The following is a 72,089-nucleotide window of genomic DNA, read 5'->3' as shown; positions in this document are numbered from 1 at the left end:
CCCCAGGGAGCAGACCCCCACCAGCACATGATCCACCTTTGATGGGTGATGTTTCAGATGAGCCCGCACCACTTACCAGTCCAGTCATGTCCAGGGTGCCCTTACATATCCCTAAGAAACGTAGACACACACCATTGACACCTGACCACCCCAATGTCGCTCCAGTACAGCTGTCCCCAGCTCCCAGAGCCACCCTGCCTACTGGCCCATACAGCCCTGTGGCTCAATATTTCAGTGGTCCTAGTGGGTCAGCTGCAGTTCACTCTCATGTGTCAGATAGTGGCACTGTGTCTGTTGTTCGCTGTCATGCCTCATGTAGTAGCACTGTGTTAGTTGTGCTCTCTCCTGTTTCAGGTACTGCCACTGTGTGTGTCCCACACTTTCATGTCTCAGATGCTGGCATATTATTTGTTGGTCACTGTACAGGGACATGTCCTGGCAGTGTGTCTGGGTCTATGGCTCATGTGTCAGTCTATAGAGCTGTGGCTGTGTCTCACACTCCAGTATCTGGGTCTATGGCTCATGTGTCAGTTACTAGAGCTGTGGCTGTGTCTCACACTCCTGTATCTGGGTCTATGGCTCATGTGTCAGTCACTAGAGCTGTGGCTGTGTCTCACACTCCTTTATCTGGTACTGGCAGTGTGTCTGGGTCTAGGCTCGTGTGTCAGTCACTAGAGCTGTGGCTGTGTCTCACACTCCCGTTTCTGGTGCTGGCAGTGTGTCTGGGTCTATGGCTCATTTGTCAGTCACTAGAGCTGTGGCTGTGTCTCACACTCCTGTTTCTGGTGCTGCCAGTGTGTCTGGGTCTATGGCTCATGTGTCAGTCACTAGAGCTGTGTCGGTGTCTCACACTCCTGTTTCTGGTGCTGCCAGTGTGTCTGGGTCTATGGCTCATGTGTCAGTCACTAGAGCTGTGGCTGTGTCTCACACTCCTGTTTCTGGTGCTGGCAGTGTGTCCAGGCGACTAGGTCAAGCAGTCCACCAGATTCTGTGCTGTGAGGTGTAGCTCCCATCACTCACATGTCATTGTACTTGGTGTCTAGATTGTCCATTGTAACCACCACGTACTTGTGGTGCCTCAGATGTAGCTGCTCTGTTATGAACACTGTCCTGTTGCTGTTATGATACTGCATTGTGCCCTCTCATGTGCTGCCTCTGATGTACCTGTGCCTTGCCATGGACTGTTGATGCACTTAGCCCCTCTCATGTGCTGCCTCTGATTTACCTGTGCCGTGCCATGGACTGTTGATGCACTTAGCCCCTCTCATGTGCTGCCTCTGATGTACCTGCTCTGTTATGAACACTGCCCTGTTGCTGTTATGATACTGCATTGTGCCCTCTCATGTGCTGCCTCTGATGTACCTGTGCCTTGCCATGGACTGTTGATGCACTTAGCCCCTCTCATGTGCTGCCTCTGATGTACCTGCTCTGTTATGAACACTCCCCTGTTCCTGTTATGATACTGCATTTTGCCCTCTCATGTGCTGCCTCAGATGTACCTGTGCCTTGCCATGGACTGTTGATGCACTTAGCCCCTCTCATGTGCTGCCTCTGATGTACCTGTGCCTTGCCATGGACTGTGGATGCACTTAGCCCCTCTCATGTGCTGCCTCTGATGTACCTGTGCCTTGCCATGGACTGTTGATGCACTTAGCCCCTCTCATGTGCTGCCTCTGATGTACCTGCTCTGTTATGAACACTGCCCTGTTGCTGTTATGATACTGCATTGTGCCCTCTCATGTGCTGCCTCTGATGTACCTGTGCCTTGCCATGGACTGTTGATGCACTTAGCCCCTCTCATGTGCTGCCTCTGATGTACCTGTGCCTTGCCATGGACTGTTGATGCACTTAGCCCCTCTCATGTGCTGCCTCAGATGTACCTGCTCTGTTGAACACTGCCCTGTTGATGTTATGATACTGCATTGTGCCTTCTCATGTGCTGCCTCTGATGTACCTGCTCTGTTCTATCCAGTTCCCATGCTCCTGGCTACTCTAGGATAGAACCCCTATTATGTGCAATAAAGCAAATTAATCGTGTGTAGTGGTTTGTCTTTGTCATTCCTGGTTATCTCCTTGCATTGTTGATATATTGGTGCTATCGTAAATGCTGTTTTCCCAACATGCACCTCCCCCTCCCCACATCATGGCCCCGGCAGGTACTCCCCTTCCTACAGCAATTGGTGTGTTTGCGTAACTGCGTCGTCGGCGGCGACGGTCCATGACTTGCTGGTGGTGAAGCACGAAGAGTATAGGAAATGCGTGTAGCGGTAGGTCCATGACGGCGATCTGCCTGTGGTGGGTATCTCTGCAATGTTTTGTCTCTCCGATGTGGTGAAACCGCCGTGTTCATGCAGGTTGTTTTTCCGCTGGGATTTGCTGTGTCTTTTCCGCCATCGTGATTTAGAGGACGGTCGGAGGCGTCATTCCGTACGGCGGTGTCCTGGATTGGTTATGTCCGCCGCGGGGTCAGGTGTATTTCCGCGGCGGTGGGTGCTCTTCCGCGGCGTACAGACATTTGACAGTGCTTCCCATCCTAATATGGCGGACGGACTGGCCGCGACTGGCGGACTGTAAAAAGGCCTTTTCCGCCTACTCCCGGACGGCGGTTGGCCTTCCGTCCTCCATCGTAATCGACCCCTTAGTGTCTTCCTGAAACTGAGAAGAGAAGTGGCTGTTTTGGCACTGTAGTCTTCTAATCAAGGGACAGTTGAGCTAAACACTGTGGTCAACGGGAGCAAAAAGGCTTTATCTGTCCTGTGTAAAAAGCCACGTATTTAGTGTCTTCCTGAAACTGAGAAGAGAAGTGGCTGTTTTTAGGGAAAGTGCAAATCATTCAAAAGTATTACTGTTGTCCTGTAAATGCTTCTCCCCCCATGTGACCTTTTTAAATGGGGGGATCATCATGTTCCTGGCTGAGCCTGAGCGGAATGTTCTTGCCGGTATATACCATTTAAATCTTTTCATAAACCGGTCAGGCCCCAGTCCTTGCAAAAACTTAAACACCAAACGGAGGACTTTAAACTTACACCATTGTCTAACTGGCAACCAGTGCAGTCTTCTGATGGCTTCTCTTGCTGATTCATATTTAGGTATTTTTTGTAAATGAAGTGAGCCGCTGCATTCTGCAGATTCTGGAGTCTGTTCAGAAGGCCTGATGTCAAGGTGAGGTAGATACTATTACAGTTGTCTATCCTTGAGAGGACCAAAGCCATGTTCACTGTTTTTAAAAGTTCGGGGGTAGATACTTTGTAATTTTTTATTTTTAACATCCTTATGGAGCAAAAGGAAACATATGTTATTTTGTTAACTTGCTCTTTAAATTTTAACTTACTGTCCAGCACAACTCCCAAGTTCTTTACCTTAGTAGAGGGTATGGGCAGTGTGTCTAGCTCAAGTGGCCACCAGTCTGGTGTCACGAGAGGGTTTGCTGCCGAAGATGATAACTTGTGGCATTCAGCTTCAGGCAATTGCAATCGATCCAATTGCTCACCTTCTTTATGCATGAGCTGAATGCCACGTCAGCGCTATTTCCCCCATTAGTTGGAGACACCACAATTTGGCTGTTGTCTGCATATGAGGCCAGGATAAAATCTGCGTTTTTGATAATCAACACCGGCGGTGTAACATATAGATTAAACAGTGCAGGGCTCAATGCTGATCCCTCTGGTACTCCACATGGCAAAGAGAACTGTCTGGAGACACAACTGCCCAGGGCCACGTTTTGTTGTCGGTACGTTGCAAATGATTTCAGGAGATCTATAGCCATACCATTTTAACCCCAGGTCCTGGAGCCGGTCGAACCAGATCTCGTGGCCGACAATATCAAAGGCCAAATACATCAACCAGCACCAATGCTGCCACCCACCCTCCATCCAGAATTTCCTGTATGTCTTCCATTGCCACAATTAGTGCTTATTCAGTGCTATGGTGTTTCCTAAATCTGTGTTGTGTGTCATCTAACAATGACTTCCTTTCTATATATTTTGAAATTTGTTGATTCATAATTTTTTCTGCCAATTTAGCAGCAAAAGGGAGTCTTGAAATGGGCCAATAGTTGCTCGGGTCCGCAAAATCCAGGTTGTCTTTCATCAGAAATGGGAGAATTGAGGCAAGTTTCCACTGAGAGGGGAAGGTCCCACTAGTGAAAATATAATTAAGGATAAATCCCATGTTTTTTGCCACTTGGTCAGGCAGCATATGCATTATACTGGGCGGGTAGGGATCATATGGTGAGCCAGAATCAATTGACTGAATTAGGACTCTAAGTTGTTCCTCCAGAGGGGTCGTGAAAGTGGAGAAACGTCTTCTGTCCTCTAGATTGGTTATCATCTGTTCAGCCTGATAGTTATCTACTTTGTTTGCCGCAAATTTATTGTAAATGTTAACAACCATCTCCTGAAAAAAACTAGCTAGCGTGTCGCAGAAGTCTTGGTTTATCCCAACGTGATTAGCACTGGTAGGTGTGACCAGTTTCTTTATCACAAAAAAGAGAGCTTTATTAGAATTACAGGCAGCTTTTATGTGCTCTGTGAAATAGATGGTCTTTGCTGTTAGGATGCTCTCTTTATGCTTTGCTAATTTAGCTTTATAAATATTCCTTTTTCTGCCTCCTAACATTTTCTCCATCTTTGCTCTTGTCTGCGGCAATCCTGCCTGGATAACCTGAGCTTCTCATCATACCATGGCTGCGATTTTGTTTCCCATTTGAATTTTTGTAAGTGGTTGGTCCTACGGTGTCTAAAGTATTTTTTAACCAGAATGAAAAATGATCCACATTCTCCTCCAAATTATCTCCTAGTTGACAGGTAATTGAGTTAGTGGCCTCTCCTAATTCTGCTGGGTGCATTTTGTGCCAGGCTCTGCCTCTTACTTGTTGAATGGGGGCCTATGTTGGATGTTTTTTTGGTTTTATTAGCCATTCAACCACCCAGTGGTCCGACCATGTCACTGAAAAGGGTCGAAAATGTTTAATGGCATCCTCAGTGGAAAAGATGCCTTCCAACATATGTCTAGCCTTATGTGTTCGACCCTTATTGATTAAAGTGAGTCCAAAGGAGTCCATAGTAAAATTCAGTTTTAGAGAATCAGGGTCAGTATGCTTTTCGAAATGAAACTTAAAATCCACTTGTACGGTGAAATTATTATTGATAATTAAAGACTCAATCACCATACTAAGATTATTGGTGAAGCTGCTCCTTACGCAAGGCGGGTGATGTATTACAAGCTAGCCTGGTTGATGAAGGGTGACATACCCTGAAAGCGGTCTCAGGATGCTTGTCTCTGATCCAGGGAGGAACTGGTTCGGCAGTTTGTTCTGGACAGTACCCATGAGGCACTGGGTCAAAACTGATTTGCATATGGCTGGGTCCAAACCCGGGTGGCGTAGTGGGCAAAAAAACAATGTATTTAACCCAGATCTCTTGACTGGGGAGAATGTTTGAATCATTCAGCATTCAGTCCATCATTTGTTGCAGTTACATTTTTCGCCCTAAGTGGGATGGGTATGCCCAGACATGGGCTCCTTGCTCACTGTGCCACTGGATTCAAGCTAGCCTGGTTGATAAAGCGTGACATACCCTGAAACTGGTCCCAGGATGCTTGTTCCCTATCCCGAGAGGACCTGGCTTGGCAGTTTGGTCTGGAATGTTCCCATGAGGCACAGGGTCAAGACTGATTTACATATGGCTGGGTCCAAACTGGGGTGGCGTTGTGGGCAAAAGAACAATGGATTTAACCCAGATCTCTTTACTGGGGGAGAATGTTTGAATCATTCAGCATTCTCTCCATAATTTGTTGCAGTTACATAATTCCATTCTTAGACATTGTAAATGTAGTAAATCCATAAAGAGTATATGGTCTTGGAGTTGGCCAAAGCTCTATAATGGCTTTACTAAAATCTGGGTAGTTTGGTAGCAAACTACTCAGCACATTAAACCCATACCAATATCAGTGTGGGATTGAATGTAAAACGCACTCATAGAGCATCTGTATGCCCCCTGAAAATCGACCAGCCCTGGTGTGGATCCTGAAAGGCTGCCCGCCATTTGCCACCCCAGACAGGTTTCTGGACCCCTGAAAAGAGAGGCTCCGCTCTCACGGTCCGGAAACAAAGCCCATCCTGAGCAGAGGTGCCATGCCTCCTCCGCCAGTATTGGCCGAGTTCACAAAGGGAAAACTTCAAAGGCCTGCCAGCTTTGGAAGCTGTCCCTGCCTTTTGCTGCTCCAGCAACTGGCTCGCACCGTTTCTGGCCCCCTTTGGGTAGGAGAATCAGCTGTGTTCACTCTCTGCAGGTTTCTGGGATTTTGACTGAACATTGTGAGCAAGGTTGAACAACAAAGCCCCTTGTTATTTTGTTCTGGCCAGGCCTTAACCTGTAGACAAAACATACAGATACAGCTTTGTTAAGACAACGTAGTTTGGTTTAAGTGGATACACAAATAAGTATCGCACACTTGGAGAGGGTCCTCTACATGGAGAAGAGCAAGACAGCACCTATGATGTAGATCTATCATCTATAGGCTAAGGTATGGGTCTGCTGACAAAGCCCAGAGATCTTCTTATATATAATAATTCTTCTTCTTAGCAATGGGAGGGGTTTCTTTTCATGATGAGATCTCCCTACATGATATATGGACTAGCTGCTATGCTGACTGAATTTCTACCATGTATTTTCCCTGCTTGTTGTGGCACGAATACTGCATGTTAGGAAACGCAGTTAAAATAAATATTTTAAATTGTTTTGTGTCTCTGTCAGATCTTTTTGTGGAAAAGTGAAAGAGTGCTAGCAAAAGGATGTGTCTTGTCACCGCCATTCATGAGAGATCTGGGAGTGTTGTGTTCTGGGGTGTCTAATCACTTGTTTCTCTGTAAGTGAGTAGGAGAGCGAATGAGACACTATAGCTAGTTAGCCTAGGCTCAGCGGTACTAAGATGGTAGAATGACTCAGTCCCTATACACTAAGGTCCCATATTCCGGCACATAGTTCTGCTTTTGGGCAGAATCCCTGAAACATGGCGCCACCAACGTTTGGTCTGGTACATACTCACGAGACCCCTGAGTAGTGCATGTGCTTGTCCACAATACCACCTCACCAATATTCAGAGACATGCGTGGTGGGAGAGCTTAGCCTTCTGTATATGCAGGGTATCCATATTTCTATAGGATTTTCAAGCTTGAATTTAAAAAGGTATTTTGGACCTGTTTTGCGCTGTCATTTTACTTGTTGATTTCTTTATAAACATTGCACAGCCAGTCTCAATTTCGTTTCATAACTGTGCTGCAGTTACAGCTCACTTAATTCAACACTTAGGGGCCGATTATGATAGAGGATTTTCCGCCTCCTCCGGGCCGGCGGAAGCCACCGCCGGCCCGGAGGAGGCGGAAAATCCTCTGCGGAGTCACCAAAGACCCACCGCCGCATTACGATGGCTGGTGGGTCTTGGATTCTGTCCGCTGCTTTTCCGCCGCGGTCGGATTACAACCGCGGCGGAAAAGCTCTCCTTTGGCTTGCAGTGTCTATCAGACACCGCCAGCCAAATTAGGAAGCATTAGTAAACATGCTTTTCCGCAGCGGTTTTTCCGCCGTGGAAAAGCATGTGTACTTTTGCTTTTGGGGGCCCGTTGCGGGCCCCCAGGGCGTAGGCGGGTGGGGGGTGCACATGGGGGGTACCTATGGTACCCCCCAGCATTTACATGCACAAAGCGGCAGGCACCGCACGGTGCCTGCCGCTTTGTGCATGTAAATGTTACACATGCACTTTTAACATTGCGGCGGGTGCTGCTTGAAGCAGCACCCGCCGCAATGTTAAATATCCAGGATGTGACCGCCAGGGTGGCGGTCACATCCTGATTTGCATGGAGGGACCTCCGCAGTCCATGCGGACGGTCCCTCCACCTCTGGGATGGCGGACGGACGCAAGTCCGTCCGCCATCCTAATCGGCCCCTAAGTCCCCAATTGAGGGGCAAACATTATTTTCGTGGATGAGGCTGATCCCAGCATGCTGCTTTGAGGTATTTTATTCTTTGATTACATTTCCCGCAGTAGATGCGTATGATAATTTGTTTCATAAATATACGCCCACTGCTCCTCCAGCAGCGTATCATCCTTATGCATTAATTGAAGTTCCATTGACATCGTGGGAGCATAGCATTTGGTTTAATGGTGCCCTTCCTCCTCCTGTTTCTTTTGTTCGAATGGGCCCCTTGTCTATTGATCGGGCCACTTGGCCTGTTTTGGGTGGTTTTACACCACATCCGAATTATCTCAATATGACTATCGTAGAGCTACGTGTATTGTACCCACAATTGGTTCATCTTCATGGATGTGTCATACAGTTTATGTCACATGCCCTACAGGCAGGTCTGTCTGGAGCTGCTCCTCCACCATCAGGACACGGCTGTGGACTTGTGATTGGTCCCATTATGATTAACTTGGTGATGGGCAAACATCCTCAAAATCGTGATGACTTGCCGTCATTTTGGCTTGCACAAAAATGTGAGCAGCTTGAGGTTGTTTTTCCACATACATCTCCTGTTGAAAAACACAGGATCCTTACAATGAGTATGCCAAGTGATCTGATTCCTTCTTTGGCTGATGACTGCACCACCTGGGGGACACTATTTGCACCTATGTGTACACTGGATGAGCACAGGGCTGGTCTAGCCCTGGATCTGTGGATGAAGTTAATGGGATGTCCCTTATTGACTTTGATATGATTCTGGCCAGTATTAAGGGTGAGGCAGTTTGCTTACAAGTACGTTAACACCTAGCAGCGGTGGCGGAAGTGGATCTGCAGCAGCAGTTGACGATTATTATTGCGGATGTCTATACATCTTTAGGTCGCAATAGCTTGGGGATTCGACCATTTACACAAGCACAGAATAATCCCCCTCTTGATAAGGAGGGTTGTCCTGTCTTTCCTAAAAAGTCTTGGAACAAGAACCAGTTGCAACAACAACAGAAGCCTGGTTCTCATTAGGGTTCGCCTCCACATCACACTTTTGAACGTAGATATAACTTGAGTGGCTGCTCTAAAATTAAAACATCCAAGAGGTTTCAGATTCCTGATCCTCGTTCATTTCAGGAATCATCCGATAAATAATCCAGTGGAGATGGGCATCAGGATCGCAGACAAGGCAAGTCTACGCAAGCAAGACATGACCAGGAGTACCAATTTGACGTGAATGTCAAGCAGAAGGACCTACCTCAATACCGTGCCCCATTTCAGAAGAAAAAAGTTGCTGCTTTGACTGCAAATTATGCCTCAGAGGATGAGAACCCCGCTACTCGACAGGAGTTGGGTAGGTAACCCTCTTCGACAGCTTGGTGAAGGTTATAATAGTGCTGGAGGCATTCCTCCAGCATCTGGAGGCGAAAGCAACTGACACTTGTATTACCGTAGAAACAGCTGATACTCAAGTTGCTCCTTCTGATAGGGTTTATGTAGTAAGCCTCCTAATTGAAGGTTATATTAAACATCTGGTTAAAGCAGTCTTTTAGGAAAATCTCACTTCTTATGATATTTTATTAGCAGAGGTTGATAGGTTTCCCCCTTTTGTCTTTGCTTCCTCCAGAGGGGAAGATGTTATTCTACCTAGTTTTCTCAATATGTACCTGATGAGGAGAAACTTGCATATGCCTCTGAGTGGGTATTATGCCTATCCCCAGCATTATATCGCAAGGAGGCAGGTTGGGACAAGGATTTCCCAGTTCATGTGATTTCTTTGTGTTCTACACCTCAGCCCCAACCACAGTATCCACTTGAATGTGACACTAAAGAATCTGTAGCTCACATTTTGACACAATTGGAATATCAGGGTGTAATTGAACCCTGTTTTTCATCAATGAATAATCCTCCTATTCCGATATTGAAACCAGATGGTTCATAGTTTTAGACTACAGACATTTGAACAGTCATGTACGTTTGTGGTTCAGAACACACATAGTTCTGCGTTAGTAAAAAACATTGTTTGCATAAAATATAAAACAACTTTGGATATTTCCAACGGCTTTTGCAGCCATTCTTTGACACCGGAATGACGTGATTTGATCGTATTCAGTGCATTAGGCAATCAGAGATGCTATGCGAGATTGCCTATGGGATCTAAGAATAGCCCAGGTGCGTTTGCGTCACATATTGTTTCAATTTTACCTGCGATTGATCCTGATGCCTTTCGTATGCCGATGACATTTATTTGACAGATGATGATATGACTCCACATCCTATGCGCGTGGATCGCATAGTCACACATTTTGCGAAGTTAGGCTATACATTTAATTTTGCTAAATCAGGTATTGCCTTTCTAGCAGTACTTTTCCTTGGTTATGAACTCAATAACAAAAGTAGGGGGTTGGCCCCCCACTTTTTTGAGAAATGTGCTCAATTGCAGCCTCCCTCAACCCTTAAGAAATTGCAATCTTTGCTATTTTTTTCAATTTTGGCAGAACTTATATTCCTGATTATGCTCAGCGTATCAAACCGCTATACGCATTGATACAACCCTCTTTTTCATCTTCCCGTTGGCTTCCAGAATGTAGAGCAGTACTCAGGTCCTTGCAGTTTGATCTGCTGGTGACACAATTCTTGTTAGCGAGAGATAATACTGCTAATTTGGTCATATGGATTATACCAGGAGCGTTAGGATTCACTTATGTGACTTTCAATGAAGGGGACACCGTCCCCATTGCTTATAAATCGCATTTGTGTACTTCAGCTGAGATGTGTTTCTCTTCTACAGAAAAGATGCTGACAGCAGTCCAGATGGCAATTCTGAAAGAACACTCTTTGGCTCATGGTAAACGAATTTTCAGGGTTTCGCCAGTGCCAACTTTATAAGCAGCCATGAAGGCTAGTGTCCCAAATTCCAAAGCCTTGCATCATTATTGGATACAATAGGCTAGTTCTTTGACGTCGGCTGATGTCAACTTTATCCTTGACTCTTCTTTGCAAACACAGGAGTTTTTACAATATGAACATGTTCATCCTCCTCCTTTATCATTACTCCCGCTTGATCAGTACACATGCCTATTTGCCCTGATGGGTCTGCACAACCAGCCATTGGTTTTAAACATGTTTATTCGGCAGCCTGATTTCAAATCTTCCTTGGTGCATACAGAATCTCTTGGGGATTGCACGGCTCAGTTTGGCTGAGCTATGTACTTTGGTTTCAGGCTTTTGAGTTTGCTGATCCAGATGTTCCTACACTTGCAGTGCATGATTCATTTTACTGTGTACAATCCGTCAATGACAACTTGCTCTTCTGGACACAAAATGATTTTAGTGATTCTAAAGGCAGTCCAATTAAGCATGAGCTGATTTGGGTTCGATTGGCCGCTCTTAAGGAACGTTTGCCACTCTTAAATGTTATCCATATATTGGGTCATCAGCATATGGGGGCATACACTGTTGGTAATTCGTTGGCTTACCGCTACTGAGCATGTGGCTACTGTAGTAGGCACATGTTCAGTAGCAGCATCTACTAGATCTATGACTAAAATTGATGATGATATTTTGGCAGCTATTGTCGAAAGAAGGAGGAAACACAGATTCCCCCGAGTTTTTCCTTCTCATTATACCTATCATTTAATGACTGATCAAATTCCATTTATGACTATTCCATCCGTTGGTGATCGGCTGATTCCCAACGAGGACCGCAGACTTTCTTTGATGGTGGCTGCACATAAAGGTATTGCTTCTGCTAATGCTGGTGTGACAGCGACTATTTCTCTTTTACAGAGGAAGAAAGTGGGCAACCCAATTGAACCTTGGAGCCTTGGGAAAATTAAGTATTAACAGGTAAAAGTACCTACAAGGGATTCACTTAAACACACTCAGTCAGACAATTTATGCAATGATATATCCAGGTTCCAGCCGGTAACCTACAGTTAAGCAATCTCTAATTCAATTTTCAATTTCTTCCCAAAAGATCTACAAAAGATACTGGTGAAACAATTGTGAATTCTTCATCAATCAAATTTATTACATACATACTTACATTACGTAATGACGTTTTCCTTACAGGGAAGGGTTGTGCTTCTACAGTAGGACACTCCCTAGTCTGTAAACAACTAAAACTTCACGGTGTCTGCAATGTTTCGGCCCCTAATTTGGCTGTTTATGAAAAGGGATCCCAGTCCCAGCTATTATGCCTGCACTAACTTTGCTTTCAAACGGCGGTTATCTGCTTCTAAATAATCATAACTGCTGCGACTTATGGGCAGGCATCCCGTATATAGTAACGGTTTCACAACGTGTTACATTTTGCAGCAATGCCCTGTTTTCACCCCCGCATGGGGTTGTAGATAGTTCGCTTTGGCCTTCCATTCCAACTTTAAAAACAGATTTCGATAAGCTCAAAGCACTATTGCTTCAACAAGAAGTGGCTCTCACATGAGCTTTTGAGACCTTAGAATTGCAGCTAGTGAGAACAGCGAGTGAGATTCAGTCACTGCTAAACACAAATGTCCCACTTCATTTTGGAGAATTAATTCACCAAATATTTAATGCTTCTGATACGGAGGGCCTTGCCCACTTTTTTAAACTTGTGGGATCCAAACTTTTCACCACCTTTCAGACTATTTTTGGAGTTATTCCAGCTTGTATCCATTCTATTTTTTCCAGCACTTTCGGGGGGTTTCCTAGATTGCTCCTGTTGATTTGCGGCATACTTGTACTTCTACTGCTGCTCTGCAATGGCTGCTTGACCTGTGGTGCTGCCAAGACCGGTCCAGCTGCAGCTGTAACGTGATCGGATGTGGCAGCTTTTTGTTCTGATGCCATTAGAAGCTGTTAACGTCGACTATTGGCTAACCTTCCATTATGCCTACTTTACCTTTGAGCAACCTGTGTTCTACTGCCTCCAGTGCCTTTTCAATGGGCCCTGGATGTCTGCTTCTCCAATATGTCACGCGCTGCTCTGGATTGTGAGCTGTTGATGGTCCATGACCAGGACTGTTCCATGGGTAGGCGACTAGTGTGCGATACTCTTCTTGGACCAACGGGAGACTTGAGTACCTGTGCTCGTGCTCGTGCACATCGCCTCTCGGATGGGAGTTTCTTCGAAGTATAGCCAAACATAGTAAACTTACTCAAAAGTGCAAATTACTCGAAAGTGTAATTTACCTTCCTTTGAGAATCAGGCACCTGAGGATGGATGCCAACATCACTCACCTAATATGCTTTGCTAATTATGCCCCTTGTGCATATTTGTGCTGGATATGTAAACAGGTAGCTAAATCTGTGTTGTCTGTGTGTGGGTGGATGCGTCTAGGCATGTTGTCTGTGTACCTTGGTGTCAGAATGTGTCAACGTTTGTCTGCTCGTCTGAGAAAAGATGTCTGAATTTGATTGGTTGTTTTCTGCATGGATGACTACAGGCGTGTGGATGGTGAACAGACAGAATATCAGTGTAGAAATATTGAGTTGCATAAATATCGAGTCAGGAACATCAATGGTGTAAAATATCAAGGTACGTTTTTTCGTTGTTAAAAATATGAATTTTTGTGTATTTTAGAAATATCGATTTTGAAAATATCGATGTCAAATATCTTGTTGTAAATAATATCAACTGTTCGCATTTTTTTTGTTTTTATTTCGTGTTTAAATTCTTTTTTTAATATTTTAGTAGTAGTTATTTTATTTGTTTACATTTATTTTGTAATGTTAAAATGTCTGTTGTTATTGTATTTTTAATTATTTTTAGGAGCAGGATGTTGGACTTATAGGGGATAAGGGTGGGGAGTAATTTGAAAATATTTGTTTAAAGTATTCATTATTTATTACATTTTATGTATATTTTTTAGGAGTGGAATGTTGTGTTTATAGGGGATAAGGGTGAGGAGTTATTTAAGAATGTTGGTTTAGACTACTTTTTTAATTAAAAATAAATTATAACATTAAAAGAATGTTTTTTTAAATTAATAATTTTTACATTACATGTTGAAGTTTTTTTGAGGCTGCACATATTTTCATGTAAATTGTATAAAACAATGTTACAAATATTTCTTTAATTAACAAAAATATTGAAATAAATATATGAAAGTAAAATTATATTTATTGCTATTTATACATTATTTTTTATTGTTTTTGTTTTACAAATTTTTTAAGTATTAGTAATTGTTTTTTTTATTTGGAAAATATAGAATGTTATTTTTTTATAAAAAATTTAAGGGACATTTAGGGCCGGCGGGGGCGATATGCCCGCCATCCGTGTAGAGATGACCCCCCGCCATATTACAATGGTAATATTGTAATATGTCTGAAAGACACCGCCAGCCATATTTAAATGTGGGTGTTGAAATGCCTTTCCGTGGCGGCATTGCTGCCACAGAAAGGCATGCGGGGTCTGCTTGGGGGGCCCATTGCGGGCCTACAGGGACTCTGGTCGGTGGGGTTGCACATGGGTGGTACCTATGGTACCCCCCAGCAGTTCCATGCACAACATGCCTTTCTGGCATTGTGGCAGGCGGTGCTGAGTGCACCGCCCACCACAATGTTAGGAATGCAAGATCTGCCCGCCACTGTGGCGGGCGCATCCTAATGGCACCCACAGGACCCACACCCTTATGTCGGGTGGTCCCTTTTCATGACGGAATGGGGGGTGGACAAAGTCCGCCCGCCATCCTAATGTGCCCCTTAGTATTTAATATTGTAATTTCTTAAATTTTTGTAGGAAAAGAAAAATCTAAATTTGATTGACAATTTTAAATTATTTTTAAATATATTTAATGTAAAATATGTATTTTTGCATTTATTTTGTTTGTAAATGTTTGTGTTAAAATTTTAAAATTGAAAAAATTGTATATTTGTTTTTTCATAGTTTTGAAATTTGTAAAAATGGTATATGTTTAAACTTTTTTACATTATTTTGCACTTTCCTTTAGTTTGTTTGTTTTGGAGTTTGAATGGTATTTATTAAAGTTTATTATCAAGCACTTTCTTTCACTTTAGTTGGTTTGGAGTTCTAATAGTAATTATTTTATGGTTTATTATCTAGCACTTACCCTGAGTTTTGTTGGTTTTGGAGTTCTAATAGTAATTTGTTATGGTTTATTATCCAACACTTTCCCTGCGTTCACTTGGTTTTGCACTTAGGAATAGTACATTTACTTATGGTTTATTATCCAGCACTTTCCCTGAGTTTATTTGGTGTTGGAGTAAAGAATAGTAATTTTTTTAATTGGTTTATTATCCAGCACTTTCCCTGAGTTTAGTTGGTATTGGAGTTGGAATAGTAATTTCTTATAGTTCATTATCCAGCACTTTCCCTGGGTTTCATCGGTTTGGAGTTAGGAATACTTCTTTTTTTATTGATGCATTATCCAGCACTTCCCTGAGTTTAGTTGGTTTTGGAGTTGGAATAGTAATGTTTATGGTTTACTATCCAACAATTTCCCTGAGTTTAGTTGGTTTTGGGGTTAGGAATAGTAAACAAATGTTATGGTTTATTATCCTGCACTTTTCCTGATTTTCGTTGGTTGGTTTTGGAGTTGGAATAGTATTTATTTTATGGTTTGTTATCCAACACTTTCCTTGAGTTTAACTGTTTTTGGAGTTAGGAATTGTAACTTTTTGTATTGGTTTATTATCCAGCATTTTCCCTGGGTTTAGTTGGTTTTGGAGATAGGAATAGTAAGTCTTTATATGTAAATTAAAATTTGAAAGGAAACGTATGTCAGTTTTTATTGTTAAAATTTGTATTTGCGAGCACATGCATTTATTTTAGTTGTTCACAATTAAATTGTTTTTGTTTGGTTTTGTTATACAATTTTTGAAAATATTGAAAAACATGATTACCACATTTTGATGTTATTCAAAATGCATTATAAAGCATGAAATATATGAACATATATTTTAAATGTACATTTGTAAAATTAAAAATATATTTTTACAAATATATTTTTTCAAACAGTTTTGAAAAATAGTATTATGAAGCATAGTCATGTAGTAGTAAAGTAAGTATATTTTCGATTTTAGTTATTTATCATTTGTTTTAAGTAAACATTTTAGTACATGTATTTTTACATGTTTTTAAAATATATAATACGTATTTTACATTGTTATAGTACGTACATTTAATTTGTAATATTTAGTAAATTAAATATTATTATTTAAAAGAATTATATTTAAATATTAAATAATTTACAAATTTGTTTCACAAATATACTTTTGAATCATATATTTTTTAATTGAACATTGTTATATTGTTTGCACATTTACAATAGTCTTCTTCTAATTTTATGTCTAAGGTGAGCACATCAAAGAAATATACATTTTAATATATATTAAATTTGATATTTTATGTTTTGCAATACTATAATATTTTTGTAAATTTTCTCTATTTAAAAAAAGAATACATCTATGAAAATATACATTTAATCTTTATTATTTCTCCATTCTTGTCTTTGGGGAGTTCGTCTTTTTTTCATTTTTATTACTCAACCTTTTTTTCCTTTTCTCACCTTTCTGTCTATCTGTTTCAATCTAGTTTAGGGTCTTTCTTACCGGTCTCGAGGCTTTGGGAAGTTTCTCGGCTTTGGTTCTTTTAAGTCCTGTTTTGGCCGCGATAGAGGCAACCCCTTTCAGTAGCCACAGTGCCACCGACAATGAAAGCCTAAGCAGCCAGTGCCCTCCAGAAGGAGTCCAGAGAGGAAATACCCCGGAGGGAAAACCCCCTGATGTTGATGATGAGACTCCAGGAATGAAGGAGAAGACAAGGAGCCAGAAATCACTGGAAAACCAGGAGCCCAAAAAGGAACCAGGAGAAGACTGGAAGACAAGCTGGAAGAAGGTGCAAGGGGAAAAAGCACCAATGAAAGAAGTAATCACCAAAAAAGGAGCCACAGGACCAATAGGAGCGAGGACACACCAGCAGGAACAAGAATTGTTGCAAAGCAAGGAAGGAAAAGTTCTGATCCTGTAGCAGGGTTTCTGTTCTCCCACAGAACTGTGCACAGAGGATTGGAACCTCAGCGAATTAGGGTGACCCAAAACTCACCTTAGTACCCAACAAACCCCTTACCGAGCTAGCTACAGTGTCTCATTGGTCATAACAAACTCCCAATGTTTAGACAAACCAGAACATGAGCTTACAATACCTCAGGTTACGTCGAACACATGAGCACTCTTTCGTTATACAATCATTTCAAACCAGAACGTGGAGTAAAGAAGAACACATGAACATTTGAAATATTTATTTACTAATGTCGTCTTCTCAAGCACAGTATCTTAGATAATACAAGGAAACATATTATCAAAAGCAAAGTTATCAGCATAGTTACTAGTCCATAAAAAGCGAATGGTGACAGCATGTTAACATGCTGTAAATGAATAAGAGTTAACAACACTTATTTCTCACCCTCCCTAACTCGCATATTATATTAATAGCTAAGAAGGTCTCTTTGGGTTGAATTAGGGTGGGCCCATACCTCAGGATCCTAGAATGAAGAGATCACATCAGCATACAACAGCTCTCTCTGCATGCGAACAGCATCAAGTGTGTTTGTGTGTGTCGAGCAAAGCAATATAAAACCCGCCTTAAAGCCAAAGTTGGCAGAAGCTGCACTTATGTTATGTCTATGAAGGCGCGAAGATCAGACCTCATAACAATTCAGTATCTTGTTGTTCCTGAAGCTTCAGCACTCTCTGTACAGACATAGTTTATTGAGCAAAGCTGATATCAGAGTAATAACATATTATTCTCATGTAAATCACAACGAACTACTAGGTTGAAAGCCAAATCAACAATTAAGTGTCGTGTGCAGAAGCAGCAAAAGGAAAAATGGCGTTTAAACATGTGATGTGCCTATGCTAACTTAACGCATTATAAAGATATATAGTAGCTATATGACACCCCTCCATGATCCGAGGATGGATAAGATAAGATAAGATAAGGGCAACTTCATGAAAGCAGAGTTCAACAACCTTATAAGTATAAAAAACTACAGTAACCAAATCAAAATATAAAAAATGTCACAAGCACTCAAGCCAATAGGACTGGGAGGTGAAATAATGCACAAAAAAAATGGGGCATCATCAAAAACTAGGAATTCTTTTCAAGGCAAGACCGAATGTGCAAAATATGCAGCTACAGCCTGCAACAGGAAATCACCGTCTTCATCCGAAAACAGTTCAGCCATCCAATTCAAAAGAGGAAAAGAGCAAACGTGTTCTCCCAACACTGGAGCCTCTATTACCATCAGAGGACAACTCGGAGGGTGTTCAAGAAAGCTCATTGCCAAGAAATCCTGCGCTGCTGTAAGAACGTTCCAAGGACCCATTAGTCCATGCATCGCTGCTAAGGCCATAATCCTGTCGCCAGTACAAACCAACTCGTGAGTAACGATGGGACTCATCAGCTGATTAAAGTCGACTTCAGGAGAAATCGGTCCGCAGAGACACAAATCAATGGCCCAATCGAAGTCACAGCTTAGGCAGTGAAATACAGCCTGGACACAGGTGAAGTAGGAAAATCCAAACGATAATCCATATGCCGTGCTTAAAATCGCAAGCGGCAGCGTGCCATAATATTCAAGCATTCGGTCCCGAAACAGCGCTAGGAGGGGCTGGGCTGCTCCTTCCACACGTGGGGCATCCATATTTAAGGAAGCAAACAACCACTAGAACGGCTGCCGCTAGTGCCAGGATAACCGGGAATCCACCAAATAAACTCGAAAAAATGGAATGGAAGAAAGCAGGGATGACTCCAAAGATTTTTTCAAATGAAGTTACAAGACCACTGCTAACAGACTTAAAAAAATGCGCCAGCCCATTTGTGGAGGACGCGTTGAAGATAGAATGTACCATCTCGCTGAAATGTAACGGTAAATCAGTATTTAAAAGGGCCTGAACCTCTGTCCGTGTATTAGCAATGTGAAGAACGAAAGTTTCCCTAGCCGAACTCAAGGCCACTTCTTTCTGGGACAATAGCGCCCTTATTCTGCTCATGCCGCTGAATTCTGCTTTCAAGGTTGGGATGCGTGGCCAAATGGAAACCTCCCTATTCTCATGTGTGGGTGGGTACAGGACATTCCTGCAGCAAACAACACGCTCAGTTACGGTTACCACATAAGCTACATCTTTAATTAACCCGCAACAATCTTCATTATTTAAAAGTAAATAACTTCCGTTCCCCAGTAAGGTAAAAGTCGGTGTGATTGCAGGAACCGGAGTCCCTTTTAAAACACAGGCCAAGTTCGGCCGGTCTTGGTTACAGGAACTGTGCAATTGTATATGCCTACACATTAGCAAATGATCTGGTGTTTCTGTACACTCCTCCCCATTCAGATAAACTTCCTGGCCGTCTTTCAAACATCTATAAGTGAAAGGAAGGGACCAGACTTCATGGAGAAATGCACTACCTAAGGGCTCATAGCGACCTATGGCAACATATCGCATACAATTTGTAAATTTATACAGTGCAAAAGGCAAAGTTATTAAACCGTGGATAAGCCACGTTGCATCGTTGGCCTCTGCCACAGAGAAAGGCAAGGACTCCAATTTCTCAATATGTAACATAGAAAATGAAGCATCTCGCATGGAAAGCAAGCGCTGCTTATCAGTCAAATTAAAGGGAGCAAAGAGAGAAGAAACATTCATGTAGGTCCATGGCACCTTGCCAGCCTTCAACGTTTGAAGGGTCCATGCAAATTGCATGACAGAACGTAATTGATTCTGACCATGGTACAACACAGACACTTCATCATGCACAATATCCACTACAGAAGACACAATATTATCCAAAGTGTAAATGCGGGAAGAAAGCATGTTAATACTATTATCCACCACAGCAAGCACCTTTTCTAAATTTGCCTGATCTATAGCTCTAAGGCGTGTCGCAGCCTCAATCTGTGATGTCTTCCAGATTTCATTGTAAACAGCATATATCCATCTTTTTGATCTACCACTAGCCGGGCCCTTTATGAAATCATTTAAATCTATATCATCATTCAGCTTTGCAAGATGTAATTTAACTGCAGACAATGTTGAATGTTTCAGCCAATTCTGACACAATTTGCCCACAGAGTAAGTTATGACAGAATGCTCAGTTTCAAAACGTGGATCAGGTCTGACCTGTGTAAAGCCATCAGATAAACCCAGAAAACGGTGCTGGCATGAATCTGCACTTCTGTGCCACACTAGCCAACCTTTAGGATCCATACTGGATATGTTAAATGATGAATTCAGCAATAGGGTTTGTAAGTCCCTAATCGAAAACTGAGTATAATTACTCCAGCCAGAATATTCCTCTAACTCTGGGATGGTCGGAGAATTTAATTTTTTAGATGTAGCCAATCCAAAGCAAGTTGTCTGGGAAATAGAAGAATTCAAAAACAACATCTGATTTGGGATGAGACAAGCACGGTGCAAAGCCTCAGTGCCTTGTACCTGCCAGTTCCTAAAACCCCAAACTGATTTTAAGTCAATAGTCTCCTTCCATAATTCATAGCCGCCTACAGCCAGCTGATCAAGAAAGGATCTCAAATACAACAATTTGGTATTGGTAAGTCTAACCTTGGACATAGGCTTCTGTGTCATTTTAAAATAAAAGGACTCGGGATTAGACTGATTGAAGTCAGTAAAATAAGTGTACTTTTTCAAAAAAGTACTCGAACTGCCTTGTTTAGGAGCTGAGCAATGCTCCCATTGTGTATAATTTACAGTATTCCTTCTGGACGCCGTTTTATGTAAGAAGTGATTGCCAAAATGTTGAAAGCAAAACAAATCACCATAATTAGCGGATTCTAAGTACAAATCTTCCGCATCAAAGGCAGCATAGTATTTCAAATCAGAAAACAAAGATTCTACGGCCTGAACATCCCAATCATCAGAACGAATGTTTTGTTTCACAACATCCCCCATGTTAACCCTAAGCACATTGGGGACATTAACAACCTCGGTAGGGCCATGAATTTGAAACCTAACGGCATCCCACACTATACCATCAAGGACAGGCCAAGCAGTAATGTTAACAAATGTCAAGTCTCTTTTCAATCTGTGTGCAGAATGCAACGAGGAAAGGGGGGCCAAAGTTCCATTTAGATGTTGAATGCAAGTTCTTTCTTCGACATAGTGTCCATTCATAAGACGGAAAAAATAAAACACAAACCCAATTGACATAAAAAGGTAAATTGAAAAAAGCACCAGCCAAATATATGTCCAAGGTGGAATTAAAAAATGTTTTTTAAACAAGCTGGCATAAACCGCAAAACGTGAGGGTTTCTTCGAGGCATTGGAAACAGAGTCAAATGAAAATCTGGATTCTGTGGCCAAACGGGCTTGCAGGTCAGCATGGACAAGTCAGTGGGGTAAGTATAGTCTAATTCAGCAAGGTCCTTACCTGGCAAAGTACTTAATAAAGGACTGGAAATAGCAGGCAACTCGATTGCCACTTCAGTTTCATGATTAGAAGCAGTGGGCAAAACTGAATTTCTCACAATGGAAGGACAGGAAACAGCCGGTGTCATGCTAAGAAGAATCGGCCACTCTGTGTATCTTGACATTGTCAATTGAGATAAACCTGTTTTCCTTACGACCAGGAAGTGGTGGTAAAATGACTGTTCTTGTGCCCTTCACTCCAAGGACTGGAACCGGAGCTCGATAGGAAGGACCAAATTCTTTCTTGTTGTCGATCTTTTCTCGAACCAGTTCTCCAACCTGGGGTAGCCAGCCGACTACCGGGATCTGCAACGCAACATCCGACGTGGAGGGCAAATGTTCCTTTGCAAGACTGTCTCTGCTCTTTTGTAGATTCTGTAAAACAGTACAATGATCATCTACGTCAAAGGTCGTGGCGCGAGCCACGCAGTCTAGACCGTCACGGTCAGGGACGAACATCTTGATGCCAAAGAGCATTTCGTATGGGGTCCGCCCACCCATAGACCTTCTAGGGAGATTATTAAGAGCACGCTGCACGCCATAGAGGTGGGCTAGCCAGTTTCTGCCAGTGCCTATAACTCGAGCTGTCAAAGATTGCTTTAAATCACGGTTCATTCGCTCCACTACACTGTTACCCTCAGGTCTGTAGGGAGACGAAAACTTGACTTGGACCCCCATCGAATGCATGGCATCCTTATACGCCTTAGAGGCGAAAGCCGGACCCTGATCCGAATGGAAGGTACCACAGGCAAAAATCCCTACAAAGATGCGCAAATCTCTAATGACAGTCCGTGAATCAGCGCTGCGATGGGGCCAGACCCACACAAAGCGTGTGCATGAATCAACTGCAACTAAGATGTACTTATACGCAGTATCAGATGAAAAAGGACCGCAGTGATCTAAATAAACACAACCTAGTGGTTTATTAGATATGTACAACTGAGTCTGTGGCGGACGCGCAGCAGTCGAAGGTTTAATCTGCTGACATATGTCACAAAGAAGGACATAATCACGCGTCTGTTTGTACAGTCCCCGCCACCAGAAACGTTGTTGTAATTGAGTTACAGTGGCTGAGACGCCCGCATGCGCAGACGCCACACCTTCATGAGCTGCTGTAATCAAGTCTGCCCTGCGATCCGAGTTGGGAATCAAACGTTCACCAACATCAGGAATTTTCACAAAAGGAACCTTTTCGGGACTTAAGTGGTATGTGTACTTCGAAGGGAACCCCGAAGGATGTTTACCTCCCTTCTCAGTGGCAGCAACAGCTGCCAAGATGTCACTATCAATCTTATTTTTGGACCGTGTAACTGCTGCAACTAAGTATGTAGACACTGCTGATTTCGCTGCCTCATCAGCAAGCGAGTTACCGACAGCGTGGACTCCCACACGCTGGTGGCCAAGAGTATGAATTACAAAAACGAGCGGCAACATAGCCTTAAGCTCTGCCACTCGAACCCAGATCATTTTATGTTTTATTGTGCTACCCTTGGAATCACGAAAGTCATTCTGAATCCAAAAGAACAAGTTTTCATTGTAAGACTGGACACAGTAGAAAGAATCACTTACAATAAGAGTAGTAACACTAGGATCTGCGTACTCCAACGCTAGTAAGAGAGCACGAAGCTCTGCCAATTGTGCGGTGCAATCTCCCAGTGGCAACGTGTGCACTTCCCTGGATATGAACTCATCGTTCAACATAGCACCGACCACAATGGCGCATGCGGAAACGTAGGCATGTTTAGAGTCATGTGCAACCTGCGCCGAACCAGCAGTGTAAATGATGCAATGGAAGTCCTCCAAAGGTCGCATAGCTAGAGGAGCAGGATGAACAAACTCATACTGCAAGTACTCCTGCGACCGCAACGAGGCATCAAAAATAAACGTGACGTCCGTGGACGTCAAGGACGCAGCCCATTGAATCCACCGAGGGTGCAAAGCTTTTGAATTGGGTACACTGGCTTTCGTGACTGCCTCCAAATGAGGACAGGGTGTTACAACCAACATGCGTTTCCCCTGTGACAGAGCTCGTTCCTTAAGAATACCCATCTGCACAGCTGTTAAAACCTTTTCCACAGTGGGAAACCGCATCTCAGCCGAAGTGTACAAGTGTGACTTGTAAGCAATAGGAACTGTGTCTCCTTCATTAAAAGTGAGGTACGTGAAACCCACTGTCCCCGGTATTATTCTTATCACCAGGTTGGTATGGTTGTCACGAGTCAGTAAGAACTTAGAAGCGAGCAGATCAGCCTGCAAGGACTGCAAAATGGCTGAATGCTCAGGCAGCCAGCATGATTTTGAAAAAGTTGGTTGTATCAAAGCATACAAAGGCTTGATACGCTGGGCATATTCAGGAATGTATGTCCTCCCGAAATTTAAAAAGCCCAGCAAAGACTGTAATTTTTTCAGTGTAGTTGGAGCGCGCAACTGTGTGCATTTCTCCAAGAAGTGAGGAGCCAAACCTCTACCTTCATTGTTGAGCTCATAGCCCGGAAACATCACTGTGTGCTCAGCAATGTGCGATTTTGCAAAGTTAAATTTGTAACCCATGTCTGCAAAGTTACAAATAACAGAATTTACACGACACAGATGCTCCCAAATATCGTCGTCTGTGAGATATATGTCATCCACATACGAACAAGCATCCGGGTCGAGTGCCTCCAAAATAGAGACAATGCGTGCGGTAAATATACCAGGACTATTCTTATAGCCCATTGGGAGACGCCGGAATTGTTTTTGGACCCCAGCGCATGTAAAACTGGTCCATTGGGAGCTAAAGCTGTCCAATCTGTGGGCATAGAAACCGTTGGATATGTCAAGCGTTGTTTTAAAACGCTTACGCACTAGACTATCCACTAGGGCAGAGCCGTGAGTATTCTGTACTGCACAGTTACGGCAATGCGAGTTTAAATGCCGGTAATCCAATACCAAACGATATGATCCGTCAGGCTTGATCACAGTAAAAAGAGGATTATTCATCGGTGACACACACGTTTCAATAACTCCCTGATATTCCAATTGTTCAAGTATTTCCGCGACGGAAGCTTTTGCTTCACGACGAATGGGATATTGAGGTTGAGGCTGCGGCTGAGACCGCAACGGAATTTCGTGGCATGGGGATAATTTGTCCCAACCACATTGGTTACGGTACAGAGCCGGTGCGAGAGCCCGAGCCCACTCTTCTGCAAAATGCTGCGCATGCTCTTTCGAGACAGTGTTCGTGAAACTGGGGAGGATTACCTCCTCCCCTCGCGGCGCCACGAGCACAAAAGGTGGGGGCCAGTCAGCCTCTGAAAGCAAAATATCGTACGTAGAAGACAGATTTTCCCAAAATACCCCTTTGACGGTATGCTGTATGTCACCTTCAATTAACAGGACAATTTCATAAAGTCTTTCAGGGGGAGCAAGTCTCGTATCGGCTGTTTCAATTACAACGTATCAAACAACAAGAAAAGAGAGGTCTGGTCAGTCATCAGGCTGCCAGGAATATGGAGTAAGGAGATAAGTGGGTTTTTCTGTTTGTACACAGTCACTCTGATTGAGTAGGAAAGCCCTCACACACCGACCTGGTCAGTGTCATGCTTCATCATCGGGCCCCACCGAAGAGACCGAGTGCCTCTTCGGTGTGCTACGACGCCAGAAAGACTGCGGAGCTGGTCGTGTGGGGAGGACGTGATGTGAAAATTAGAAATACCCTGTTAGGCACTTTTAAGTTTCTAATTTTCACATCACGTCCTCCCCACACGACCAGCTCCGCAGTCTTTCTGGCGTCGTAGCACACCGAAGAGGCACTCGGTCTCTTCGGTGGGGCCCGATGATGAAGCATGACACTGACCAGGTCGGTGTGTGAGGGCTTTCCTACTCAATCAGAGTGACTGTGTACAAACAGAGAAACCCACTTATCTCCTTGCTCCATATTCCTGGCAGCCTGATGACTGACCAGACCTCTCTTTTCTTGTTGTTTGATATTTAACCGGGGACTAAGAGAGTGTCCTTGCTTTCCCTACCTCTCTCTTTGTTGACATATATTATAGCAGCGCACAGCTGTGAGAGCAATTTTTACTCTAAGCAAGTCAATAACAATCCCCCATTGCTTGCTTTTTTAATAAAAAAGTCTCACTATGGCGAACCTGGGTCTAACATACTCTGAGGCGGAAATCGAGGAGTTAATGTCGGATGCCGCAATCTTCGCAGATCCTCATATATCACAAGCGATAGCCAACACTGCTGAATGGGACAACCTGTCAGAGAAAAAGAAAGAGCACATACGTACTGTCCTCCATGGTACGATCCTTAAGGGCTATCTAACAACCGACACAGCCCCGAAGGGCCTTCTAGTGGCAAATGCCCCACGCATCTTTCTGAATGATGCTGCCTTTCGGAAGGACTGGGCCGCAATCGCATGGCATTGCACACGCGATTGGATGGTCTTAATTATTAAGACAGCTTTGAGACTCTCGGAGACCCTCATGATAGAAATTAGAGAAACAGAGTCTCACTTCAAAGCCACCATCACCGGCTACAAAAAACGACTAGATGAACTTAATAAAGAGATGAACGAATATAAAGATAACCTAATGCAATCTAAGGTGACCAAACTTCAAAAGGACCAAAAGAAGTTTGTATTCGAGAAAGTATATCCTTACTCTGCAGTTTCGTTCACTCCACCAGCACGCAATACTAACAACTCAGACTACTCAGATGAAGATTCATCTAATAGCAGTGGTTCCAGCAATAACTCCTTCAAACAAACAAAAAGAAGAGGGAACCGAGGCAATAGAACCAACAGAAGCGGGCAAGGTAATCAAGGCAACCACCGACAGTGGTATCCCCCACAAATGGGGATGGGTACACACCCTTATGCCTTCCAACAGCCACCCTACCCATTCATGGGCTGGAACCCGGGCTTCATGCCCCCGGCCAATTTTCAACTGCAGTATAGACAGCCTTTTTTAGAGAGTGGACGGAGAGGCCGAGGCAAAAGGAGAGGGAACACCAGAGTAACCTGGCAAGAAGACGACTCAGTAGCGAACCACACACGGAGCAATCAGCAACCGGGCACGAGCGGAGTCTAAGTTTAGTAACTAATCTCTCTTCCAGAACACTCACTCCGGCGGAGACTCAAGTACTGGAAAAAGGGCTAGGCTTTGTCCCCACGGCAAAACCAGATAAATTCAAGCTACACTGCGAGCTGGCAGCATTTTTTCGCAAACTAAAACTAAAAGCGTTTTTTGATGGGAAAACAGACCCCATGGAATCAGTTAGGAAAGGTGACACAGGTCTAAGACCGAGCTCTACTTTCATCCCGCCTCCACATACTATACCAGCGGCAATAACTGCTTTTGAGCAAGCTGTGTTTAAAGACCTAGAACATTGCCAAAACCCGAAAACATTCGGTAACTTCAGTACTGCGGAATTTGAGGCATTACAACAACTACAAAATGACACCTCCGTAACCATCAAGCCTGCGGACAAGGGCGGAGGGATCATTATCCAGAACACAATTGACTATGAGATCACCTGTAAAAATCTACTTGGTGATGCCAGAAACTATACTCCACTGACATCAGATCCGACTCCGGACCTCTCTAAAAGAATCAGTTCCTTGGTTAAACAAGCAGAGGATCAAGACCATATATCTAAGAATGAAGCGGCTTTTCTGTACAATAAAAGTAGTGTAATACCCTACTTCTATACTCTGCCGAAAATGCACAAGAATAAACTACCACCACCTGGACGTCCAATCGTCTCAGGCATTGGCTCGCTCCTAGAGCCGTTATCACAATTCTGTGATCATTTTCTAAAACCATTAGTCCAATCCACACCAACTTATTTAAAGGACACAAAAAGTCTGTTGCGTCTGCTGGCAGAGATCACCTTCCCTGAAAACTCAATCACTCTGGTAACTTTAGATGTGGAAAGCCTCTATACAAGCATTCCACAGGACGACACAATCAAGGTCCTCACTAAGGCACTGGATTCAACCAACTGGGAATTTCAGACCCCGAAAAAATTCATTATTGAGTGTGCCACTCTAGCACTGAAAGAGAATTTTTTCGCGTTCAAAGACCAACTGTACCTCCAATGCTCTGGGACATCCATGGGCAGTACTTTCGCGCCGAGCGTGGCAGGGTTGTATGTGGCAGACTTCGAAGCTAAACATATCTTATCACCCAGTGCACCCTTCTTTTCGTCAATGTTATTGTGGAAACGCTACATTGACGACATTCTGCTCATCTGGAAAGGCAGTGATAATGATCTGGAAAATTTCCTCGCATGGATCAACACTCTAGACCCCAACCTAAGATTCACTAACACCAAAAGCAAAAGAGAAATTGTGTTCTTAGATGTGGTCATCGCAATTAGTGGAACGACACTCGCCACTAAGACCCACAACAAACCAACAGCAAAGAACAACCTCCTGGAATTTAACAGTTTCCATCCGCGTCCGCTAAAGGAAAACCTCCCTTATGGGCAGTACCTAAGGCTACGAAGGAACTGCAGCATGACCACAGATTTCAAAGTCCAATCAGCCAACCTAACGGAAAAACTAAAAAGTAGAGGCTACCCTGTAACCACCCTTAACAAAGGATTTAAAAGAGCTAAAAATCAGCCAAGGGAGGCACTTCTGGAAGAAAGGACTAACAAACCAGACCAGATCCCACTTACATGTGTCACCACGTACAGCAGTCTCTCAAACATTTTGAAAAAGAGCGTAAACAAACACTGGAGCATTGTAAAAACCCTTAAAAAGGACTGGGAAAAACCCATGTTCTCCTTCAAAAAGGGACGCAGCTTGAGGGACGCCTTGGTACACACACGCCCAAAAGAGAAACCACAAACCATGACACCATCAGTGACAACAACATGGGGTCTCCCCAAAATTACCGGACACTACCCATGTTCGGATTGCAGTGTGTGCCACCTAACACAAGCCACCAAAACATTGGCTCTAGAAGAAGGGAAAATCTGGACCCAACGTGGACATACCAATTGTAACTCGAACAATGTGATCTACCTGATCACCTGTTCTTGCCAGCTCCGATACATAGGTATGACCACCAGAAAAGTGAAACAACGGATCTGTGAGCACCGCAGCAATATAAGGTGCAAAAAAGTAACAACAAAACTGAGTCGTCACTTCCTAGAAAAAAACCACACCACCAACGATATGAGGTGGACTGTGATTGAAGCTATCGAAGGTACCAGGAATGTACAAAATAGACTGTTTGAGAAAGAACAGCGTTGGGTGTACCGTCTGGGGACAAATACCAACGGCCTCAATGACGATATCCTGTGGAACACAGTCCTATCGTGAACTCCCGAACTACCTGCCTTCCAATGAGCTATACTGGGTGATCTGAATTAATATATCACCAAATATCAAACAATCGCCACATTTTTCATATCCTATGCACATTGAGCAAAAAAAGAGGAACTATGTCTGTCTATCAAACATTAATTATTAATGTTTGAAATTTAACTACTGTCTGTGAATTTCTAAAAACTAAACACTAGCATTCACCGCATTTTTCAAATCTTGTGCCCTTTGAAAAAGACCCCAAAGGGGATTTATGTCCGTCAAGAAAACCTTAATGGTTAAACTGTATGTGCACTTTTACTAGAATATGACTTATGTGTCCCTTACATCATCGAAGCACAAATACTTCTGATTAATAGTCATTTATTGACCAAGACTAGACTACCACCCTTTTGAGAGGATCACCTTAGCAACCATTAGCGCGTCCAAAAATCCCCCTTCATGGATGGCTCGAAGATAGGCTCGCGACTCCAAGCCTCACTTTGAAATGAAGCGCACCGCGCCCAGGTGGGCGTGTGCGCTCCAGGCCTCGCTCTGGACGAGACACGCCCAACCAGGAAACGGGCGCGCAAACAAGAAACAAAGTGCTTTTAAACGCATTTACCGGCCCCGCTCTCTATCGTCGGGGTCCGGTTTAGAGGCTTCTTGCAGGTTTAGAAGCGGATTGCGAACGCTGAGGGCGTGAGTCTGCATCTCCGGCGGAACGACTTTTTGCGATCATCACGAGCTAAGTAACTGTATGCTTGGGTCATTCTGACATTTAACTCTTTCACTCCATAGGATGTGCCAGGCGCGCTCCAATCCTCCTCCCGAGACCCATGGTGCTAGTAGCGCCCCATTTTAAAGTGAGATTTTCTCCATATTTACAAGCTTAGGGGGGTCACCGACCACCTGGTCAAATTGATCCCTGCTCATGGAGAATTCACATCGTGTTTTTACTTCCCCTGCTACAACAGTAGCTTTTATTTAAAAACCCACCTTTAGCACTCCACCTCCTAGCGTATACAATATCCCTAAGGGCTACTTGGATGGTGCATAAGATATCATTTATTGTGTGCACACAAAAGCTTGTCACCATCTTAGGAGCACTATGATAAGTGTATTCTGGCATATACTAATTGTATGTTTGTCTGTATCTGTTTGTCCGTATACTTTCTCTTACAGGTGCTGACACACCCCTGAATTTTGGGGCTTTTTTAGAATGAGCAATTGCTCTTCTAATTTTTAAGCACTTTTTCACCCTTTTTTCTTTTTCACTTTCACGCCCCCAGGTCCGGGTGGACTATTAGAGTGTCCATACCGCCGGGGTATAGTCCTGAAGAATGCCTTGGTGAATATATACCACAAGTACGGCAGAAACATGTTGACTGATTTATTCCAAATGCGTGGTATTTAGCTGAATTTATTCCAACTCGTAATAACCTTGGCACGTAAATTCAGACACATAAAACCACCTATACGTGTCTTAGGGATCACTCATTAAAAAAATTTTTTTTTGATACCCTGTTAGGCACTTTTAAGTTTCTAATTTTCACATCACGTCCTCCCCACACGACCAGCTCCGCAGTCTTTCTGGCGTCGTAGCACACCGAAGAGGCACTCGGTCTCTTCGGTGGGGCCCGATGATGAAGCATGACACTGACCAGGTCGGTGTGTGAGGGCTTTCCTACTCAATCAGAGTGACTGTGTACAAACAGAGAAACCCACTTATCTCCTTGCTCCATATTCCTGGCAGCCTGATGACTGACCAGACCTCTCTTTTCTTGTTGTTTGATATTTAACCGGGGACTAAGAGAGTGTCCTTGCTTTCCCTACCTCTCTCTTTGTTGACATATATCAATTACAACGTAGACATCAGTCGCTGTCACCCTCAGTAGTGGACGCAGCGCCTCTCTCACTATGGTAATCTCCGCCGCGCTGTCCAGCAAGGTCAGAGCCCACGGCAGATTCCGAAGCCGCGTTCTCACTATCTGTGGCATATCGATGCGCTGTTAAGGCCGCGACTTTTTTTTTTGCAAACTGTGGTCTTTTAGGCGTAGAATCCTCCTGCTTCGCCGCGCCGTCTGTCTGGCGGGACTGGCCACGTCCTTGTTGGCCACCTCGTCCCCTAGCGCCTCCTCCTCCACCGGTCTTCGGGGCCGATGAGTCCTGAAAGGAACGAGGAGAGCATTGTTCAGAAACCTGAAATCTATCAGGCGATTTAATCATCGCGCGATCGCGCAAATCATATACCCTTTCAGTTGGCGCAGGAACTTGCGGCACAGGATATGAATCCTGAGTTTGCTGTTGTTGCTTCCCCTGTTTCTGTTTTTTAGGCCAATTCTGTTTATTGGACTTGGGCTGGACATCTGCTGTTGCAGACTGTCCCTGTGGTTGTTTTTTCTCCTTAACTGCAAAATATTTCAGACCTCTACTTGTGCGGCCAATCGTTTTATATGCGGCCACAACTATCTTCGCTAACTGTCGGGGTTTATCGGCATCGGGCAGAGCAGCCAAAGCATTCGACACCTGAAAGTTCACTGCATCTCCCTTGATATTGGAGAGAATGAGATCGCTCACAATCTCAAAAGAACCACACAGGCGCATACCCAATTCAACCGCTGCTTCCGGTCCGTGATCATCCTGAACACGTTTAACGATCGTAGGCAGTACGGTCATAGACGGGGTGCCGAAACACCTCGTATAAACGGCCGCAAAAGTTTTTCCCCAGCTTTCACAGTCAATGAGCTCAGGAGTTAAATCCTTAGGCAAAGTAATCATCAACTTTCTATGTTTATCAGCAGGAGTAGAATTCGGAAACACAGCCTCCAGTTGATCAAACTTCTCGGCAAGCCAGAAAGGAAGGTCATCCTTATCATCTGGACGCTTACCAAAAACCGAATTGACCATAACTGGATTTAGTCTCAAGCCGCCATGTTCCGTTTGAACGGTCGGACCCCCCGGGGGACCTCCCGGGAGATGACGACCAATGTATTGCACTAATGCACGAATCACGGCAATCGAGACAACATGTAGTCTGCGAATATCAGCAAGGGGACACGCGTCGTGATTCGGGTGCGGGGTAAATCCACCCAAAGCAGGCCAATTCGTGCCTGGAATGGACAAAGGACCTAATCTCGCAGCGGACAAAGAGTGGGGGAGGGCTCCATCAATTTCCAGTGCCCTGTACGGGGTGTATTCAGCCGGTACAGGGGAGGGTGTGTAGGTGTGGAACACACCAGAAGTTGCGTCCACTGCCGGAAACGTTACCCATGAGTAAAACAGTTCGAACGGGTACGCCGGATCCGCACACACCACTAAAATCACAGCCATGCCCTCCAACGGGACCTGGTATGTCTGTAGATGGGTGCGCACCGCAATGCGACTATGCTGCACAATGGCCACAGCCACAGCCATGATTTCACCGGAACCACAGAAAAACAAAGTCAACTTTGTAGCTCAACTGGGTAGTAATTCAAAGAAACCGTTTTAGAGAGAATCAAGCTTGAAAATACCTATTTCAAAAAATAGGTAGGTTTCACCGACACCACCGTTTTCCGGAAACGACAGTGAAGGGGTTAAGGTTTGAATGATATACTACTCGAGTGTCATGATATAAGTCCACCAACGTATGGGCGCCATGTAGCAGGGTTTCTGTTCTCCCACAGAACTGTGCACAGAGGATTGGAACCTCAGCGAATTAGGGTGACCCAAAACTCACCTTAGTACCCAACAAACCCCTTACCGAGCTAGCTACAGTGTCTCATTGGTCATAACAAACTCCCAATGTTTAGACAAACCAGAACATGAGCTTACAATACCTCAGGTTACGTCGAACACATGAGCACTCTTTCGTTATACAATCATTTCAAACCAGAACGTGGAGTAAAGAAGAACAAGTGAACATTTGAAATATTTATTTACTAATGTCGTCTTCTCAGGCGCAGTATCTTAGATAATACAAGGAAATATATTATCAAAAGCAAAGTTATCAGCATAGTTACTAGTCCATAAAAAGCGAATGGTGACAGCATGTTAACATGCTGTAAATGAATAAGAGTTAACAACACTTATTTCTCACCCTCCCTAACTCGCATATTATATTAATAGCTAAGAAGGTCTCTTTGGGTTGAATTAGGGCGGGCCCATACCTCAGGATCCTAGAATGAAGAGATCACATCAGCATACAACAGCTCTCTCTGCATGCGAACAGCATCAAGTGTGTTTGTGTGTGTCGAGCAAAGCAATATAAAACCCGCCTTAAAGCCAAAGTTGGCAGAAGCTGCACTTATGTTATGTCTATGAAGGCGCGAAGATCAGACCTCATAACAATTCAGTATCTTGTTGTTCCTGAAGCTTCAGCACTCTCTGTACAGACATAGTTTATTGAGCAAAGCTGATATCAGAATAATAACATATTATTCTCATGTAAATCACAACGAACTACTAGGTTGAAAGCTAAATCAACAATTAAGTGTCGTGTACAGAAGCAGCAAAAGGAAAAATGGCGTTTAAACATGTAATGTGCCTATGCTAACTTAACGCATTATAAAGATATATAGTAGCTATATGACAATCCCTTATATACAGAAAAAACAGTAAGTGATATGCAGGACCAGGAAGTGACATACAGGAACAAGAAGTGACATACAGGAACAGGAAGTGAAAAAACAGGAAACAGAGGTGTTGCCATCTTGGATAGGGAAAAGAGTGAAGTGGAATAATAAGGCCCCCAAGGAAGGAGGAATCACCAGACGCCCACACCAGGTGAGTGTAATGTCCCAAGGCACCTCGGGAAGTACATGGGCAAGTACACAGCATGTCCGAAAACCAACAGGCATTGCAGGTGCTTTCCGCAATGCCGTTGACAAGGCCACTGCGAGCCGCGATGCTGTACTGTGGTGCCCCTGAAGAGGAGGGAGGGGTGCCACGGCTGCACCACGGCCTGCAAAGAGCAAAAAGGTAGCGCCATGGGTAGGCTCTACGGACACCTCTCACGTGACAGATATGTACCATGTCCCAAGGTACCTGCAGGGCAGAAGTCCTAAATAAAAAGTTGAGGGACTGACCAAGTAAGAAAAAATGTATGACCCCACAACGTCATGATGTAGTGTTATAAAAAAGTTAAATAGTGCGACTAACATGATTTGTGCAAATACTGGGACACACAAACGCACCTGACAGTCTTACAGTGTCTGCATTGACATACAGGGACAGACCAAAGGCAAAAGCATGCCTTCCTTAAGTACCTGTGAAGAGAAGGCAAGCTGTGTACCTATGTTTTCCTCTGTGGCATCCACATTCAAATGTAAGGTTCAATGCAGCCCCCCGTCAGTATGTACAAACAAAAGGGGGCCGGATTGCGCCTTCACTTCGGCCCACCTGGAGGTGAAAAAAGGCTCACTCGTTGCCTGCAAGTTGCTGCTGGGAATGGAAAGCAGTCAACCTGCAGGTGCTGCGGAACGTTTTCCCGGTATCTGGAAAGTACACTGCGACAAGTTCAGCCTATTCCTGTGGGGACCAACGTCCTGGCAGGGGGGACGGCATCCAACCTGTGCAAAGAGGGGTGGGATGCAGTGTACCTGCGTTTACCCCTGACTCGAGCCCAGGGTACTTTCTAAACAGAAACGCCATATAATCTTTGCGCGCTACAGCTGCATACTGGAAGCCGGGCTCATGCCAGATGACAATGTCCGCAACGGTCAGATGACAGTCTCCACTAGCTCAGATCTGTGATACCAAGCGAAACAGACCACAGAGCTCAGCATAGTCCAAGCCAATGCAGACAGGGTTAAAGAAAGAGAGCTGGATGACAAATCTTGTCAGGATGCGCGAAGAAAGGGAAACGATAATTGAATTAGTCACCAACATTTCCAGCTGCTGTTAAGTAGTTATGAATCCAAGAAGGGACCGGCAGCTTCGAAGGCAATCAGTTCCAAAAGACGGTCCAAATTCATCTTCAGCGAAGAGGGCCGCCATCCAATCCAGCAGTATGAAGGAACAGATGTGCTCCTCACACCACAAGGTTTCAAGGAGCATCCCATCGCAACCTGGGAGTCGTTCGATGTAGGCATTGCACAGGCACAGCTGTGAGCATGTCTGACACATTGGAAGGCCTCCCATAAACATGTTTCACTGAAGCAGTCTTGCACGTGGACCAACAAAGGAGTCACCCACAGCTCATGATCCAGGTCAGCAAGGTATGTGTTTGAAAGACAGACATTCATGGCCTACTCAAACAGACATCTTCTTCAAGAAAAGACAGATTGCACGCAGGTGAAATATGCATGGCAGAACGTTAGCCTATAACTGATGCCGAGCACAGCCAATAGAACACATCCAAAGAGACGCTGCATGCAGTTATGGTACAGTTGCAACTGACCGAGCAATCTCAGAACCAGCGCTCAGCTGTACATCTGAAACCGTGAAATGCAGTGTGCTAATTGGAGGAATGACACCCGGTGGTACTCCTGGAAAAGCATGGAAGGAAGGGACAAGGTCAGAGCCCACAAGTCTGATAAAAAGTGTGCAACAGCCTTCAGTATCAGACGCTATCAATAAATTGTCAGTTCACTGCGAAAATAGTGGGAGAGCCGTGTTCAGCAGTGACTGAATCGCGCTGGACGGTCAAGACACCTGGAATTCGAAGGTCTCCGGGTTGGTGTGGGAGCGACTACTTGCCTAAACAGAGGCCCTTTGTGCCTGCACACTCATTGAAGTATGCTTTCGCTGTGGGAAAGTGAGGCCACAAATGATTATGCACAATCACTTATGGGAGAGTTAGCAGAACATTGCCACAAAAAGGACACATTGTGCAACTGTTCCCATATACGTGATTCCTGGCCTGTGCACACTGCTGTTGTGCTCATGCAGGAACAGTTAAGTACGTTTGGAAAATATGTTTGGTGTGGGTATGTTGTCAGGGACTGGTATTCATGTGGTTGAACATGCATAAATTACACATGTCTAATGTAAATCCCTGGGCAACAGTTCCTGAGTGTGTGAATGCGACAATGTCACCATCGTTCACATGACAGGATGTGGTGTGATGCTGGCTCTTGTGGGCACCCTGCTAAGAATGTATGACATTACAACACATGCCTTTACAACGCAGTTTTTACATCGCAGCATCACTTACAATGCATTCCATTACATCACATGACACTAAGGGCCCGATGTAGGTCGGTCGGTAACGGCCGAAAATCGGTATTTTCGGCCGTTTCCGACCGGTATTCAGTAATCGGTATGTAGGGACACATTATTTTACAGATTCGGTAAATTTACCGATCGGTAAATTTACCGAATCTGTAAAATACCGATTCGGTATTTATACCTATTCGGTATTATTGATATGTAGGTGGGACTCTTCTGAGTCCCACAAGCCTTACAGAATCGGTATTTTACCATGAAATCCAACTTCATGGTAAAAAACCGATTCCGGTGTGCATGCACATGTGTGCATGCACACCTGTGCCATATGACAGGCAGACCTGCCCTTATGGCAGGTATGCCTGCCACATGGCCCCCGAATCTTTTTTGGGGGTGCTAGAGGGTGTCAAAGTGACACCCCCTGCACCCTTGTGTCAATCGGTATTTACCGATTCGGTAAATACCGACCGGTAATGGCCCATTCATTCCTATGGGCTTCAAAGCCCATAGGAATGAATGGGCCATTACCGGTCGGTATTTACCGAATCGGTAAATACCGATTTGTACCGATTCGGTAGCAGGAACATCTGGATGTTCCTACATCTGAACCCCTTAGATTTACCGATTTTTAATTACCGAATCGGTATGAATCGGTAATTTAAAATCGGTAAATCTATTTTACCTACATCTGGGCCTTAATCACATATTTAGAAACAACCTTTACAACGCATTCTACAACATCGCATTATACCTTTACAATGCATACCATTACAATGAACACCATTGCATTGCATTTAAGGTAATTATTGGATAGTATAGGGGTAAAAATTACTATTCTAACTCCAGGGGGTGCACCAGTAGGGTAAGTGTTGGATAGTGTAGGGGGAAAAATTACTATTCTAACTCCAGGTGGTGCAACAGTAGAGTAAGTGTTGGATAGTGTAGGGGTTAAAAATTACTATTCTAACTCCAGGGGGTGCAACAGTAGGGTAAGTGTTGAATAGTGTAGGGGTACTATGCGTTGTAATGGTATGCGTTGTAATGATATGCGTTAATATGCCTGCATTGTAGTGACATGCTATGTAGTGTAATTCGTTGTAATGGTATGCGTTGTAATGCCTGCGTTGAAGTAGCATACGCTGTAAAGGATGTTGCGATGTAATGACTGCGTTGTAAGTGTAGTGCAATGTAATGGTTGCATTGTAAAGGTTGTTTCCCCACTGCTAAGGATTTCATTTGTCCGTGCTATGTGATCTGTGACAACTTCTGTCATGTCCATATTGATATTATTATGGGGATGGGAGCACACTGCTTCACCTCCCAGCACAGTTTACACCTTGGCAGTCTGGCAAATGCAGTTCAGTCATGATGCTCACTTGTCATGTGACTGAGATGTTTCACCTGAGTTGGGCAGGGAGAGGTACAGAGACTCGAGTGAATTGTGGCAGCTTCCTTAGCAGACACTGATCACAATGTATCGTACCTCTACTGATGTAGGATGATAGCGCGACACACACAAGTCTAGTGAATCCCAGCACTGAGTGACACCAACCTTGCTGACAGACGACAACTGTGACACGAGTACGCATTTCTGCTGATCTGCATTGGCCAGGAAGCTAAGGGTTGAACTGTGTTGGGAGGTGTAGTTGTGTGCTCGAGTCCCCCTACTGTCCATGTTGATGGTGTTGGCCGGTGAAATCTGGAAGGCATTTTTTACAGTGTTGCCTAGTGGTGTGCTTTTGCGGTTATTAATTATCTGTCAACGCACTGTTATTTCCATGTATCTTCCCAGATTCCTGCACTCTCTCATTGCATTTTTGCTTTTACATATTCGGATACATTGCAATGTGAGTTGACATGTGACTTACTGTGATGTAAATTCTCTTGACACAAAGGCATACTGTTGCGAGTTGTGTTCCTTAGCCAATGTGTGACAGATGACAAGTGAATTTGAAAGTGATGGTACACGGATCGTTAGTGTAGGACACACAATGGTAGAGTTCAAAAGTACAACAGAACACTCCCATCCTGTGGCAATGTGGGTTCATGCTCGGTGTTACAGTGGTGACATCAGCAGTTGCTCCGAGAACTGGTACGGCACGGTGCTGTGCCGCATGATCGTCACAGGGTCTTTTTGGGATGCCCCCTCAGCCGTTTCCCGGGGGGACCTGCTGCATGCTCGGAGGTGTCTGAGGATTCGCTGTAGTGTGACTCACCCCTACCTGTGACCGCTGCTGCGGTGGTGTGACTGTCATCTGGAAGGCCGGGGGAGGGGTGGGTAGCTGTCAGAGCAGCTGGCATGTCCCACAGATCACCCATGAGCTGGCCCATGTACTCTGCTATTTGTCTCAAGTGAGCATGCATGGACCTCTGCAGCAGGCGCTGTTCCCACAGTACTTCAAGGACCTGGCCCACCTGTCCTTGGTTCTGCTGGTATGCAACAAGGACAGTTAGCACAGTGTCCAGGGCCTCTGTCTTATTGTCCTCCTGTGACTCCCCCAGTTGGCCTCCCACCTGCCCTAAAGCCACGGACCTGTGGCATTGCCTGGTGCCGCTGCCGCACACCGTCCCCAGCCTCCCCGGTGTGCCAGGTGGCATTCGCAACTGCTGGTACAGGGACAGTGTTGAAGGCAGCGGTGCTGATGGTGGAGGTGGTTGACACCGAAGACCCCTGCAGGTGTCTTCGTTGGTAGTGCAGCTGTTGTGGGAGTCGTGGTAGTGGTGGTGGTAACAGTGAGGGCCTGAGCATGGGCTGTCCTGGGCATGCCAGAGGGGCCATGTAGGTCCTCCTCACCTGAACAGACCAGGGACTCTGCATCTGAGGTTTCACCTTCCGAGGGGGGTCTGGCTGGGCTCGTCTATGGCACAGTTGCCTGCTGTTGCTTGCAAGTCACCTTTTGGAGTAAGGTCATTTTGTCAGCATGTTCTGTACACAGCACAACTTTGATGTCATGTTTAGCACATTTAATTTGAGATGCCATGACTTTTACCTTGGCATTACTAGGCATTCATGTAAGTATGTCATCAGTCGCACATGATGTTGAGGTGCATACATGGCTTTAAGTGGGCGAGGTCTCACTGGTCATTTATTTAAGGTGGCCTTGGTACAGGTCTCTATTGGGCTCTGTTTTGTGCCCTGCCACAGGCAGTCTGTTGTTTTTGCTGGAATGCATTGACAGCAGGCACATCGATGTGTGCATGGTCATACTCCTCACTTCTCACTGGTGGAGTAGCTACAGCATGACATCATGCCAGGTGAGCGTTGTGGTGTCATCAGGGCTTTTAGTGGACGATTTTCCAATGTTAGATGTAAGCCATAGTTGCTGATTCTTTATCTCATGCAAATGACAAACAAGGCCAGTAGCCCAAAGTAGTAGTAGGTATCATGTTACTTGTTGTATCATATATATGGGTGCAATTGCAGTGAACAAAAAATGCTAAGCCCAGATTTTTGTCTGAGGTTTGTAGGCCACACCCTTAATTACATTGGCCTGGCCCCTTTGAGAGACCCCCCCAGTTTTTAGTCTCACTTAAAGCACTGGGTACCTACATTTCTCGTTAGCGATGTGCCATGGCATGTGTTGTGTTTACCCGAGTCTTTCTGGTTTGAGGCAACTTACACATTGGCTTTTTGAGGTCACGTTCTTGTACTCTGCTTTGCAGTTGCATGTGACTTCATCAGTGACACTGTGAATCATGTGGCCTCTCAATGGTATTAGCTGTAAGTGCCTAAAACTTACGGGGTTCCAGTGTTGACTACCAAGTGCAGGATATGGGTATCATTTGGCTCCATGCTGTTTGTGAGGGAAGACAGAGGGCCTTGTGGGAGGTGTGGTCTTGCTGTCAGGTTTCAATAACCAATCCCCAGTAAGATAGGTAGTTACCTGTTGGGAGGCACTGTCGATGGAGTTAGCTGCCAGGTGGCTGTGGGGTGGGGTGGGTGGGCCATGCTGTTTTGTTGGGAGGCCTGGGTGCATGAGCTGACTACCTACCTGTGAGGTGAAGCTGATCAAGGAGATGCTGTCCTTGTGATCCATACATATTGTAAGCGTGCATTCCACATGAGTTGTGTGTGGGCGGGAGATTAGAGCTCACTTGTGCACAACGGTGCATTGTAGTGTGATGTGATCATTTTGTTGGTACTTACATTCCTCCAGTCACCCCTTGATTCATGTGAGACTCTCTGGAGGCATTATGGCAGGCACCTTCCCCTCCCATTCAGTGAAGGTTGGGGTGGGATGGGAAGGCCGCCACCAGTTCTCTGGACCGCCGCTTGGTTCCACTGGGCTCGATGCTTGACCCGGGCCTTTAGGTCGCCCCACCGCTTTATGATGTCAAGCACAGTGCATAGGGTGGTCCATGCAGCACTGACTTTGCTGTGGATCCTCGCCCATATCTGATTCTTGCGCACAAGTGGTGTGTATTGGACCAGGTGCCCAAACAAATGTGGTTCTACCCTGATTTTCTCGTCTACCATTACTTAAACTCTGAGTCGGTGGATTTTGGTATTGTCTTGGGGGCATGGTGCAAATGAATGAGGGGTGCAGGGTGCAAGGTAGTGGTGAAGATATGTGAAAGTGTATGAAGTGTGTGGGTGAAAGTGGTGTTGTGTGGACATAGGTCGATGTGATGTTGTGCAGTGTGAGTCAATGTTGTCCTGTCCTCCTGTCTCAGCTTGTGTTGTGCAAAGGATCCTGGTCCTGTAGTGTAGTTCCTATATTCCCAATAGGCTCTGCGCATTGGAATAATAAACCCTGTAGATTAGACGTGGGACTGAAGTCAACCAGGTCTCTACCGAGTCTATTAAACTTAATTGTGAGTGCCAGCTAGCTCAGAGGTCACTAGAAACTTTCTCGAATAAACAAGACGGGATTAGTTTCTGACAACCGTATAACATGACAACTTTCTTTCCCAAGAATGAAACATATCTCTAGAGTCGCGGAAACAATAGATAGTTATTTCACTCAGTCATTCGTGCATGCTTCGTTTCACCAGAGTGGCTGAGAAAAGGAAAAGACAGGCGTTTTCAATAAAAGTATTTATTGAACAGTCTTATCTCTTGAGCATAAGAAATGTACTGCTACAATCGTAATACTGGTTATAAAGTACAAGGTGTATAATACGAACAGTATTATAAAGTAGTACTGTAAAAGCATGATATGGTTTCTAAGCCATAAGTTGCTTAAAACGTATAAAATACATACAATGATAAAAGATGGCTAAAAGTACTCAACTGGTGCTTCTAGAATACGCCTACCCCGGTGTACCTAACCTAAGTCTAGTACGGGGGAGGGAGTAAGTAAGGAGTAGCTTAAGTTTAGTAATTCTCTGCCAAGAGTCTGATAAGTAATTCTCTAAGAGTTTAATCAGCTCCGTACCTTTGGTTTAGAATGAAGGAGGTCTTGTATCTCTCTCTTGGAACTCGATTTCCCAGCAACCCGCAAGGGTAAACCGGAAACACTGGAGCTGGATTTCTCGGCAGGAGAAAAGACAGCGTCTTTCAGTGCGTCAGCTGGAGGGTCGGCTTCCTTCGGCACTTGCTGCTGCAGGGTGTCGAGCAAGTAGTAAGTCGATCTGCTCCAAACCACCGTGTGTTTGTCTGGACAGATCTGGGCATATTTATACTATGAAGGTGCCGAGATTGACGTGTGATTGGACTTAATAACGTCATATAGGGACTCAATCCCTAGAAAACTCCTTGATTTCCCAGATAAATTAGCATACAGGCAAGGGGAAGTCCCGAGCTGCTGAAGGCGGGTTTCTCTAAGAAATCGTTGTAGATTCTTGGAACTTAGTGGAAGTAGCCATGCCGTATTTGGGCTGCATAGGCTCAGAATATATAGAAAGATTATTTCTATGCCTATATAAGGATCGAATAATCTATACCTATATAAGGGCATGAATCTGGAAATTTACACTTGGGTCCTAGATTGATTTACAACACCCACTCCACGATCTTAAGTTCAATTAAACTAAACATATAAGCACTGAACATGTCTATAAGGCTAGTGTTTACATTCCCACCAAAATACAATTTTGCATTTCGAAAGGTCTGTACATATGAAAAAATGAGCGACAAAGTGATATGAAGAATCATAGGTCTCAACTAATATGAATCACAGTGTGAGAGCATACATTCAAGCATAAAAATGTTAAATGAAATTACATCCATGAAATGTCTCTTAATGGTACAGAAAGTAAAAGTTCGAGAGCATTCCATAACATAGAATTTAAACGGTTTTGTTTTAAACAAGGCCAAATATTATCTGTCTTTAGGAGTAACAAAAGAAATCCAGTTGTCTAAGAATAGTTCTACTTTAAGCAGATTACCTTGTGCCAACAAGTTCTATTTTGAAAAAGTTCAAATTGGTAGAGCAGTTGTTTTTGAAAAAGTGAAGGCCGAATTTTAGAGTTCAGGGAACGTTGTGTAATCCAATCAAAAGTTATTTTCGGTTTCAGGAGAAAACATCAGTTCTTCTAGGCTGGCAAAGAAACTCTCTACTGTATTCGGTGAAAGTGGAACCACTTCGCTTAGTTGGTCAAAAGTGCAGAAGTGTGGATCATTGCCGTCAGCGTTTGATGCATTAGCAACATCCGAAACAGACGGTACCTGTGTGCCTGAAGTCACTCGTATCTCACCCTCAGTTAGACTTGCCGGTGAGACCTCAATAAATGCCGTCATCAGGATTGGCAGCTGTTGGGGACAACAAGATGCATGCGTCGTTACTGGACCTAGCAAAGCGTCAACATCCGCAGGCAGGGTATACAACGGTAACCACGCATTTTTTACAACGCGGTACCGTTACCACGCTACTTTTACCACGCAAGTCGATACAACGACTTGCGCTGGGGGGCGCTCCAGGATAGTAAATAGATTAATTTACTATCCAACTCCTTTCCCTAGAGTCCACGGGGACTGGAGTTGGAATAGTAAATAAAAAAATTGACTATCCAGCGCCCCTCCACGCAAGTCGTTGTAACGACTTGCGTGGTAAAAGTAGTGTTGTAACGGTACGCGTTGTAAAAGTACGCGTGGTACCGTCATATATCCGCAGGCAGGACTGATGGAAGTGTAAGACATATGTCCAACACACATTCTTGTCCGCAATGCAGGCATCGTAGAACAGGTAAGATGCAATCTTGCCAGATTGGTCTGAACAATAGAAACCAAGTCGTGTTCAGATCTCTTAAACGAGCCAAGCCAAGAATCTGTGATATTTTCTCACGATACCTTATGGCAAGGAGGAATTGTTCCATGGTATTCTGGGTATCGCTGGTTCCCGGACTTGCCATATCAGAGCAGAAAAAATAGGAATAGTATCCCTGCTACGAGTCCCAAGATGAGAGGCAGGCCGCCGAACACAGAGTGTACAAAGTTTGGGAAAATGCCGAGGACTGCTTCAAATGGTGCTAACAGTCCCGAAAAAATCGTCTTAAATACATGTGCGATGCCACTGGTATCAGATATGTTTAAGATTTGACTTAACATTTCTGCGAAATGTACTGGGCAGTTTGTTGATAATAATGTATGTATCTCAGCGGCTGTCCTTGCAACCTGCAGATCATACGTTTCTCTGGACGAGGTCAGTGGCACATGTTTTTGTAAAAGAATGGCTTTCATTCTGCTTAAAGTATCAATTCGAATAGAAGAGATATTCAGTGAAGGCCATAACGCCGTCCCTCTGTCTGTCTTGCTTTTTGGATACAATACTTGCCGACAACAACTAAGCTTGGATGACACACTAACTAGATAACTTTTTCCTGGCAACATGCCACAGCAGCTGTGATCATTGAGTAGAACATAACTACCATTGGATAGCTGTCTGAAAATGGGTTCTATTTTTGTGGAGAGAGCACTGTGCAGTTGACATGAAAGGTTATTTGCAGAACCGTCACAGGCTCCGTGCAAATTAATACCCTGACACAAAAGTGTTCCACTAAGTGAGGTCTTACAGTCTGTTCCACTAAGGAATACCTTCTTCCCCCCACTCCAACAAGTGTGTGTGTATGGTAATATCCAGGTCGACTTTATGTATTCTTTACCCAACCTTTCATACAGGCCCGCTGGTATATGCTGCAGACAATACTGAAATTGAAATAACGTCTCTGGTATCGTAATGGTACCATGTATAATCCATTCTATGATAGGTTTCTCAGAAACTGTTAATGGTAATCTTTCCAGTTTTTCAAAGCTAAGCACCGTATAGTCTGCTCCTTTTTGTGCCAACGAGATTTGTTTATCTGTAAGGTTAAATACAGAAAACAATGATGTGGTATTGATTAAACGCCATGGCACGTAGCCTGAACGGAGATTTTGCGACGTCCAGCCTAGCATCATGATAGAACGTAATTGCGACTGGCCATGTTGTAACATTAGCAAGTCCTGCTCTATTATGTCTATTGCAGATGACACGATGCTGTCCAAAGAATACATTCTGGAGGACAGAGTCGTTAACCCATTGTCCACTACAGAGAGTGTTTTCTCTAAATTAATACGATCAATTTCTCGTATTCTTTCTGCAGTTTCTATTTGCATCACTTTCCAAGCTTCGTTGTATGCAGCGTATATACCGGCGTATATGAAACGTTTCTGCCGTGGTTTGCGAGGCACTTTTAGGAAATCTCGAAAATCATTGCCTTCTTTAAGTAAAGATAAGTGTTGCTTGATTTGTGGGAGTGTAGATGTCTGTAGCCATTCAAGGCAGAGTTTCTCTACACTGTATGTTGTTACTATCCCTGGATGTTGTCTCTGGGAGTATCTTGGATCTGGTTTCTTCATTGTGAACCCTTGTGTTCTGTTAAGGAATCCATCTTGACAGTTATTCGTGTCTGTAGGCCAGATTAACCATTTTTTTCCAATCAGGATCTGTTCTGTTTTGTTTTAAAATATAGGTTACGTCTATTCCCTCATCAGCAGTACCATTACTGTCGGGTATGGGTTTTGGTATAGACGGTTTGTTTAAATCTTTTATCTTAGCTAGGTCAAGACATGAAGTTTGTTGAATAGTGTCATTCAAAAACATTATTTGTTCTGGTATAATGCAGGCTCTAAATAGAGCTTCTAAACCTTGCACCTGCCATTCTTTCGTGCCCCAGACTGTTTTTGTCTCAATGTTGTCTTTCCAAAAGTCAAATCCCAATGTAGACAGCTGGGCATAAAAGCTTGCAGAATAAATTTGTTTGGTATTGGTCAACATAGTTTTCATTCCTGTCTTATTCACATTTTTTAAATAAAACGTTTCTGCATCTGTAACATTAAACCCTGAGAAATACTGAAATTTTTCAGAAAATGTTTTCGAGCTACCCCTTGTGGGAGTTGGACAATGTTCCCATTGATTATAAGTGAAAATGTTTCTAGGGTGTGCAGATTTATGCAAATAATGGTGACCATAGTGGTTAAAACAATACATTTGTTCATAATCAGATGAACCTTCTAAGTATTCATGTTCTGTAAATTTTGCTGACATTCCTAAATCTGCCATCATATTGTTAACAGTTTCAAAGTCCCAATCATCAGAAAATGTGCTGGTTGAAACAAAGTCACTCAAAGAAACCTTGAACTGGTGTGGAATCTTCACAACTCCACAGGGCCATGAATGTCATAATCAGTTCTGTCCCATGCTATACCACCAGGTATAGGAACGGCTGTGATGTTTACTGATGACAGGTCTCTTCTTTTGCGATGAGATGAGCTGTGAGGTTGCAGCAGTAAGTTGACGTTGGTACTTGCAGTGTCCATTTTACTGTATTTTCCATCTCTCATTTGTCCCAAACTTAACACCAGAATGAGCCAGAGCAGAAGGAAAATTATACCTAACACAATTCAAAATTCAACCCAGGGCGAAAACAGATATTTTTTCTCAAGTTGATGAAAGAGTTCTGTTAATTTTTCTTTGAAGAGTTTTTTAGCTGGCGTTGATTCTGATTCACTTGGATCCTCAGAAAAATCATCAAAGTTGATAAAATAGCCAGAGGCAGTTCTGTCAATAGTTGTGATTGCATCCAGATTATTTGTAATCACTGGAGTTGCTTCTTTCTTGGACATATTTGTATAGTCAGAGGCTACATCATTGTAGACAGGTGTTTCTTGACGAACTGTTATTTGGGTTTCCAGAGGCACAAGTTCCATTGCTTTGTTGCATAGTCCTTCTTGTCTCACTGTAGGTTTATCAAAGGTGATCAGTCTTTCAGTTTGAACCTCTTGTAGTGTAGCAAGATTTGACTGTCTGCTACATCTTGGGAGTCCATTCGGCCTACTACTTATTATTGGCCACATGTTGTGGTTTGACCAGGTCGATGGATACAACTCTGTTCTCCCTTTTACCAGCAAGGGGCGGTAGTACTACTGATCTTGTTCCTTGTATTGCCAGGAACGGTACTGCTTTTCTGTATGAAGGCCCAAATTCCTTCTTTACCGCGATCTTCTCTCTGACCTGATCCCCAATCTTTGGAATCCAGAAAGGCCTTGCTGGGACAGGTAGTTTTTCTTCAGTGGTCGTTTGTTTCTGTGTTTTGTTACTCAGACTTCTTCTTGTTTCATTCAAGTCCTGTAAAACAGTAACCCTGGGCGAAGCACTACGCTACGCTCGCGTAGTTTGCGAAGTTTGCTCAACTTCGCACTACGCGAGCTGCACGTAGCACAGTGCGAACACGCGTAGCGCAGCGTAGCGTAGTGCAGCTGTCATTTTTTGCTTGTTTGCGTTCCTCAACGTCATGTTCGCAACTGCGAGCAAGCAAAAGGACATCCTGGCGAGACTCTCAACGCGGGGAGGTCAGGTTTCTCATTGCGAGTGATCGCGCATGCTCGCGACCACTCGCGATGAGAAACTACCAGTCCGGGTTGAGAAAGCTGCCGGTCGAGTAAAAATCTACTCGAGCGGCAGAAAACTACAGCTCGCACTGTGCAAGATGCCGTTATCAGTGATTGCACAGTGCCGGATGCTTGTCCGCACTGTGCAATCATTGATAACGCATCTTGCACAGTGCAAACATGCTACTACGCAGCTCGCGTAGTGCTACGTGAAGTTCGCATAGTGCGAAGTGCACTTCGCGTAACTTCGCGTAGCGCTACTTCTCGAACTACGCCACAGTCAAACAGTCTTTGACTTCAAAGACTTTTTGTTCCACCACTGAAGTTTGACCATCGAGGTCTTCGATTATCATTCTAGTACCAAACAATAATTCATACGGAGGGATTCCACCCAGAGAATTTCTTGGCAGATTGTTAAGACTACATTGGACACTTATTAGATGTTTGACCCACCCTTCACCCAATCCTAATACCTTAGCTGTTATGGATTGCTTTATGTCACGGTTTTTTCTTTCCACTACCGCATTACCCTCAGGATAAAAGAGACTAGAATACCGCAATGCAACGCCCAAACTAGCCATGGCTTCTTTGTAAGCTCGAGAGCTAAACGCAGGACCCTGGTCAGAATGTAGAGTGCTGATTGCGTATGTGCCGATAAAGACTTGCAAATCCTTTATAACAGTTCTGGCGTCAGCCGAGCGCTGTGGCCACATCCAAATAAATCTTGTGCGGGAATCCACTGCGACCATGATGTATTTATAGTTACAGTCCCGCTGTAAGGGACCACAGTGGTCCAGGTAAACACACGCTAGTGGTTTATCTGAAATTAGGAGTGGCGTCTGTGCAGGTCATTTAACTGTTGAAACTTTTATTTTCTGGCAGATTTCACATTCTAGAACATAGTTTCTAGTTTGTTTCCTCATACGCGGCCACCAATATCTTTGTTTTAATAGTGATACTGTGGCGGGACTTCCTGCATGAGTAGACGCCAGTCCCTCGTGTGCTGCTAAGATCAGTCCAAACCTATTTTCCATGTTTGGAATTGCCCTATCGCCCACTCCAGGGATTTGAGCAAACGGAACATTATTTGCATCAGTTATATATGAGTACTTTACAGGAAAGCTCTTCAGGAGTGTCTTACCACTGTCTTTGACTGAAGCAGTGACAGCTTGCATTATTTCGCTGTCTATTTTTGTTTTTGACCTAGTGATTGCAGCTACGGAAGCCGTTTGTACAGCTGCCTTCGCGGCTTCATCAGCCAATGAATTTCCAGCAACGTGAACGCCATCACGTTGATGACTCAGTGTATGTATCACGTGAGTCTTTTGTAGTTCTTTTTGTAAAAGAACTACTTGTTCCAAAAGCGTCTTATGCTTAATTGTGCCACCTTTTGCATCTCTGAAACCGTTTTGAACCCAGTTCTTCAGATATTCATTGTAAGATTGAACGCAGTAATACGAATCGCACACTATTAGTGTGGGGAATTCGCGATCGGCATTCTCAAGCGCCATCTTGAAAGCCTGTAGTTCAGCTCGCTGAGCTGGACAGTCCCCTAGTGATTGAGTTTTAGTGACCATAGGTCTGAATTTACCTTCGCACCAGCGACCTTTAACAATCGCGCCCGCAGCACTGGAAGCTTGCTTACCCCCGATTGTGGGCTGTGCTGAACCGTCTGTATATATTATACATCTGTATTGTTCTAGAGGTAGGAGTTCGATCGGCAGAGGACATTCGTATTCATATTGTAGGAATTCTTGTGTTTTTAAACTTGGGTCAAAGACGAATTCAACGTCTGTCGCAGCAAGAGAGTTAACCCATTGTATCCATCTCGGATGTAAAGCTTTAGCATTGGGAATGCTTGCCTCTGTCACCGCCTTTAAGGCAGGTACAGGTGTAACGATAAATATGCGTTTACCCTGTGCAAGAGTTCTCTCTTTTGCTACTGCAGTTTGAACCGCTGTCAGAATTTTTTCTGTAGAAGTGATTTTTATTTCAGCTTATGTGTACAAGTGTGATTTGTAAGCTATTGGTACCGTCTCACCTTCATTAAAGGTCAGGTACGTGTATCTGCATCTTCCAGGGAGGATTCGGATTACAAGACTGCGCGCATTGAAGCGTGTTTCTAAGTGTGTTTTTGCTAACATGTCTGTTTGTACTGAACGCAACATTTCTGTGTGTTTTTGAGTCCAATGTGTTGATTTGAAGTCAGGTTTGATCAGTTCGTAGAGAGGTTTAACCCTTTCTGTGTAATTCAGAACATAAGTTCTTCCAAAGTTCAGGAAACCTAGAATAGACTAAGTTTTTCAGCGTTTTTGGAGCTTGGAGCAGCGCATATTTCTCTAGAAAGTTTGCCGCCAGGCTTTTGCCTTCATTTGATAACTCGTATCCTAAGAAGAGGACATCGAGGTGGGCAATTCGTGATTTCTTAAAATTGAATTTGTACCCTTCCGAAGCGAACCCTAATATTATGGTGTTCAATCTTTTCAAATGCACATCCAAATTATCATCTGTAAGATAGATGTCATCGACATATGATAATGCCTCATAATCGTACATTTGTAGTAACTCTGTTACCCTTGGTGAAAATAACCCTGGACAATTCTTGAATCCCTGTGGCAAACGAGAGAAGTGTGTTGTGTCCCCATTATTGAGAAAGCGGTCAAGTGCCTGCTTTCAGGTGCAATGTTTTGACAGAAAAAAACATTTGAAATATCTAATGTGGTTTTATATTTTTTACGCACAATGTTATTCATTAGTGCCGCGCTGTGTACATTTTGTACCGCAAATGTTTTGCAACAAGAGTTTAAGGGGGTCATTAGGATGACGGGCGGACTTTGTCCGCCCGCCATCCTGCCGGTATGCGGGACTACCCGCCATAAGGGCGGGGGTCCCAGGGGTGGTATTAGGATGTGCCCGCCACAGTGGCGAGCACATTCTGCATGTTAAGCATTGTGGCGGGCGGTGCTCTCAGCACCGCCCGCCACAATGCTTAAAAAGCACTTTTACATTTGCATAATCAAAGCGGCAGGCATCACAGGTACCCCCCGTGTGCACCCCCCTACTTTCCTTCACTCTGGGGGCTCGCAGGGGGCCCCCAGAGTGAAGTCCACGTGCCTTTCCGTGGCAGCATTGCCGGGACGGAAAGGCATTAAAAAATGCCATTGATAATATGACTGGCCGTGTCTGATAGACACCGCCACCTTATTATTCCTTTTCCGCCCCGGCCGCAAGGCGACCGGGGCGGAAAAGCGGTGGACGGTCTTTCCGTCCGCCGAGGTCTCCCTCGCCATACTAATATGGCGGGGGGAAAACGTGAGTGGATGGCGGGCGGATTGCCCCCGCCAGGCTGGCGGTAGCCACCACCTGCCTGGCGGGGGCAATCTGCCCGCCATCATAATGGGCCCCCAAGTGTCTGTAATCCAAAACTAGACGATATGAATTGTCTGGTTTGGAGACAGGAAACAAAGGATTGTTCATTAACGAGGTGCATGTTTCAATCACCCCCTGGTATTCAAGTTGATTTACAATTTCCCTGACCTGTTTTTTAGCTTCTTGCATACCTGGATACTGTCTTTATGCAGTAGGTTGATTTTTTAACTGGATTTTATGGTGAGGAGAGTTCTCATCCCATCCCACATGATTTTTATATAATGCTGGAGCCTGGGCCACTGCCCATTTTCTGGCATACGTGTATTTTTGGTGAATAGGAATACATTTTGAGAAGGCTGGCATAATTATTTCTTCGCCATGTGGGCACTCCCTAACAAACTCAGGTGGCCAGTCTTGTTCAGCTAGAAGAATGTCATAACCCTCTGAAAGCTTCTCCCAAAAGAGTGCCTTTATTTTCCTAGTTATGTCCCCCTCCATCCGGAGTGTTACTTCATATAACTTGTGAGGTATGCTAACCCTGGTGTCGGCAGTTTCAACTTGAATGCAGTCATTCAAGTCCACTGTCTCCAGATGATCCATCAGGATCTTGCGAATTATGGTTACTTCTGCTGCGCTGTCTACATTGTCTGGGCCCACTCCCCGTTCTTGAGTTGTGTCCTCAACATCCTCGGCATGTTTTCTTCTTACCCCCGCTACCTTCTTTTTGGAAAATTGAGTTTTCTTATTTTTTGCAACGTGCTCTTCGTCTTTGGACTTCACGCGTTCTTCTTTTTGTTCTGATCGTCCTCTTCTTTCTGATTTCTGCGGGGAATTCTGAAAGGGACGAGAGGAATGTGTATCAGTGTCTTGATATCTATCAGGTTTTCTTAAATTATCCCTATTTCTAAAGTTATATCTTTTTTTAGAGGGCTCCCGTCGGGGAGACCTATCTCCTTGTTGGGGAGATCTTCCTCTAGATTGAGAATACTTCTCCTTAGGAGGTATCATTTTAGTAGTTTCCCATTTCTTTTTGGGAGTTGTGAGTTTATTTTGGATAAAAACTTTTTCAGGTTTTTCTGTTAGTTGGGGTTTTACTGGTTTCCCACCCAAACTATCACTACCTAGTTCTTCATAGGATTTGTCAATAATTCTTGGCAGCTCAAATGGCTGGACTGCTAGATCTGTTTCTCTTAACCTCTGGTGGATAGCCACTGATGCTGCTTCACCTCTAATGTTGGCTAATAGTATAGCCGAGACCTGCTTGAAATATTTTAGTAATTTCATACCCAGATTTAAGGCCGGTTCTGGACCGTATTCATTTTGAATCTGACCTAGAACTTCTGGTATTACCGCCATGGACGGAACACCATGTGTTTTTGTGTAGATTGAAGAAAAGACTGTACCCCAAGTGTCGCAGTCCTCCACATGTGGTGCTATCCTCATTGGTAAACAGATTGTCAGAATTATGTATTTCTCCTGAGGTGTAGTATCAGGAAATACTGCCTCTATTTGAGTAATTTTTTGTGCTACCCAAAACGGAATTTGTTCCCTTTTAGCAGGTAATTTACCAATGACTGATTGTATAGTCTGTGGTGTGATTGTGTTTGTGTTCCCCTGATGAGGGGTGTGTTGTGGAATTCTTACAGGTGGTTGGACTGTTAAAGTTCTCATGACATATTGTACCAGCTGTCTGTGAATTTTGATTAGTTGCTTTATCTGTGCTAACAGTTCTCGGTCTGACATATGTTCTATGACAGGATGAGGTGTATAGCTGGCTAATACCGGCCAGGTAGCTCCTGGTCTACCTAGTGGACCGAGTCTGGTAATGTGATTTTGATGTTTTAGGGCGCCTTTAAACCAGAGCGCATGCTCTTGGTAAGTTAATGGAATTTCAATGTCCTCGTAAGGAACACATTCCACTGGAAGTTCCTCTATTTTGTAGTAGTGAAACTTGTGTGTAACCCTATCTGCTGGAGGAAAATGAATCCATGAATAGAATACCTCTGTCTGCCAATACTCATGTGCCTCTATAACAAATATTACTTTACCACCCGTTGCTGGAACTCCATTATTTATGAGTTTGTAAGTTATTATTTTTCTTACATTTACCGGGATTAATATAGCTTCTGGGTCATTTAAAGCTGCTCAGGGAGCAACTCTTTCTCTTTCATCGTCACTTCCTGTAATTTTATTGACCGAAAGTTTGTTTCTTGCAGAACAAGTTTCAAGGAAACCAAGATTAGGTGCACAATATTTTGGAACACAGTATCCTTCAACGTTGAAAAAACTAAAAACTAATATATAGGATTCTCATCCTACTTAGTTTTAGCGGATATTATCCTTTAACCCACTCCAGACGTCTTTTGGAGTTTTTAATGGGAAAAGGGGGTCTGTGTGAAAAGCACGACTGAGTTACTCTAGTATCTAGTGTTAAATTATCGCCTTACTAAACGTTGGGCGCCATGTAGAGTAGTTCCTATATTCCCAATAGGCTCTGCGCATTGGAATAATAAACCCTGTAGATTAGACGTGGGACTGAAGTCAACCAGGTCTCTACCGAGTCTGTTAAACTTAATTGTGAGTGCCAGCTAGCTCAGAGGTCACTAGAAACTTTCTAGAATAAACAAGAAGGTATTAGTTTCTGACAACCGCATAAAATGACAACTTTGTTTCCCCAGAATAAAACGTATCTTTATAGTCGCGGAAACAATAGATAGTTATTTCACTCAGTCATTCGTGCATGCTTCGTTTCACCAGAGTGGCTGAGAAAAGGAAAAGACGGGCGTTTTCAATAAAAGCAGAAAACTACAGCTCGCACTGTGCAAGATGCCGTTATCAGTGATTGCACAGTGCCGGATGCTTGTCCGCACTGTGCAATCATTGATAACGCATCTTGCACAGTGCAAACATGCTACTACGCAGCTCGCGTAGTGCTACGTGAAGTTCGCATAGTGCGAAGTGCACTTCGCGTAACTTCGCGTAGCGCTACTTCTCGAACCACGCCACAGTCAAACAGTCTTTGACTTCAAAGACTTTTTGTTCCACCACTAAAGTTTGACCATCGAGGTCTTCGATTATCATTCTAGTACCAAACAATAATTCATACGGAGGGATTCCACCCAGAGAATTTCTTGGCAGATTGTTAAGACTACATTGGACACTTATTAGATGTTTGACCCACCCTTCACCCAATCCTAATACCTTAGCTGTTATGGATTGCTTTATGTCACGGTTTTTTCTTTCCACTACCGCATTACCCTCAGGATAAAAGAGACTAGAATACCGCAATGCAACGCCCAAACTAGCCATGGCTTCTTTGTAAGCTCGAGAGCTAAACGCAGGACCCTGGTCAGAATGTAGAGTGCTGATTGCGTATGTGCCGATAAAGACTTGCAAATCCTTTATAACAGTTCTGGCGTCAGCCGAGCGCTGTGGCCACATCCAAATAAATCTTGTGCGGGAATCCACTGCGACCATGATGTATTTATAGTTACAGTCCCGCTGTAAGGGACCACAGTGGTCCAGGTAAACACACGCTAGTGGTTTATCTGAAATTAGGAGTGGCGTCTGTGCAGGTCATTTAACTGTTGAAACTTTTATTTTCTGGCAGATTTCACATTCTAGAACATAGTTTCTAGTTTGTTTCCTCATACGCGGCAACCAATATCTTTGTTTTAATAGTGATACTGTGGCGGAAATTCCTGCATGAGTAGACGCCAGTCCCTCGTGTGCTGCTAAGATCAGTCCAAACCTATTTTCCATGTTTGGAATTGCCCTATCGCCCACTCCAGGGATTTGAGCAAACGGAACATTATTTGCATCAGTTATATATGAGTACTTTACAGGAAAGCTCTTCAGGAGTGTCTTACCACTGTCTTTGACTGAAGCAGTGACAGCTTGCATTATTTCGCTGTCTATTTTTGTTTTTGACCTGGTGATTGCAGCTACGGAAGCCGTTTGTACAGCTGCCTTCGCGGCTTCATCAGCCAATGAATTTCCAGCAACGTGAACGCCATCACGTTGATGACTCAGTGTATGTATCACGTGAGTCTTTTGTAGTTCTTTTTGTAAAAGAACTACTTGTTCCAAAAGCGTCTTATGCTTAATTGTGCCACCTTTTGCATCTCTGAAACCGTTTTGAACCCAGTTCTTCAGATATTCATTGTAAGATTGAACGCAGTAATACGAATCGCACACTATTAGTGTGGGGAATTCGCGATCGGCATTCTCAAGCGCCATCTTGAAAGCCTGTAGTTCAGCTCGCTGAGCTGTACAGTCCCCTAGTGATTGAGTTTTAGTGACCATAGGTCTGAATTTACCTTCGCACCAGCGACCTTTAACAATCGCGCCCGCAGCACTGGAAGCTTGCTTACCGCCGATTGTAGGCTGTGCTGAACCGTCTGTATATATTATACATCTGTATTGTTCTAGAGGTAGGAGTTCGATCGGCAGAGGACATTCGTATTCATATTGTAGGAATTCTTGTGTTTTTAAACTTGGGTCAAAGACGAATTCAACGTCTGTCGCAGCAAGAGAGTTAACCCATTGTATCCATCTCGGATGTAAAGCTTTAGCATTGGGAATGCTTGCCTCTGTCACCGCCTTTAAGGCAGGTACAGGTGTAACGATAATTATGCGTTTACCCTGTGCAAGAGTTCTCTCTTTTGCTACTGCAGTTTGAACCGCTGTCAGAATTTTTTCTGTAGAAGTGATTTTTATTTCAGCTTATGTGTACAAGTGTGATTTGTAAGCTATTGGTACCGTCTCACCTTCATTAAAGGTCAGGTACGTGTATCTGCATCTTCCAGGGAGGATTCGGATTACAAGACTGCGCGCATTGAAGCGTGTTTCTAAGTGTGTTTTTGCTAACATGTCTGTTTGTACTGAACGCAACATTTCTGTGTGTTTTTGAGTCCAATGTGTTGATTTGAAGTCAGGTTTGATCAGTTCGTAGAGAGGTTTAACCCTTTCTGCGTAATTCAGAACATAAGTTCTTCCAAAGTTCAGGAAACCTAGAATAGACTAAGTTTTTCAGCGTTTTTGGAGCTTGGAGCAGCGCATATTTCTCTAGAAAGTTTGCCGCCAGGCTTTTGCCTTCATTTGATAACTCGTATCCTAAGAAGAGGACATCGAGGTGGGCAATTCGTGATTTCTTAAAATTGAATTTGTACCCTTCCGAAGCGAACCCTAATATTATGGTGTTCAATCTTTTCAAATGCACATCCAAATTATCATCTGTAAGATAGATGTCATCGACATATGATAATGCCTCATAATCGTACATTTGTAGTAACTCTGTTACCCTTGGTGAAAATAACCCTGGACAATTCTTGAATCCCTGTGGCAAACGAGAGAAGTGTCGTGTGTCCCCATTATTGAGAAAGCGGTCAAGTGCCTGCTTTCAGGTGCAATGTTTTGACAGAAAAAAACATTTGAAATATCTAATGTGGTTTTATATTTTTTACGCACAATGTTATTCATTAGTGCCGCGCTGTGTACATTTTGTACTGCAAATGTTTTGCAACAAGAGTTTAAGGGGGTCATTAGGATGACGGGCGGACTTTGTCCGCCCGCCATCCTGCCGGTATGCGGGACTACCCGCCATAAGGGCGGGGGTCCCAGGGGTGGTATTAGGATGTGCCCGCCACAGTGGCGAGCACATTCTGCATGTTAAGCATTGTGGCGGGCGGTGCTCTCAGCACCGCCCGCCACAATGCTTAAAAAGCACTTTTACATTTGCATAATCAAAGCGGCAGGCATCACAGGTACCCCCCGTGTGCACCCCCCTACTTTCCTTCACTCTGGGGGCTCGCAGGGGGCCCCCAGAGTGAAGTCCACGTGCCTTTCCGTGGCAGCATTGCCGGGACGGAATGGCATTAAAAAATGCCATTGATAATATGACTGGCCGTGTCTGATAGACACCGCCACCTTATTATTCCTTTTCCGCCCCGGCCGCAAGGCGACCGGGGCGGAAAAGCGGTGGACGGTCTTTCCGTCCGCCGAGGTCTCCCTCGCCATACTAATATGGCGGGGGGAAAACGTGAGTGGATGGCGGGCGGATTGCCCCCGCCAGGCTGGCGGTAGCCACCACCTGCCTGGCGGGGGCAATCTGCCCGCCATCATAATGGGCCCCCAAGTGTCTGTAATCCAAAACTAGACAATATGAATTGTCTAGTTTGGAGACAGGAAACAAAGGATTGTTCATTAACGAGGTGCATGTTTCAATCACCCCCTGGTATTCAAGTTGATTTACAATTTCCCTGACCTGTTTTTTAGCTTCTTGCATACCTGGATACTGTCTTTATGCAGTAGGTTGATTTTTTAACTGGATTTTATGGTGAGGAGAGTTCTCATCCCATCCCACATGATTTTTATATAATGCTGGAGCCTGGGCCACTGCCCATTTTCTGGCATACGTGGATTTTTGGTGAATAGGAATACATTTTGAGAAGGCTGGCATAATTATTTCTTCGCCATGTGGGCACTCCCTAACAAACTCAGGTGGCCAGTCTTGTTCAGCTAGAAGAATGTCATAACCCTCTGAAAGGTTCTCCCAAAAGAGTGCCTTTATTTTCCTAGTTATGTCCCCCTCCATCCGGAGTGTTACTTCATATAACTTGTGAGGTATGCTAACCCTGGTGTCGGCAGTTTCAACTTGAATGCAGTCATTCAAGTCCACTGTCTCCAGATGATCCATCAGGATCTTGCGAATTATGGTTACTTCTGCTGCGCTGTCTACATTGTCTGGGCCCACTCCCCGTTCTTGAGTTGTGTCCTCAACATCCTCGGCATGTTTTCTTCTTACCCCCGCTACCTTCTTTTTGGAAAATTGAGTTTTCTTATTTTTTGCAACGTGCTCTTCGTCTTTGGACTACACGCGTTCTTCTTTTTGTTCTGATCGTCCTCTTCTTTCTGATTTCTGCGGGGAATTCTGAAAGGGACGAGAGGAATGTGTATCAGTGTCTTGATATCTATCAGGTTTTCTTAAATTATCCCTATTTCTAAGGTTATATCTTTTTTTAGAGGGCTCCCGTCGGGGAGACCTATCTCCTTGTTGGGGAGATCTTCCTCTAGATTGAGAATACTTCTCCTTAGGAGGTATCATTTTAGTAGTTTCCCATTTCTTTTTGGGAGTTGTGAGTTTATTTTGGATAAAAACTTTTTCAGGTTTTTCTGTTAGTTGGGGTTTTACTGGTTTCCCACCCAAACTATCACTACCTAGTTCTTCATAGGATTTGTCAATAATTCTTGGCAGCTCAAATGGCTGGACTGCTAGATCTGTTTCTCTTAACCTCTGGTGGATAGCCACTGATGCTGCTTCACCTCTAATGTTGGCTAATAGTATAGCCGAGACCTGCTTGAAATATTTTAGTAATTTCATACCCAGATTTAAGGCCGGTTCTGGACCGTATTCATTTTGAATCTGACCTAGAACTTCTGGTATTACCGCCATGGACGGAACACCATGTGTTTTTGTGTAGATTGAAGAAAAGACTGTACCCCAAGTGTCGCAGTCCTCCACATGTGGTGCTATCCTCATTGGTAAACAGATTGTCAGAATTATGTATTTCTCCTGAGGTGTAGTATCAGGAAATACTGCCTCTATTTGAGTAATTTTTTGTGCTACCCAAAACGGAATTTGTTCCCTTTTAGCAGGTAATTTACCAATGACTGATTGTATAGTCTGTGGTGTGATTGTGTTTGTGTTCCCCTGATGAGGGGTGTGTTGTGGAATTCTTACAGGTGGTTGGACTGTTAAAGTTCTCATGACATATTGTACCAGCTGTCTGTGAATTTTGATTAGTTGCTTTATCTGTGCTAACAGTTCTCGGTCTGACATATGTTCTATGACAGGATGAGGTGTATAGCTGGCTAATACCGGCCAGGTAGCTCCTGGTCTACCTAGTGGACCGAGTCTGGTAATGTGATTTTGATGTTTTAGGGCGCCTTTAAACCAGAGCGCATGCTCTTGGTAAGTTAATGGAATTTCAATGTCCTCGTAAGGAACACGTTCCACTGGAAGTTCCTCTATTTTGTAGTAGTGAAACTTGTGTGTAACACTATCTGCTGGAGGAAAATGAATCCATGAATAGAATACCTCTGTCTGCCAATACTCATGTGCCTCTATAACAAATATTACTTTACCACCCGTTGCTGGAACTCCATTATTTATGAGTTTGTAAGTTATTATTTTTCTTACATTTACCGGGATTAATATAGCTTCTGGGTCATTTAAAGCTGCTCAGGGAGCAACTCTCTCTTTCATCGTCACTTCCTGTAATTTTATTGACCGAAAGTTTGTTTCTTGCAGAACAAGTTTCAAGGAAACCAAGATTAGGTGCACAATATTTTGGAACACAGTATCCTTCAACGTTGAAAAAACTAAAAACTAATATATAGGATTCTCATCCTACTTAGTTTTAGCGAATATTATCCTTTAACCCACTCCAGACGTCTTTTGGAGTTTTTAATGGGAAAAGGGGGTCTGTGTGAAAAGCACGACTGAGTTACTCTAGTATCTAGTGTTAAATTATCGCCTTACTAAACGTTGGGCGCCATGTAGAGTAGTTCCTATATTCCCAATAGGCTCTGCGCATTGGAATAATAAACCCTGTAGATTAGACGTGGGACTGAAGTCAACCAGGTCTCTACCGAGTCTGTTAAACTTAATTGTGAGTCCCAGCTAGCTCAGAGGTCACTAGAAACTTTCTAGAATAAACAAGAAGGTATTAGTTTCTGACAACCGCATAACATGACAACTTTGTTTCCCCAGAATAAAACGTATCTTTAGAGTCGCGGAAACAATAGATAGTTATTTCACTCAGTCATTCGTGCATGCTTCATTTCACCAGAGTGGCTGAGAAAAGGAAAAGACTGGCGTTTTCAATAAAAGTATTTATTGAACAGTCTTATCTCTTGAGCATAAGAAATGTACTGCTACAATCGTAATACTGGTTATAAAGTACAAGGTGTATAATACAAACAGTATTATAAAGTAGTTCAGTAAAAGCATGATATGGTTTCTAGGCCATAAGTTGCTTAAAACGTATAAAATACATACAATGATAAAAGATGGCTAAAAGTACTCAACTGGTGCTTCTAGAATACGCCTACCCCGGTGTACCTAACCTAAATCTAGTACGAGGGAGGGAGTAAGTAAGGAGTAGCTTAAGTTTAGTAATTCTCTGCCAAGAGTCTGATAAGGAATTCTCTAAGAGTTTAATCAGCTCCGTACCTTTGGTTTAGAATGAAGGAGGTCTTGTATCTCTCTCTTGGAACTCGATTTCCCAGCAACCCGCAAGGGTAAACCGGAAACACTGGAGCTGGATTTCTCGGCAGGAGAAAAGACAGCGTCTCTCAGTGCGTCAGCTGGAGGGTCGGCTTCCTTCGGCACTTGCTGCTGCAGGGCGCAGGGCAAGTAGTAAGTCGATCTGCTCCAAACCACCGTGTGTTTGTCTGGACAGATCTGGGCATATTTATACTGTGAAGGTGCCGAGATTGACTTGTGATTGGACTTAATAACGTCATATAGGGACTCAATCCCTAGAAAACTCCTTGATTTCCTAGATAAATTAGCATACAGGCAAGGGGAAGTCCCGAGCTGCTGAAGGCGGGTTTCTCTAAGAAATCGTTGTAGATTCTTGGAACTTAGTGGAAGTAGCCATGACGTATTTGGGCTGCATAGTCTCAGACTATATATGGAGATTATTTCTATGCCTATATAAGCAATCGAATAATCTATACCTATATAAGGGCATGAATCGGGAAAATTACACTTGGGTCCTAGATTGATTTACAACAGTCCAGGAAGGGGTTGGTTTTCTACTGGGTATGTCCACATGAGTGATGATCTCCTGATGTCTCTTCCATGCTGCGCACAGCTTTCCTTACCAGGAGCAAGTGGGGGTGTATCATTGTGGCATATGTGTTGTGATTGAGGGCGGCAGGGAGTGGAGACACACTTCGAGTGTTGTTGAGAAGTTGGTTCCGCCCGCCAGTCATTTGGCCTATGTGGGTGCGTGGCGGTCGGACGCAGTGCTCGGTCCACCAGCTCAGCATTCTCATCATAGTTGGGCATGCCATCATGCCATGCCAGGAGTGACCTTTTTGAGCGGTTGAACAGCTTTCCATGTCCGCCTCGTGGGAGTAGCAGCTTTTCCAACCATGGTAGACGGTCTTTTGGGACATCTGTCCACCGTAGTCCGATTTTGCGTACATCGCATCGTAATTTTACAGACGGAACTGCAACACGTCATGCGGGGGGATTTTTCCCGATACCATGGCGGTCGGAGAGCTTTTTCCGTATGGCATCATAATTGGGCCCTTCATTTTTAAATGACATACTTATAATTACTAATTTAAAAAAGAAGAGTAGAATTATGTTGTTTAAATGTTTGGTCATTTTAAAATGCTGCATGATGTTTGCTTTTGTTTTGTGTTTAAAGTATAGATTTGGCTATTGACTCTAGGGGGCCTATTAGGATGGCATCCTAGCGGGAACGGAACCACCCGCCTGCCATGCGGCAGTCCTGCACCCCTGATCAGGATGTGACCACCACCGCGGCGGTCGCATCTGGCATTTTAACACTGCGGCAGCACCCGCTGCAATGGTAAAATGCCATGTTGTTCATTTCCATGCACAACATGGCAGGCATCGCAGTGCCTACCACCTTGTGCATGGACATGTAGGGGGTACCATAGACACCCCCCAAGTGCAATCCCCCACCCCGCCCGCCACAATACCCACCGCCATCGTAATATGGCGGTGGGTAATTCACGTTACGATGGCGTAACGGTCCCCACCGCCGGGCTGGCGGTGGCGATCGTTATGCCATCGTAATCAGGCCCTAGGTATTCTAGTCCTTTGTTGTTTAGGAAGAGTCGACTTTTGTGTTGTAGGAATTCATGGATTGTTCTAGCCTTAGTTCTTGATAGCGCTGTTCTTTTTTGATGGCTTCTATTAGTTTGTTTAAAGTTGGTTGTCCTCTTCCTATCGTGGCTTGGAAGACGTTATGCCATCCTTCCACTGCCTTATTTCATCTTGTGATTATGGATGGTAAATTTAATGTTTGCCCCAAGCCGTGCACCTGGAGGACATTCAGCACTGATGTCTGCCCCACAGAGATCTGCCTCAGGATATCTATGGCCTCCACACTCAGGGCAGCAAGGCAAACAGGGGCAGGGTGTGAAGTGTCTGGGGTGAAGGAGACGGGTCCCCTTCTAGGGAAGCTGACATAGACAGTGTTATGGGGAGCAGCTGGGAGGGTGGAGGTGAACTTGGATGCAGATGATTCAGTTCCTGGATCATCCACCACCCCATGGGACTCCACACTGGAGCTTGATCTGGCTGATGTAATGTCAGACACACCCTCAGTGAGGCTCCCCTCAACCTCTGTGCCACTGGTTCCCCCCTGCTCTGACTGCGCACTGGAACCAGTCTAGTGGGCTGCTTCCCCGTGGTCTGTGTCACTGCCTCCTCCAGTGGCCAGTGCTGATGCTGTGAGCAAGAAGGAAAAAGAATCACATGAGTCATCCGTATGTACTTGACACATAGGTATCATCACAAATCTTCACAGATCATTCAACTATATCATTTGTACTTGTGCTATTACATTGTAATATTGTTCCATATATGGCACTTATTAGTATTCCAGTTAACCATTGCTCACTCACACATGATGTTATATGCAACATTGGGTGTATCAATATCAAAAACCACAACCACAAAGTCAATTACTTCACTATGTAGTAGGTGATGTATTGTCTTTTGCTCCTGATGGTCTTATGTAATGACGTACCTGTCTCATCTAATGCAAGGAAGTTTAGACTTCACAATTGAAATAGTATTTACACAATTGAATTGAGACATGGTATCCATCCTGCAATCCCTAGTCATCAAATTGGGAACCATTGGCACTGATATTATAAGTCATATAACTTTATTGTCATACATCAAGCTGGCATAGTCTTTGCATAAGTCATATCAAACAGATAACTGTGACTGTGCGCATTTGTCCTGTAACTTAGGTTCTTTACTATGAGGTCACATATCTAACTCTTATTGTGGAGACACCAAGGTAGTAGGCATAGCTAGGGTGAGAGGAAAGTGGCCCACAGTCTTGTGTCATCTATACACAGTGGTATGAAGATGAACCAGAAATGTTGTGCACATTGGAAAAACCTCACCAGTTTCAGATGTGAACAATGGTCAACACACTTCCAAGACAAATGACTGCATCTTCACAATGCTTCAAGTTGATCTCTATGCCACTGGGCCATCTGAGTGCATCGTCTGTACAGGCTATTAGTAATGAACTTCTATTCTTTAAGTGTTCAGTCAACAATGTGTACTAATCTTGTCTAGACTGCAGAAGTCCCCATTTGCAGAGGCCAAATGTGAATGTCCTTCACTTCTTTTTGCCATTGAGCACACTTTGTACAGCTTAAATTGCTCATGATTACATCTCATTTTGTTAACTTACTCCAAAATTATGCAAATTTGACATCTCTGAATCTGACAGTGATGCATCGAACACATGGTTTACAATGCCATCAAGTATGAATAGTCAAGAGCATTTACACACATGTGAACCACTGTGAATGTGTTTCTAACATCATACCTTACAATTGGAGCCATGTTTCCACCAGTGACCACCTGTGTTTGCCACTGAATGGCATGTGTTGTCACAGGTACAGAGTCAGACACATGGACTCACTCTTTTGAATGGAGAGAATGGACTCTTACACCTAACCATGTGAAAGGCCAGTGTGACAGGTGACCTGTGTAGGCAAATCTGTAATTATCCCTTGGGATACAATTGAATACCCTGAGCACCACAGCTGGGACCTAACATTGGTACACTGACCAAGCAAAACTCACCAAGGCCTTAATATAGACGTCACCTGCTACTGGGATGTATAGCATGGGCTTTTCACAATAACAACAAACTTCACAGAATTGGTGTGACCACACTGAGAACTGTTCGGACATTACTCAATGTGCTGCTACACGTTGAGCACTCATTCCTGAAGGTTATCTCCATGCACATGTTGTTGTAATTTGTTCAGATCACATGAGCATAGCACTATTGTCATTACCCTGAATATAGCTTCCTCACATGGTTCTGATGAAAGGGACATAACCATGAATCTAATAACCTGTGTGTATATGCATCTTGTAACACTGAACAGTGGTTTTGGGTGTGTTACAACCTGTAAAAGGGCCAGCAGGCTTAGATACTACAACATGCATGGTTAAAAAAGTTGTGCGACAAGGCACATACTCACCCCCTCCTTCCTACTGTGTGACTTTCAACTTCCTATCCATGTCAGCGAAGACCACTGCTAGGATGTGGGGCATGTGGGGGGGTCAGTGTTCAGCACCCAGCCCTCCTGCCTGGAGTTGACAGGCCCAGCGGGACATCCACAATCTTCTCGGTCTAGCCACGAAGGTCCTGCCAACGTTTGCGGCAATAATACACACACTGATTGGTGACCCCCACGGAGAGCACCTTCCGGGCGATGGTCCTCCACAGCTCGGCCTTCTGATGGGAGTTGACCTGTAAGGATGACATGGTGACAGGCCCTTAGTTCACATGCATCATGTTTCTGTGTCAAATACTTGTACACATAGACCATAGTCAAATTGACAACAATGTCTAAGGGGTAGGCAAGTGGCATTATGTGCAGCGGTCCTTTATTCAATGATGACTCCATCCCATAAGAACACTTCTACAGCAGTGAACATGGCCAGAACAGTTATCTACACACTTTAAAACTTACAAAAATATGTGTATATGCTTGTCTGTGAAATTCCTAATGCCACTAGTGCATGGTCATTGCACGCGTCCAATGACTTGCAGTATGATCATCACACACCTGCTCCTCTGGTTTACTATAGCAATTGCTGTACAGAGGGAGGAAGGTGTCCAGTAGGACCTGGTTTTCATCTTGGCTGAAGGCTGGGGCCCTGCTGCCTGTATGTGTCATAGTAGCTCCCAGAGGATGAGGACACAGCAGCAGAGAGAGGGGGAGATGCAGGAATAATGCAGGTAGTACAGGTAAGTGAAGCATCTATGTAACAGACAGACTTATATCTAAACCTCAGAGTCTGTTTTAAGTCAATTCCGCCAAAGCTATAGGTTTGCATCATTCACATTTTCCAAATCAATCCAATGCACTACATTGCCTGCAGACGACACGCCTACCATGTAGTTAGAAAAAATATAATCTAACCATGAGTGAGTCTGATACATTGGCAATGGGAGGTTACACAGTCAATTTCCACATGATATGGCCACAATCCAAAACCCTTGTCTGTCACCATATTATCTAACAGCCAGTGGCTGTGTCTGAATCGGTAATGATGCGCCTACCTTGTCCTTCGAATAGAAATGCACGTCTGTCACCATAACAACTGACAGCCTATGGCGTGTCCGATTCGGTCATGATGCGCCTACCGCGTCCTTTGAATAGAAACCCACGTCTGTCACCATAACAACTGACAGCCTCTGGCTGTGCCTGAATTGGTTAAGGGGCGCCCACCGCGTACTTTGAATGATCGGTCGTCAGGGCAGACAATTATGGAAATGTTGTATTTATGTGACAGTACATGGCCGGAGGCAGCTTTTTCCTAGTGAAAAGGAAATCTAACTTAAATACTCACACTCCCATGAGGACCTAACCTTGAGGGGCACATGACATACTGATTGGAGGTTCATACCAACTGGGAAACAAACAACTTCATTTAGCTTCTTAGGCTGGGTCACAGTCTCAATGCGTTTTTGAGGCCATACAATAACAGTCTTTAACTAGTACTGCATTAAGGGACAGTGTGACCCAGTGTGCAATCTGTGTGACGTGAGACTGGAAAGGTGGTGTGCTTTACACGTCCTGGATAATGCATTTATGAAGGAATGACTACACCATGACATCAAGCAGTCACATAAGCTTATGTTTGATATGTGTATTTGTGTCTTAGTGTCTCACTCTTAAGTGGACAACTGCATTATATGGGACTCCTAAATAGTTAAAAGTGTGTGTATGGGATTGTATGTGTAATGCAGACATGACAACATAACAGTGTCCAACTTGTGACAGTAGTATGCGTATGCCATGCTAGCTGTACATGAACAGTGACAGACACTACTAAAGTTTACACTACTGCACTCTATTTGCTGTGTAATCCTTCCTTGGAAACATGCCGAGCAACACTCAGTAAGTTGGGATATGTATGTGAGGATAATCTCATTCATTGAAATTTGTATTTCAATTGACATCCAATTGTAGGTGTGATCATTTTTGATTTGCTGTTTGTGGAGGTGCATGTTCCTTGGGACATTGTGGACTAACACCAATTGTGTTTGCACTCTACACATAGGTATCGCGGACAGCCTCCAGTGTACAGGCCCTTCACTGACCTACAAACAATGGAAGAACGGGACATCATGAAAAACTATTGTTTCATGTGGGGAACAATTGCAGAGTTGTGCCAGCAGTTGTCACCTCATTTGCAGGCTGGTCGCTCTTATCCAACAGCTCTAACCCCCAAGGTGAAGGTGATGGTAGCATTGCATTTTTTTGCCACAGGAACATTCCAGTACACAGGGGCAACGTTGGGTGGAATGATAAACAAAAAATATTATTCCTTTCTGTGTTAATTCAACTGTAATGTGATTATTCACAGTGTGATACACTTAACCATTGGGAATCTAGTTCTAAACATACATATTTCTCAACACGTAAGGTCTTGTCCTTCCGTTTTTTTATTATTTAAAAACATGATTGGATTTGGATATAGTACAAATTACTTTACGCAATACAGTTAAAAACATCAGCATATATATGCTATTCCAGAAGTTATTACATGGGGAAATATTTCATATAGGTGAAACACAACTAATATCTCCTTGTTTAAAATACACCTGGTGATGTTCGTTTCACAGACTCCTAGATAACATACTCATTACAATTCAAACAAATCAAATCAATTTACAGCAATAAAAACTTTGTCCTTATGTCGACGCGTTTTGGTGTCTATTTTCTTTTTGTGCAAACACCTTCTTCAGGACTGAACAATAAAAAACATCAGATCTTCATAATGCCCAGCCCATGTTCAACAATGTCCTTTGGGGTGTGTTGCAGGCATTTCTCTATTACCTGGACCACTACATACAGTTTATGAAACCTGGAGAGTTGTCTGACATCAAGGGTGACTTCTATGCCTTTGGACGGATACCCCATGTCATTGGCTCCATTAAAGGTTACCCACGTTGCATTGATTCCACCACAGGCCAATGACCAGGTTTATCGCAACCATAAACATTACCACTCTATCAATGTACAGGTGGTATGTTTGGCGGACATGTCTATCTCACATGTCTGTGCCCATTTCCCAGGTCAGCACATGAGGCATACATCATGCGAACCAGCATCGTCCCCCATTTGATGTCTCATCTGCAACCTGAATGGGCTTAGCTTGTAGGTCGGTGATGTTGTATGTGTATGTTGCAATGTGTGATGGTTGTATGTCAGATAGTGATCTGTTGTCAGACAACTAAAGTATTTTCAGTGTTCAATGCAGGAGACTCTGGATACCCCAGCCAGCCCTGATTCCTGATACCACTGTGCAACCCTGGCATCCCGCAGAAGTGTGCTTTAATGAGACCCATGGTAGGATCAGACGGGTCTTGGAGCGGACTTTTGGCCTAAACAGCGAGAGATTTTGCGGTCTAGACAGGATGGGAGGAGGCCTCCAATATGTCCCATTGAAGGCATGCAATACCATCGCTGCTAACTGCATGCAACACAACGTGGCACAAGGTGGTAGTACGTAAGGGCATATCTCTTATACTTGACGACAAAGACCAGGAAGTGCCACCGAAGGAGGATACAGGACTGGGCTATGATGACAGTGGTGGTGATGATGATGATAGCGGGAATTTGATACAACAGCTTATCTACAATTTCTTCACATGAGTGTAAGTATGCAATGAGAGGAAGTGAATAGCCCTAATGGTTGTTGTTGTGTTGCTGGTGGACATTGAGTATGTATGCTTTTGAGTGTCTGATAATTTTCCTCAGGTTTTTCCTAAGATGGGTCTTTGAAATGGGAAGATTAACATGCACACAGTGTTACCGTAAAGCCTAGCTAGTGTTTACATTGACGTTTTTGTGCTTAAGATGAGATGGTTTGTAGAATTATGCTACCTTATTCCTGATTTCATACTCTATTCACTGTGATTTTTTAACGGGGTACTTTGCCATGTATTCCACAGAGTGGACTTTGAAATTGTGACCTCACCTGACAAATGATGCTGTGATAGACTCCGAATTGGAAAGGTTAATGGATACCCGGGCATGCACTTCCTTCAGTCTTGATAGTCATTTGATTTTGTTTTTAATTACTTTAAGTACTGTGTAATGTGATTTGGCTTTGTGTTCTGGCACCATGTTGTATCTTGAGAATAAACCGCTGTTCCACATTGATGTGTGCATTGTCTGTTATTACACATCCAAGGAGTTTTTGAATGTATATTTGACAATAATGAGCTGGTTTGCTAACAAGGATTGTTTGTGCAGGCAAATGGTGAAATGTTAGTAGACAATAGTCTTCCATTTATTCTGTACCATGTACTACAGGTTGTATGATAACCTGGCTATGTATATCTAGCATGCTGTACCATGTACTACAGGTTGTATGATAACCTGTTTATGTATATCTAGCATGCTGTGCCAAGGTACATTTACTCATGAGCCCTTAGTTTACTACTTGGAAGTGATTTTTTACCAATATTGTTGACAATTTCTTCTTTGGTATTTTTGCAATCATTACAATATGTACATTTTAAATTCAAAGTCCCCCCACGAGCAAGTATTTCAGTGTGAAGTGTTTTATTTTTGTGCATAAAGTTAGAAGATGATTCCACACAATGGTGGTAAGCTCACAACAACAACAAAAAAGTGCAGATAGGAGTTGATGGTGCTTGTAGATGAACTCTTCCAAGGTAAAGCAACAGTTATTTGAGTCCAAAGTCCAACTTTGACCCTCCATTCAATGTGGGACAGTTCTTGATGGCAGTCAACAAAGTGAACGATTGGCAGACAATGAAGGATGTCTGGGACACATTGTCACTTCCTGGGGGTGGTGCATTGCCATCTGACTCTCAGGGATCCTTCCTCAGACAACCCTTCCCACATTTGACATGTGGGGCCCTCAGCTGCAGGCTCATGTGGAACTGTGGACTCTCCACCATTCTCCACGTCATTACCTGTGGCTTGTGCAGATGTGGATGCACCAGATGTTGTGGGCACACAGGGAGGTGTGGTTAGGTGATTTGCTGTCTGGCGGAGGCTGGTACCAATGTCCCGCAGCACCCCAGTGATATCATCCATTTACTGATTAAATGTGTCCAAGCGTTGGTCTGCCCTGCCTGCAGCTGCTCCAGGGTGCAGAGGATTCCTCTCCCTGGTGAGCCTGGTAGGCATTGATCACCTGGGAGAGGTTTGGGTGATCTTCCTTGGCAGCACCAGCTACATGACGGCGTGGATCCCTACAGCCCCTCCCATTACCCCTATCCACCTGAGCAGGCCCAGTTGTTGGTGGCACTCTTAAAACCGAGCCTCCTTCCTTGTTGACTGGGGTGTTGGTGTCGTCAACTCCAGAGTGCCCTGTGTTGCTGTGCTGTCGGTGGTGTACCGGGCTAATGTGCTCGTCAGGGTAGAGGTCAGCCAGGTGTTGTCAGCTGAGATAGGAGTGGCTGCAGTGGATCCTTCTATAGCCGCTGCTGGTGCTGTGGGCGGACTCAACCCTGATGGACCAGGTTGGTCCACGTCATCCGAGGATGATTGAGAGTCGTCCATGCCGGAGAACTCCTTGTGACCAGAGTCTGGGACTGGCTCTCCTGATTTGTTCTGGGGGGATTGATCTTGTTTCTGACGGACGCAGTTGGGCGGAGTGCTTACTGACTGACTCGGTCGGAGTTTTACATGCAATGCATCATAATACGGCGATCAGAAAGCATGTGGTCGAGTCGGTCGGCATCTTTCAGAGGATGAGTCATCAGATGGACACTAAACATATATAATTTACTATTTCCACTCCAAACTACATTAAGTCAGAGAAGGTCCTGGACACTAAACACAAGTAATTTACTATTCCCATTCCAAACTACATTAATTCAGGGAAGGTGCTGGACACTAAAAATATATAATTTACTATTCCCACTCCAAACGACATTTAGTTAGGGAAGGTGCTGGACACTAAACATATATAATTTAATATTACCATTCCAAACTACATTAACCAAGGGAAGGTGCTGAACACTAAACACATATAATTTACGATTCCCACTCCAAACCACATTAAGTAAGGGAAGGTGCTGGACACTAAACATATATTATGTACTGTTCCCACTCAAAACTACATTAAGTAAGGGAAGGTGCTGTACACTAAACATATATATAATCTACTATTCCCATTCCAAATTACATATAATTCCAAACCTTCCTACACATTTAAACATTCCAAATCTATAACATCACACCAAAATAATTTAAACGTAACCACCAACACAAAAATACGTTAAAACAAATTAAATACTATTTACAACATATATAGCAAATTCAAACAAATAAGAAACATTACACATCTATAAATGTAAAATACTGTTAACATTTTTAAAATATTCAAGAAATAAAGCACAAACTAATATAATATTTTTTAGAATAAAACATTTTCTATACAAAATAACACAAAAATATATATTTTTCTCTAAATTTCAATTTTCAAACATAGGGGCCCATTAGGATCTCGGGCAGACCGCCACTGCCCGCACGGCGGTGGCGATCCGCCCGAGATCCGTCCCCACCCGCCACCCATTTCCCCCTGCCATATTACTATGGCGGGGGGACCGCGGTGGACAGAAAGACTGTCCGCTGCTTTCCCGCCCGGTCAACAAGTTGACCAGGCGGAAAAGAGTTTAATATGGTGGTGGTGTCTGTTAGACACCGCCAGCCATATTACTATGGGGGTGGAAACATGCCTCGCCATGGAAAGGCATGCGGGAATTACTTGCGCGGCCCGTTGCAGGCCCCCAGGCACTCTGGGGGTGGGGAGTGCACATGGGGTGTACCTGCAGTTCCATGCACAACATGACAGGCACCGCACGGTGCCTGCATGTTGTGCATGGAAGTGCACAACATGCTTTCCTGACATTGTGGCAGGCGGTGCTGAGTGCACCGCCCACCAGAATGTCAGGAATGCAGGATGCGCCCACCACTGTGGCGGGCGCATCCTAATGGCACCCACAGGACACCCGCCCTTACGGCGGGTGGTCCCATTTCATGATAGGATGGCGGGCGGACAAAGTCCTAATGACCCCCAAAATATCAACATTACTAAAATAAAGTAACACACATGCATTTCCTAATAATTTTATAATAAAAATACAAACATAAATACATGTTTTTCCCCACTTTTTATTAATAAAAAATCCAAATATTGAAAAAGAAATTAAGGCAAAACCCACGAATTTAAAAAATCAAAAATATAGCACTATTTTCTACAAATTATACATTTAAATAAACCCAAATTATTCTAAAAAACAAAAATAAATTAGGCAACATAACAACAAAGTACATAATAAATAAATTACAATTAAAAACATTTATAAAATGTATAAAACATTTAAAAAAGAAAATACACAGTTTAGTCTGCGACCAATTGCCATATCGCTCAATGCAGACAATATGGTGCTTTACATCAGGGACCCTGGGACTAACCTCTCCCTGCTGTTACGGTAAAACATAACATTTGGAAGACACTCGGGTCTACACATAAACTGGTCCAAGTCAGAGGTGATACCTTCAATAACTAATACCAAAGCTCCACCAATGGAGTTCCCATTGATCTGGCAAGAAGACCCCATAACATACCTAGGTATTTGGATCCATCGGGACACTGACTTAGTGATTCAACATAACTATGGTACATCAATAGATACATTGGAAACGCAAATAGAACGTTGGATCACCCTACCATTGTCATTAGCAGATAGAATATCCTAAATGTTTATTCCTCCTAAACTGGTATATTTATTCACTAATATCCCCATACACCCCCAGCTCCAGTCTTTAACTGACTACAATCCCTTGTGAATTGATTAATATGGGCGGGTAAACAAGTCAGAATCAGCTTACACACAATGACATTAGACTACACTGCAGGAGGATATACGGTACCCGATCTCTATTTATACTATCTATGTGCACAGGCGCAGTATGCATATTTTTGGTACCACCCAGTGAAGTATCATCCACATCTTGTAGTGGAAGCTGGAGACACTCACCCCATCTCCTTCGCACATATATTACTGCATACAAGATCTCATTTGACAAAAAAAGTAATTAATACAGTTCGCACAACATCCCTAGCATGGAAATGAATTGGCCAACTCACTAGTAAAATTCTGCTCCACGTACTGAATATGCCAATAGCACAACAACCTGCATTATCAGTGACGCAAGAGAAGAGTAATATGGAACTGTTTGAGCAGATTGGTATCACAACCATGGGTGACTTATACCCAAACTAACAATTTCTGACTCCGAATGATTTAACACACGTAAGCAATCAGACGCTAATGTTTAAATGTGCTTATCATAGACTGCGGGCGGCTATCCAGGTATTATAGCCTACATTTCCAGAAGAGCCGCCCTCCCTAGAAACACTACAAATACTATTAACTGCCAAAGATAATAAGCATATAGTGGCTCAACTCTATAAAGCCTTGTAAAAAGAAATTGGTTTTATCACTCAAAAAGCACCTAATCGAAGGAATAGGAGTTTAGACGCCCCATTCACAATGGACGAATGGCAGACCTGTTGTGCGCTGACTACGCTATTAACACCAAACGGTAACCTACGCATACTACATTTTAAATATATACATCAAGTGTACCACACACCTGCACATCTACATAAACATGGTCTGCGCGATAATGCAAGGTGCAAGTGCTGTAAAGTAGATGCAGCTGACTTTGTGCATTTAGCATGGCAATGTGAGAAAGTATGAGTATTCAGGGAA

Source organism: Lissotriton helveticus, chromosome 6, assembly GCF_964261635.1.
Source record: "Lissotriton helveticus chromosome 6, aLisHel1.1, whole genome shotgun sequence".
Classification (NCBI taxonomy): Eukaryota; Metazoa; Chordata; class Amphibia; order Caudata; family Salamandridae; genus Lissotriton; species Lissotriton helveticus.
Note: the sequence above shows the minus strand (reverse complement) of the source record.